The sequence below is a fragment of the Solanum lycopersicum genome, chromosome 5, assembly GCF_036512215.1.
Source record: "Solanum lycopersicum chromosome 5, SLM_r2.1".
NCBI classification, from domain to species: domain Eukaryota; kingdom Viridiplantae; phylum Streptophyta; class Magnoliopsida; order Solanales; family Solanaceae; genus Solanum; species Solanum lycopersicum.
In genome coordinates this window covers 26,947,957-27,020,045 of record NC_090804.1, presented here as the reverse complement: position 1 = coordinate 27,020,045, position 72,089 = coordinate 26,947,957, and the positions used below count along the sequence as shown (strand labels likewise).

Genomic DNA, 72,089 nt, shown 5'->3' with positions numbered 1-72,089 from the left:
AGATGTTTTTTTTTTGAAGAATATAGCAAATGTGATGTTGTGGACAACAATATGGCAGAAAGGTTTAATGCTTGGATAGTGTCTGCAAGGTATAAAACCATCATTACACTGCTTGAGGAGATAAGGGTGAAGATGATTAAAATAATTGGTGATTTGAGAGAGTTCTCAAACACTTGGATCACTGATATATCTCCTATGTCTTTGAAGATTTTGCAAGAAAACATTCAAAAGTCTATGCAATGTAACTTGACTTGGAATGGATAAAGAGGTTTTGAGATTAAACACCATGGGTTTACACACACTGTGGACATTGTTAATAGGAGGTGTAGTTGTAGATCCTGGCAGCTTAGGGGAATTCCTTGTCCTCATGGTGTTGCTGCCCTTCATTACAAAAACTTGGAACCAATCCATTATGTGGCTAGCTGTTATAGCAAGGAAACCTACCTCAGCACATATGCCCATTTTATTCAGCCAATGAATAAAATGAAAATGTGGTCAACCTCAAATAATCCAATTGTAAAGCCACCAAAGATCAGAAAGTTGCCTGGAAGACCAGTTAAGGTTAGAAGAAAGGAAGCAGATGAAAGTAGAAAAACTTGAAAGTTGAGCAAAAGAGGTGCTGTAATGACTTGTATCAGATGTGGCACACAAGCACACAATAAAAGAGGATGTCCTACAAGAAACCAAGATGATCCAAGTCAATCAACTAACCAGTTTCTTAGGCAAGAAGTACTGGTCCAAGTCAGTCATCTGAACCATCTTCTCATACACAAGTACTTTTATTTGTTACTGTCAAATGTATGTTATATGTACATGTATATATATTGATATATTAATATCAGGCTACTGAAAGTGGTAGAGGAAAAGGCACAGGAAGAGCAACAAGAGGATGAGCAACAACAGGAAGAGCAAGTGGCAGAGGTGTTCCAGCTCAATCACATGAAAATGTTACAAACACAGAGGTAATATATCTAATTATTAAATCATTGTTAGATAATATAGATATGCTTTAATATTTGATTTCAAAGTACAGACTGTAAATGGTAGAGGTAGAGGTAGAGGTACAGGTAGAGGAGCAGGATCAGGATCAGGAAGAGAAATGGCTCAAGAAAGAAATGTGAATTAAGGACTAAGTAGAGAAAGAGGAATGACTCAACATAGTCAAACTAGTTCAGAAGCAAACTACAGTAGAGGAGGCCTAGGAAGAGGGAAGAGACCTGTAGAACATGAAGACACTAGTAAAGGACAAACAAGACCTTTTAAAAGGCAAAGAATGGTAGGTGTTGGCATATACCAAGATAAAGATGTATTTACAACTCTAATTATAAGTTTACAACTATCAATGCAAGTTTACAATTGTGATTGCAAACCTAATTTTCTAATATTTGAGTGTGTATTTATTTGACTAAGCAGCCTGGATTGCCAAGTAGAAGAGTAATTAATTCTGGTACAAAAGTTACAAAGAGGGCTGATGTTGTCGCTGATGATATTGGCTACACACCAGTACGTGGATTAAAATGGAAGGGGAAGACAACTATTACCAGTAGCAACCTGGAAAGAATGAGGGCTGAAAAGGTTATCCAAACTAGGTCTGTAGCTGCTGCTAATGCTTCTAATAGCCAAGGCCAAACAACTTCAAGTAGAAAAACTTTTGTGCCATGGAAGTAGGGCATTTTGATGTTTTCTTGTTCATTTTGACAAACAAAATTTAACTACGCATATATTTGTGTTGTTTTTTATTGGAAACAAACTCAATTTTGGGTGTAACCAAACAAACTTGAATGGTTGGAATAAAACTCGATTATGAAGTCTTCTTTTTTGTCAGTTTTGTTATTGCCTTTTTAATTGTAATTGACATATTTGTGAAGCTTCTCAAATAGTTGCCACGATAATATATATTAGAGAACTAAATACATTAACTAATTGTTCAAATCATAACAATTTCGACAACAAAGAACAACAATAACTTGAACATTCAACATTCTTTCAAGTTACACACACCTACAACTAGCAAGATCAAGACAATTAGCTTTTAGGTACACACACCTACAATTTCAAAAATTTGAAAGTAACTAAACATGTCTATGGCAATTTTTGTTGCACACACCTACAACTTCCATCCTTCACATTCTTGGTTAGACTTAAACATAGAAAACACACAATAATGATCAAGACGATTAGCTTCAAGTTACAACATTTGCCCTTCTTTTCCTCCTTCATCATGACTTGGTTACTTTCAACACGACTTTCATAAGATGTCAATATTTCTTCCAACTCCTTAATTCTATTTGCTAATCCCAGAATAACATACTTGGATCATACATCAACTTCTTCTCGATCCCTCCATCTAAAGAAGTTGCACGCATCCTCCTAACATACGCAAAACCCAAATTAAAGAAAAATACATAAACAAAAGATCTCCATAAAAAAATTAGTAAAGATACACAATAGCGTGGACAAGACCAAAATCTTCGAGCTTGGTTATGCTCCGACCATGAAGTTTGCATTGATAGTTAGTCACCATGTTTGCATCGCAGTTTTACTCGCAACATCGGATCATTCTCATCATTAAAAATACGATTCAACATTGCATTTGACATTTTCAATCAAAAACTAACCACAAAATTGAGAAGAAATTCAACCATAAAAAAACTTCAAATTAACGTCTCTACTTGAAATTAAAAGAGAAAAGACGAATTCCTACCTTATTTTCTTGAGGAAGATATGAAGTCGTCAAAAAGAGAGCACCAATATTGTTCTTGCCATTGAAATTAAAATTTAGGGCTACCAACGGCTATTTTTGTGTTTAAATTGGGGAAGATATTGATTAAATAATTAATATTAAATAAAGAAAATGACATGTGGCTGTTATAAACTTGTAAATAAAAAGGAAAAATGGCCCATGACGCGCCTAACGTGCGTGTAAACAACCCAGATGAGTTAATGGGTAAAAATGGCCAAATTACAACGATATATAGTTGTTTAGTGGTGTAATAGGACACTTCAGAAGTTTAGGTGTCTTTATGCAAATATGGGACAACTTCGATGGTGTCTTTATGTCTTTTCTCTTTGTAGAATGAATATAAAAATCTGGAAATTTGTTTAAGGTATTAAGCTGGATTTTTGGTCAAATTTAAACGACCATAACTCATTACTCAAGATGATTTATGTGTATTTTCACTTATCGTAGGAAAGATCTTGGAATAATATTTCCAATTCCATTTAATTTGGACTAGTCCAATTTGTATGAGTGAGATATGCCAATCAAATTTGAGCATCTTAAATAAAGGAAGTTCAATCCATATTTTGAAAGGGTAGTTAAGTATTTCCATACCAAAAATTTAATTATTTATAATGAATTAATTAAGACTCAAAAACTGAATTTGATTAGTTTAATATTTTTTAAGTGTATGCTAAGGCTTTGAGAAAAGAGAAACAAGGAGAAAAGGAAAGATTCGTCATGATCATAAATCTATTCTAGGGCTTGGAGAAAAGAGAAAGAATGAGAAAATACAAGATTCATCATGAACATTAAAGTTTGATTGTTGATTTCACAAATAATTTAATCCTATGTGGTATTTCAGATCGCACAACGTTAGGTTATTTCACCCATGTGCCAAGCATGTTTAACTCAATATATTTTCGTCCTAAAAAGATTGGGAAATTGATGTTCTTGAATTGATATCATTCTTTAATATGAGTTGGTTTAAAGGTGTTTCTTTACATTAAAGTGTTGTTTCCTTGAGTTGTTTGAGTTAGATATCGTGTATAGTCCTTGGGTATATGATATTCTAAAGTGAATTTGAGAAAAGGAATCATATAAATTGATTTAGGATCACAAAACGGGTTGAAAAATTTATGAGACACACATCGAGAGGATCAGGTGCTTTGCACCCCTCTGCGGTAGAGAGGCTAGGGCAGGGCACCAAAAAAGATCCACAGTAAGTTGGGGCTGGTGCGGCGAGCCAGGGATGCACCCAAATCGTCGTTGATATTCATTAGTTTTTTTGTAGATCAGTCTGTTTATGACCTTTTAATGTGTTTTAACACTTCCATTTGATTCTAACTACTCTAAATAACTTCTAAATATCTAAAAGTAATCAAGAAGCATGAATCATCACCTTGAATCAATAAATTCGAATTAAAGGAAAGGTAAGAGTCAGGTCTAGGAAGTTGTTAGAGTCTTTTAAGGAACTCTTTTGCAAATGCTTTTAACTTTGTTTTAAAACTGAAAGTTCACGTTGACTAAAGAATAATGTTGAAGTTTATTTCTTAAAGAGTTTATGGGGCATATAAATTCCCAAAGGGTTTAGAATATTTTCACGTTTAATCAAAAGAGGAAACCTTCATTTCCAAAGAGCCTTTGAGTTAGATTTTATAAAGAGTAATTGATTTCTAAATTAAGCAAGAGAAGACATTGATTTCCAAGATAAACTTTGTACTAAGTTTGGAGAAATTATCTCAAATCACAGAAAGAAGTGTGTTTTAAGCAAAAAAACATAGTAAAATATTTTAGGAGTAAAATTGAACACTGATATAAAACAGAGTTTAGACAACACAGAACCCACATAAACCAATTGGTAGAAAAGCCTCACACTTTATCGATGATTCCTTCAGCGTTTTTTAGCATAGACTAGTGGATTCACTTTGTAGTTTAGGATCTATACCCTGGACAAGGTAATAGGATTACCATGGCATCATGAAGAAATATATTGCATCATTACAATATCTCTTACGTGATGGTTTCGGTTAGAGAAAGTCCTACACAATAATTGTAATCTTATATTCACAATTCATTATATTTTTACATACATTTCAGATTTATATGTATCTTTTCTTACACACAGGGTTGAGATCATATTTCAAACATATTATATTTATATTGCGGTTGTTTTAAATGGCTTTATATAGAAATGAGTTCAGTTATGTTGAGTTTATTTGAGTCAGGTAAGTTCTTCTGCTCCTTTCAAGCTTATTCCTCATTTTAAAATTCCCTTTGTATACTCGTACAATCAATGAATTGTTTTCATTTGCCTACATATTATGACTAAGCAGACACAGGTAATAAGGATCAGCATCCACCACATCATTTTTCTAGTTGAGCAATCAGAGTTAGTTGGTGAGCCTTCTTGATTTCTAGAGGGATCCCTTTTAATCATTTGTTTTTTTAGCGTTTTAATTGTTAGGATGATCGGGGGTCTTGTCCCGACATACATCTCAGTTGTTTCAGAGGTTTCATAGATAATTAGATCTTAGTTATTTAGTCTTTTCATTATCATTATCTTATGGTGAGACTTAAGTTTGCCTTAATGGCAAATGAACGTTCATTTATAACGTTGTAGTTTAGTATATAAATTTATCATTTATGAGTCAGTCTTTCGTTGAGTAAGTAAGTCAGGACAAGGGTTTGCCTCGGGCCATCAAAGGAACTAGAATGCAAATCAGGCTTGTGGTGTAGGATTGGAGCGTGACAAACTTTGTATCAGAGCATAAAGTTCAAGGGTTACCTAATGCACCTGAAGTGTAACCCAAAGGAGAAGTTACTACAAGAAAATACTGACACTTCTAGAATTCTTTAGTTCTTGAGGATGAAGCCTCCATGTTTCAATGATTCAAGCACTATTGATCAGGATCCATAAAACATTATTTAGGAGTTGTAAAGGTATTTGATGTCATGAATGTTTCTTATACTCAGAAGATGGAACTAGCTGCATACCACATGAAAGGTGTTGCTAGGATTTGGTGTTATCAATGGAAGTCGAACCGAGTTTAGGAAGCGCCACCTTCGAGTTGGGCTTGTATTTAAAAGGTCTTTTGGGGTGTCTTTTTCCTCAAAAACTAAAATAGGCTATGGTCCAAGAATTTCTGACACTTAAGAAGGATTCCATGAGTCTTCATGAGTATGGGTTGAAGTTCACCGAGATTTGTCGTTATGCTCTATAAAAGGTTGTCGATATGAGGAGTATAATAAGTCAATTAGTTGTTTGTTTGACCCCGCTTTCTACCAAAGAGGGAAGGGCAGTGATGCTAATTGGAGACATGGATATATCGAAGTTAATGGTATATGTGCAACAGGTTGAAGAGGTGAGGCTGAGAGATTGAGAATAATATAATAACAAGATATTTAAGACAAGGAATGACTCCAAGCAACTGAAGAGTAATGTTAACTAGTTATACTTCCAACATAAACAAAAAAGGACTTGCCTCATCATCTTCTAGTGTACCTGCACCCAAGAATCCGAATGAGTACAATATTCAAAATTTCAGAAATAAACTTGCCTATTTTCAGGGTAGTGTGGATAAAGGGGCTTTTAATCCTCATGCTTGCGCTAAGTGTGGTAGGAAAAATTCTGGTACATGTCGTGAGTGCTCCACTAGGTTCTTCAAATGTGTTCAGAATGGTCATTTCATGTGAGAATGTACAAAGAACAAGCACCGTAGTGGTAATGGGGGCATTAGAGCCTAATCTTATTCAATTTCTTCACAAGAGAGAGCTGTACTTACAGGAGCTATATCAGGTACAAGTGAACGATCAGACGGACGATATGCTATCATCGTTCACCAAGAGAGAGAGTATTCGTCAAATGTTATCACTATTACGCTTGAAGTCTTTAAATCTAATGTTTATGCTTTGCTAGACCCATGGAAGAGTTTATAATTTGTAGTTCCATATGTTGCTATGAATTTTGATGTTATTCCTGATCAACTTAGTGAACCCTTTCGTATTTCCACATAAGCTGGTGAGTTTCTTCTAGTAAAGAGAGTGTATCGCGATTAACCCATTTTACTCAATCATAAGAGAACCATGGTTTATTTCGTCAAGTTAATCATTCTATTTCAATGTCATTTTTGGTATCGACTGGATCCACACCACTATGCCTCATTGATTGTAGAACTCTATTGGTCAAGTTTAAGTTTCCAAATGAGTCAGTCATAGAGTGCAAAAGAAGTTCAACAATGCCTGAGGGTTGTTTCATTTCGTACCTTAAGACAAGTAATTTAGTTTTTAAGGGGTGTGTCTATCACTTAGTCTGTCTTAATGACTATACTGTTGAGATACCTCTTATTCAATCAGTTCACATAGTAAGAGAATTTATAGAAGTCTTTTGACACGATCTTCCTGGAGTCCCTCCAAAGAGAGATAGACATCGATATAGACATTTTTCTGTATAGACATCCGACATCTATTCCTCCATATAAAATGGATCCATCAGAGTTTGATGCGCTTAAAGACCAGTTGCAATATCTCCTTGATAAGGGTTTTATTCTACCAAGTGTCTCACTTTGGGAACTCCATTCTTATTTGTGTTACAGTAGGATGGTTCCCTTAGGATGCGTATAGACTACCGTTAGTTGAAAAGGTTACCATAAAAAATATGTATCCTTTTTTCGAGAATTGATGATTTTTTCGTTCAACTTAAGGTTGTTTCTTTCTTTCTTTTCAAAAATAGACCTCACATCAGGTTGCCATAGTTTAGGGTACAAGAATGTGATATTCAAAAGATAACATTTAGGACCCGTTATGATCATTATTAGTTTCTAGTCATGTCCTTTGGTTTGACAAATGTGTCTTCATCATTCATGGACCTTATGAATAGAGTATTCAGACCTTATTTAGATATGTTTTTTTTATCATTTTCATTGATGACATACTAATCTATTCAGGTAATGAAGAAGATTAGACTAGTTATCTCAAAATAGTTCTTTAGTCTTTAAGATAAGGAGTTATACACTAAGTTTTCTAAATGTGACATTTGGCTTTAGTTTGTGACATTTTTGGACCACAATATGTCTGGAGAGGGCATCAAATTTGATACTTAGAAAATGGACGCAGTACGAAATTGTCCTAGACCCACATCTCCAATTAATAAGGCAGTCATTATTGTCCTAGACCCGTATCTCCCATTGATATTAGGAATTTCTTTGGTTTTGATGGATATATAGAAGGTGCATATGGAGGTTCTCCTCTATTTCATCCCCTTTTGAACAAGTAAACTCAGAATACACTGATATTTCAATGGTTTGAGGCTTGTGAGAAAAACTTTAGGAATTGAAGATGTGGTTGATTACTGCCCTGATGTTGACCTTACTAGGAGGTAGGCAAGGTATTGTGGGGAATTGTGAAGCATCTAGAGTTGACTTGAGTTGTGTATTAATGTAGAATGACAAGTTTATAGCTTATGTCTCAAGACAATTGAAATTGCCTGAAAAGAATTACCAAATTCATGACAAAGAGTTGGATGTTGTAGTATTTTCCTTAACAATATTGTACCATTATCTCTATGGTGTTCATGTGGACGTGTTCACTGATCACAAGAGTCTTCAATATGTGTTAACTCAAAAAGAGCTTAATCTCAAACAAAGTAGGTATTTAGAATTACCCAAGGATTATAACTTGAGTATTCTTTAACTCCAAAGTAAGACTAATGTTGTTGCTAATGATTTAGCATGTTGTCTATGGGAAGTACCACCCATGTTGTGTATGGGATGTACCCCCCATGTTGATGAAGAAAAGAGAGAGTTAGAAAAATAGGTGCATAGACTTGCACGTTAGGGAGTATGAGTAATGGATCATAATTTTTCTTAAATTAAAATAAAATGTTCATAAGCAAATGTATTGGCTTTTGAACAAAGAAGAGATGGCGTATTGAGTTATCGATGTAGGTTGTGTACCAAAGGTGGATAAACTCCAAGAGAGAATCATGGAGGAAACTCATAGCTCCAGATATTCCATACATCGAGGTTTAACAAATATAAATCGTGATCTGAAAGAAGTTCATTGGTTGAGTAGTATGAAGAAGGGCATTGCCGAGCTTGTTTCTAAGTGTATGAATTTCCAACAAGTTATAGTAAAGCACTAAATACCCGGTGGTTTGGATCAAAATATAGAAATTTCATAATTGAAGCACGAGATAATTAATATGGATTTTATCATAGGATTCCCAAAGTCGTCGGGCAACATGATTCTATTTGGGTTATTATTGATAGAATGACAAAATCAACCCACTTTTTGCGGGTGAAGACTACCCGTTCAATAGATGATTATGCTAATGTATATATTCAACTGGTAGTAAGACTTAATAGGGTTCTAGTTTCCATTATTTTAGATAGAGGTGCACAATTTACTGCCCTGTTTTGGAAGTCATTCCAAAAGGGCTTAGGTTCAAAGGTGAACTTATGTGTTGCCTTTCATCATTAGAGGAAACGGCAAGCATAGGACACTATATAGACGTTATAGGACATTTTGAGGTCTTCTAAGATTGATTCCAAAGGTAATTGGGATGATAACCTACCCCATATTTAGTTTTCTTTCAGCAATAGTTACCTCTGTAGCATACAAATTACTAGTTATGAAGCTTTTTATGGGAGAAAATGCATATCTCCTATTGTATATCTTGAAGTTAGTGAAGCATGGTTGATGGGACAACATTTAGTTCATCAAACTGTGGAGAAGGTAAAATTGATTCAAGAGATGTTGAAAACCACATAAAGTCCTTAGAAATCCTACCCCGATGTTAGGAGAATGGAGTTAGAGTTTGAAGGAGATGCCTGGATATACTTGAATGTTTCACAAAATTACACTTGGTAAGAAGAGTAAGCTTAGTCCCCGGTATATTGGACTTTACAAATTATTGTAAAGGCTAGGTAAAGTATCTTCTGAGTTAAAGATACCACAATAGTTAGTCGTGATTCATGCGGTCTTTTATATCTCCATTTTGAAGAAGTGCATGAATTATCCTTCATTGATCATACTAACTAAAAATATTGGGATCAATGATAGGTTATCTTATGAGGAGATTCCACTTCAGATTCTTGATCGAGAAGTTCACAAGTTGAGGACTAAGGGAGTAATGTCTGAAAAATTCCTTTGTTGGAATCAATTTGTTGAGAAAGCTGCTTGGGAAGATGTGGAAGATTTGAACAAGAGGTATCCAAATCTGTTTGAAACTATACAAGTTACAGATCAAGGTACTAGTTCAATTTTTAGTACTCCATGTTTATATACTTGATGTGTTAAATTTTATTGTTGGATAGTGAGTGATTTATATAACACCCTTATCCTAGTAAGATTAATCTCATTCGAGGAATAATGTTCTCAAGGGGTGATATTGTAAGGCCCCGTAACTAGATAGAAGTTTAAAAAATGGAAATAGTCCATTTAGAAAGAATATAATAATCTTGAAGTTTGTTGAAGGTATTAATTTTTACTTTTGGTCAACTTGAATTTACCGTAACTAATAGATCAACATGATTTAGGTTTCTTTCCATATATCATAGAAAATATCTTGCAATAATCTTTGTAGCGCTGCTCAATTTGTATGATATCTAGTTGTATGAGTGAGATATGCCCATTCAAAGTTGGATTATTCAAACAATGAAAGTCCAATCGAAAATGAAAGAGTAGTTTGGTATTTACCTTACCTAATTAATTTACCTTATTATGGTGAACTAATTAAAGCTCAAAAACTTAATTCAATCAGTTTAGAAAAATTGGAAATATAAACTAGGGCTTGGATAAAAGAGAAAGAAGGAGAAAAGGCATGATTCGTCAAGAACGTTCAAGTTTGATTGTGGATTCTTCCAGATAAAATAATATGAGGTATGTGAGATCACATATTTTTGGGTTAGTTCACTCACGTGCAAATCATGTTTAATTCTGCATATTTTCATCCTAAAAATTGAGAAATTGATGTTCTTTATAGTTGTTCTTTAATTGATTTCATTTTCAAATATGAGTTGTGATTAAGAAGTTTCTTGACATTAAATTGTTATTCACATGAGTTGTTTGTCGTACCCCGATCCTAAGCCCTGGATGTTATTGTCACCCAATTACATTGCTGGCTTTGAGAGAACCCTTGACCTGGCTTACTCAACTCAGCGGAAGACTTATTCAGTGATAAGGCAAGAACATTCTCATAAATAACTTAAATTAATTTTCTTGGCCAAAATGACTCTTAAGTCTCAAAATAAAAATATGTGTAAATAAAGAGACTCAACTGGACTAAATGACTAACTATCTGTCTATGAAGCTTGTAAAAATCTATGATGAATGTTGGGACAAACCCCACAACATTCTAAAAATGAAAAAATTGTAAAGTAATAACAAGGGTCCTCCGGAATGCAAAGAGACTCACCACTAAATCTATATTCTCAAGATGGATCATCGAGGCATCCGATGCTGATACTGATTCATGCTTCTGCATCATAAAATGATGCAGGTCAACTGGCATTAGTACATTGAATGTTCGAGTATGCGATTTTTAATGCTAAATAACAACTTAATCTTGATAAGAATAAGATGAAATTACCTTGGCTCTGCTAAACTTAAGACATACTTAAGTCAATGTATGTATAAAGCAATTTAAAACACATGCGAGTTATACAAAACTTGTAGAAAAGTAAAGAAACTTAGTTCATTAAAGAAAATTCAATAGCGAACAAAATTTTACACAATTAAGAAAGTAATATAGTTCTGTGGGATAGTCTCTAACCGACAACAACCAGTATGATCCAAAGTTGTGATAAAACGTCTTGCAAACGCTGCCAAAACTGTTTTATACTTTGCCGTCACATATATTTCCTTAACTTATTGGATTCACTAGCTTAACATACATGATCATCTAAAAGTTTGACACAGAATACCCATGATGTCTACACGGTTTACATGGCGACTTGAGTTAATATAAACTCTCATCCCCACATCGATGCTAAAAATTACTCAAAAAATATCTTTAGTTTATGTTTTTAAAGAAACTTCCTTTCATTGGGTTGAGATAATTTGCTCAACAGTATAGATTTAAAAATATCTCTTGGAATAAATGCTCCCTTTTTCTCGTTCAAAGCACTTTTGAGAAATCATATTTTCATGGAAACTTAAATGTAAAAAAAATTCATTAACTTTCTAGGGAACACTTAGTTCACATATAGCTTTTGAAAAATGAACTCAACTCTTTATTCTTTGCTTCACTTGAAAGCTTTGATCTTAATCGACTATTTCGGGATTACATAGTTCCCATTATTTCCTCGAATGAGATACTTCAACTTTTACCCTTTCATTAACTCGAAACTTGAGCATTAAAATAAAATTAACACGTTTAAATAATTCTTTTGGAAACTTTACGAAACTTCACTTTTACTTTCTTTTTAACCTTTTAAACTTAACTTACAATTTTTTAGACTTTTATCTTAATTTCCCTTGAATTGGATTATTAATTAAATTTTCATGATTAAATGTTTATGGATGATTTCACGATGTTTAAATGTATTTTAGAGTGTTGGAATAAACTAAAAAGTGTGGGTGCATCACTTGGAAACTAGTACGAAAAGATTGAGAAAGAACGAGGTCACAAGGCATCCTTGGAGCTCTAAGACGCATAGAGCGCCAGAGACTGACGGATAGAATCTGTGCTGAGCGGTTTTTTTCTAGCGCAGCGTGCCAAAGCATGACAAACAGAGATTGTTCAGAGGGTCTCTGGTAAGCGCGATGCACCAGGGTCTGGTAGACAGGACTTCCGAATTTTCTTATCCATTTTCATCTTTAAACCTTGTAAGCATCAATGGATCTCACCGAAATAAATTAGGATCACTAATAACCTTAATACCGTATAGATTATATTAGAAAACAACCCGGAAACACGAATCCAATCAACTAAACGCATACTATAACTCAACCAATAATAATTTACCCATTCTTCTTCAAGAACTTCAATGTTCATCATTCAATCTAATCACACTTTGCTTAATTTAACAAATTAGTGTGTGGATGACCAACATAAAAGTATCTCACATACCTTAATAGGGTTCATCCCTGACGAATTACACTCGATGGTTTTGATGTTCTAGATGAATTCTTAAACTTTTCTTCCTTTTTCTACTTCTCTTCTCTTTTCTTCCAAGCCCTGGGTGTGAATACTTTTCTAAAAATGAATTAAGGCTTAGTTTTACCCCTAATAAACCATTAAAACGAATTAGGAAATAGATTGCTGAAACGGCAAGTTTACCCATTCTAAAATCCGAATTGGACCTTTCATCAGCCCAACAACCCAACTTTCGATACGCATATCTCCCTCATACTATATAAGAAATGTGCAAACTCCGCTCCTTTGGAGCGATATCTCCAAGTGGTTTCCAACCATATAAAGAGTTGAATCTAACTCATCTCTAGTTAGAAGTTATGGCCATTTGAAAATGACAATAAACACATTTTCATAACTTAGAAAATTGTCCTGATTTTACATGTTCTTTCCAAAAGTGATTATTTTTAGTTTCTTAGATTATTAGTGGCTATATGAGTTGCAAGATTTTACAATATACTCCCCCCCCCCCCCCCCACATGGAACATTCATCCTGAAATGAGATTCTTTACTATGCAAAGAATAGTACCATCAAGTTTAACACTCAATAAATCAAAGCAAATAACAACATGCTTACTCAAAGTTTATAAAGTACTATGAGGAGGACTAGTACCTTGATCTATGTTCTGTACAAATTCATAGATCTGTTTTTCGTATACTCTTCAGCTTCCCAAGTCGCTTGTTCGACAAATTTGTTCCCTTAAAAGATCTTAACTACCACAACATCCTTTTTTCTCAACTTGCAAACTTGGCAATCTAAAATCTTAACCGGAATCTCCTCATATTATAAGATATTTTTAATCCTAACATTTTAAGTTGGTTTATCAATGATTAATCGCCCATTCACTTCTTCAACACGGATATATGAAATACCGATGAACCGCTAAAAAATCTTGTGGTAGCTCCAACTCATGAGATATGTTGCTGAGACTTTCAGATATTTTATAAGATGAAATGTATCGGGGATGAAGTTTCCCCTTATTACCGAACCTCATGACACCCTTCATGGGTGAAACTTTTAGGAATATCCAATCATCCACTTTAAGTTCGAACGTTCACCTCCTCACATGTATGTAAGACTTTTAATGACTATGTGCCATTTTCAACCTCTCTTGAATCACTTTCACCTTCTCCATCGCATGATGATCTATATCTGTCCTATTAATCCCGCTTTACCAACTACGAACCACCCAATAAATTATCTTCATCTTCTCCCGTAAATAGCTTCTTATGGAGTCATTTGGATGCTCAAATGGTAGCTATTATTTTAAGAAAACTCAATGAGAGGTAGGTTATTATACTAGTTCTCCTTGAAATCAATAATACAAACCCTAAACATATCTTCTAAGGTCTTTATAGTATGCTCTTCATGTCCGTCCGTCTGAGGATGAAAAGCATTCCTTCAGTTCACATCGAACCCAAATCTTTCTTGAAAGATTTCAAGAACTCAGCAGTAAATTATGCACCTCTATATAAAATAATGGAGACCAGAAATCCTACTTCTTAACGTACAACTTAGCATAATCCTCTTTAAATTGGTAGTATTTGCCAGAAAAAATATATTGATTTTTTCATTCGAAAGAAAATTACAGAAATAGAATCATGTTGCCTGCTAGAACTATGGAAACATGTGATGAAGTAGAAATTAATAATCTCTCACTTCCATTTTGGAAGTTCTATATTCCTAGCCAAACCACCATGCCTTTGGTGTTTAAATTTCTCTTGCTGACAATCCAGGAACATGGCAACAAACCCAAAAATGTCCTTCTTTATACATTCCCACCAATATACTTCTCTCAAGTTGCGGTATTTCTTTGTGGAACCCGGTTGGATGGAATATCTAGAGTTATGAGCCTTCTCAATTATCCTCCTTGGAGTCCATCCACATTAGGTACACATAATTTACCTTGATTCTTTAGCACACCATATCTCCCTCGTTCAAAAGATAGTACTCTTTACTTATTAACATTCAATTTCAAATCAAGAAAAATGGGGTCTTGGTCCTTTTTTTTTCCACTTCTGATACTAGTGATTACTCAGCCCCATTAGACACCACTATCCCTCATTTTGTGGAATCCATAAGTCTATAAGCTTGTAATTCTATGCACATCCTTGGCTAAATCCCTCTTTTCTTCATCAACATGGGCGTTACTTCCCATTGGTAACCTGGTTAAGCCATCAACAACCACATTAGTGTTAATTAGGTGGTAAGGAATACTCATGTCATAATCCTTGAGTAGTTCTAACTACCTCCTTTGTCGTAGATTGATCTCCTTCTGGTGAACACAAATTGAAGGCTCTTGTGGTCAGTGAATATATCCACATGAACGTATTAAAAATAGTGATGCCATATCTTTAAGGCAAAAACCACAACACCCCACTTTAAGTTGTGGGTTGGGTAGTTTTTCTCATAAACTATCAATTGTCCGGAGGCATAAGCTATGACCTTGCCTTTCTGCATTAATACACAGCCCAATCCAACTCTTCATGCATCGCATTATACCTCAAAACCTTGGGTACCATTCGGTAAGTCAAAGCCGGGACAATAGTCAACCTTTTTTTAATTCCTGAAAGTTTTTCTCACAAGCTTCAGACCAATGGATATTTAATGTATTCTATGTCAATTTAGTCTAGGGGACGAGATAGATGAAAATCCTTCAAAAAGCCTTCTATTGTAGCCAGACAAACCCAAGAAACTCTTAATATTTGTTGGAGAAGTGGGTCTAGGACAAATTTTAACGGCTTCTATCTTTTGGGTATAGACTCTTTTCTCATCACCGGAAACTATGTGGACCAAAAATGCAAAAAACATAAGCAAAATCTTTCACTTGGAGAACATGGCATACAACTCCTTTTCTTTCAATGTCTAAAGTACTATTCTAAGGTGAATAAAATGATATTCTTCATTCCTTGAACATATTAGTATGTCATGAATGAATACAATAGCAAACAAGTTTATATAAGGCTTGAAGACTTTGTTAATAAGATCTATGAATACTGCTGGTGCATTAATAAACACAAAAGACAAAACCAAAAACTAATCATTCTCATATCTAGTTATAAAGGTTTTGTTAGGAATGTCACATTCTCTAACTCTTAACTACTGGTAGCAAGATCTGAGATCAATTTTTTGGAAGAAAGAAGCACCCTGAAGCTGGTCGGAAAGATTATATATCCTAAGGAGAGGATACTTATTATTGATGGTAACAATGTTCAAATAGGGATAGTTTATAAATTCTATGGGAACCATCCTTATTTTTCATAAACAAGTTTCGAGAGCCCCAAAAAGAGTAACTTGGTTGAATAAAACCTTTATCTAACAGATCTTTCAGTTGTTCTTTAACATCTTTTAAATTTTCTGGTGCCATTCCTTATGGAAGAATAGAGATAGGATGAGTATCTAGGATGATGTTTATGCCGAAGTCTATTCCTCTATCAGGAGGGACTTTAGAAGATTTTTTTTAATTGTTTTGCTATGTTTTGTTAAGTTTTTTATTTTGAGATTTGTAAAAGTTATATTTTAATTGTTTGCTAAGTTTTGCTTGTGATGTCTAGGTGATATTATTTAATTGCAATTTGTTGAATCATTTTCTCTCTCCCACCTACTATTTATGAATTAAACTGATGCATCCGTTCGGTAATGTCGTTGTTGACATATTCTGAATCCTTTATCTATTTCTTACTAAATAGGGTACATTTTATTGATCGAAAGAAATGGTATTACTTAGTACAGGAACCAAGTAACCTACATAGTTGTAGAACTAAAAAACTTATCATTTAACTAATATATCAAAGAATTAAATGGGTATTTTTAGTCTAATTTAAGTCTAGGTTAAGTTTAATCATAGTACAATTAGGTGGTGTAACATAAAGGATGAAGTATTGGTAATATTTTGTAGCGATTCTTTTGTTGTAATGCACAAAAATGTCTATCACCTTGTTACTTTATCATAGATTTGCTGAGAATTGGATCAGATAACTTGTCAAGAAGCTTCCCTATCCACCGAGTTGAGAAGGTTGTCATTAATCCAAAAAGTGAAGGGTCACATACGGATTTCTTGGTTATCAAAGATAAAATACTTGTCTAGACGTTTCATTATGAATTTGTGAAATAGTACAAGAAAATTGTTGTTTTGTTTTGACTACACTTGAGTTAAATTATAAGAATATTTCAAGTTTATGATTACTTAGTCCCTTCTAACTAATCCAATTTTGAAAATGATTTAAAAGGAGATAGTTAGAAACTATCATCTTCTTGAATAGTTGTGAATATGATTTCTACAATTTCAGGAACCTTATCAAGTTCACGATATATATCAATCTAGCTACAAGGTGGATAAACCTCACTTTATTAATAACCTCTCCTATGAGATCAATTTTATTGATATTGATGTTAATCACTTGAAATTTGAATATAAATTGATGAAAAATCAGTCATTCGATCCTTCATTTTAGGTTGATGTAAACTATTTAATTTGTTTGCCTTTTATATCTCTTTGTGTTAATTGTGCATTGTAATGTTGAATTCAATGTTTATATCTCTTTAATTGTCAAATCTATTTGCTTTATTAGTTGATCCATTTTCATATTTGGGGTCATAGGCTATTCTTATACTCCTTCATATACAATTCTATATTCAAGTACATCATTCAAAAGTGATGTAAGAGTTAATCGCTAATGATAAACTTGTCATAGTTGTAGTTAATAATATAGTCATAATACCTTGGACTATGAGCATTCCCGTTCTTTCTTGGCAGACTCAAGCAATCAAGAACATCATAAGCCTTCTATTTTTACAGTTTAAGATCGACAAGTAATATTTGTGCAAGATTCTACAGATCATGAATGATTTTCCCCTAGGTTAATTAAACTCTAGATATTTTTTATATGGAACAGGAAAATATTGTTCAGTGTGAGTCATGAATGCAGTGATGCTACCAAATTGTTTCCTTTAGTAAATTTTTATGCTCCAGAGAAAGAGTGTAATGATTGGGGAAGAATTAGTATTAATGGTATCGTAGTTGATACAAACCTAATTTTTTAGATTCTCCAAATGACAGTGAAGCTAATATTGAGTGAAGAAATGACATTTAAATTTAAGTGTTTCTAAATAAGATAGGGAGTTCTTCTAAATTATAGTTTTTGCATGTGTTTTTATAAAAATTCTACTGATTTTTTAATTTTTAAATAGAAATTTGAATAAAATATTTTTTTTTTGCTTTCACGTTTACTCATTTTATAGAATATGCATCTTAGAAAGCTATGCATTTTAGATGTTTGTACTTGTTTATTATTGGATAGTTGAGTAAATTTTGTGTGCTCACTTTTAATTATATTAAGTTGATTTCAATTGTTGTATTGTGTTATAATACAATATTATTATCACTTGATATCTTTTTTGTTGGTGCACCAGTATCTCTCATCTTTACAACTACCTTAGTTGCAATATTTTATTTGCGCAGAATCTGTTATTTATGTGTTTTTGACCACTTGGGATGATGATTTTTCCTCTTGTTAAACATCTCATGTTGATATGATGTATATTACTGGACCTAATGCACCTAAATAATTACTTCACTTTTAAAAAGGAACTATGCTAAATAGAAGTCACAATAGATTATGATGCGCGATATTAAATTGAACATCTGACAGAAATAACATTGTAGCCTAATATTTTCTTGAATAGTTGATAGAAAATCCGCATTATATTGATCCCCGGAATAAGATGGTCAATCTAATGACTTGAATAGTTTCATTGGTAGCACTGAAGGTCAACATAATGATGAATTAGGTATCACCACTTAGGTTTGTGTTATTTTAATGTCTTAGTTGTGTTCAAATTTAAGTTGATCTAATGGCTTATGTAGTGTTATAGTCTAGTGTGTTGATTTTTTATTGATTTTGATGAATATTCTTGGCTTCCTTTTTCTTTGTGACTGTGTATTGATATTTAAAGAGAATGAGAATAATTGTGAAGACCTTTTAGCATATATAGTCCTAGACTTCTCCTATGATTAGGCTAACCTCAATTTGCAAACTAACCACTACACTATTTAAAAAAATAGTAGACAACATAAAAAATAGTTTAATTTAAATCAATGTAGATGAGTTGTGCTATAGTGCCGAACACATGTACTAAGTATCCGTATGGATGAGTTCTCTTCTTTTAGCTTTCTACGAGTTATGTGTTGTAAAATTTGCTATCTCAGTATTACTTGCAACTTTCTTCCATCCAATAATAGGTATAAAATTAATAACCGATAACACTTCAGCCATGTCCAGAGTAAATTTATTGAGCTTTTTAATATGTGAATTGAAAAGTTAGAATAATTTATGCCTATTTGTATTGACATGTGTGATGAGTTTACGACCAGTTTCCTTCATTTTTTCTAAATAATCAACAAATTCATGAATTTAATTAGAAAATATTGTTTTGACGGGGTCATTTTGTGATTCACCAGTACCTATGTTATTTTGTGGATAAAGTGTCCTATAGGATCTTACTTCCTTAATCTATTGAAGTTTCTTACTTTGGTTATGAACATGTTTCATGCCAATAGTTTAGAAGCTTAACATGTAATTTTCAGATTAGATAACTTGTTTTATGAATTATGAAGGTTTATATTTTTAATCAATATCCTAAGCTCAATATATTTAAATAATTGTGATTACAGATTAAATGAGAATTCATGGGAGATTGATTTAAGCCTTAAACTTTGAAAAATAACCTCTATCAATAAGTTGTCGCTTGCCAAAGCATGCATTTTAAGCAATTTGTTGCTGCCAGTAACATCGAATAATGATTGATCAAGAGTTGGGAAAATGTCTTGTTTACACTGTTCTATGCCCCTGTTTTGAGAAATTTTTCCAACAATTGAACTCACACTACTTTTGACTGATTACTAGATTGTAGAACAGATTGTCAAGCTCAACTCTTTTATACAAATTGTTACATTGATTTGCAAGTTAAAATGATCCAAAGTGACTTTTGATTCAACTACATCATGAACTTGATAATCAATAGGCTTTAGTGCACAGTACCACTACCATTGCCTTCTAAGATTGCATATTTGCAACATGTTTTGCTTTGAGGTATTTGCTGCCCCAATTTGACATTTAACGCATCTATAATATTAATTAAATTAATTTGAACTTCAGTTGTACTAATTTTTGCATTTATACTCTTAAATATTCACAACCTTTTTCCTAAGATAAAATTAACTTGACTGTGAGATTATATGAAAGAATAATATTGCTTATTATCAGAAGATGCTTGCTGGTACTTGTTAGATTAGTCATACTACTTGTGATGTTTTAGTTTGTTAAATTTCATCTTTTCCCACCTTTTGACATTATTTCAGGACATATAATCCCAAGCTCAATCTGAAGAAAAGATCGCAAATAATTTGAAGACATTATTAAATAGGATTTGTTATTTTATTACAAGTATATTATTTTTAAAGTTTTGACATTAATATTATGGATTAGTACATCTTTTCGTTTTTCTAGGTTTAATGAGAGATTTTGTTTTATGAATTAATATTATATGTTATTAGGACTTGTCGAACTTTGTTGTTTTTAACTAACTCTCTAGAAGTGCAAAGAAGCGATATATTGTTATTATTAATGGCGATTGAACAATTATTTATAAATTTTAAGTATATTAGCATAAATTTAATTAATGATATTGTCATAAAAGAGGAACCTAAAGGGGGACATTAAGAAGTTTTTAGAAAGGATATTGTAGTCTATAGAAAACTGCACATCAAACTATTGCCATGAAAGATGTTGATTATCATTGGAAATTGAATTGAATTTACCTACAATTAAATGGACTTCAAGAGCAAATTAATTTGTTCTTATAAGAGATATTATAGCCATTGATTGCCATAAAATATTGTCGTTAAAATTAATAATTATTAGCGGCACTTTATTTGAATTTATCAGCTATAAAAATGGAAAATGAAAGACCATAATTAGCCCATATGAATTAGATTAAATGGCCAAAATAATTGCCTCAAACAATTTCTGTTAATACTAATGACCTTTAGCGGAAATTGGCAATGCCCTTTACCAGCATTTTCCTAAATGGCTGGAGAAGCAGTAGCCGACGCCAACATTGCCAGATAAACACAATTTCCGGTAAAGGTTATAGTGGTTATTGTTATTGACACTAAAGTCATTTTTTATTACCGCTAAAATTTCTTTTTATGGTAGTGCTTCCTTTATTTATTGAATTTGATCCCCTATTTCTTATCTCTTCTTTCTTTTTCCATATTTACCTTTTTTTTAAATGTTACATTCACTTTTCTTTTGAATCTTTTTCTCAGAAAACTCTTTCTTTTATTTTTTTCAACTGTTCTTTCATTTTTGGACAAGTCACATCTTTCTCTTTAGTAATCTTTTCTTTTCAAGATCCAACTCTTTTCATACCAATTTTGGCTCTTCTCTCTTCATATATACCCTCAGCTAATGGCTTCACCATAGGTTGAGGTATAAAATACCAAAAGTTGGATCAGGTCCAAAACGAGATCACATTCTGCATTAGCCGCCCTCAAAGTGGGCTTTTGGCCTAAGTCGAAACGCACATGTCTAAGGAGGGACTGGGGCTAAAACATTAGACCCTGGGAAGGTGAGTTGGTGAATAAAAAAATTGATCTATTACAGGATCAACACATTTGGATAAAAAGGGCACAATTATTTCACTTTGTCAACTCCTAGCTTCTAGAGTAGATTCAATTCGCAGGACTAACGGGGCAAGATCTAGTTAGGCACCAACAGTTGAACACTCAAATTTTCTCACACTCTCTTTTCACATCATTGCACTATCAGATTATCAGATTTCCCTAATCGGTGTTTAGTTGAACGTCATACAGTGGGTGCCTATTTATGTCATGTTTACATCTAACACATTCAACCTATCTTAAGCTATATATGCAAGCACTCCAATCCACTAGGTATCATTTATCATTTATTTATTATTTTCTTATTGACCATCATGCTTTTGTTTTTCATGCTTGTACATATTTACTCACTAATACATGTCGATTCAAAAAAAATTAAAGTAGTTTGTTTGGAAAAACAACAAAGGCAAGAAAATCCCAATAGAGGATTGTGAGTTGGGCTAGTCAAACTTCAATATTCCATTTACCCCACCCCCCAAAAAAATTTAGCTATTGTCCCCAATCATAATAAATCAAAGACAAGGGGTGGTGGGTTAAGCAAACTTGTGGCGCATAGCGCCGAAGAGCTCTCAATAAGGGGTGGGTCCGGAATCCGAAACTCGCAGGATTAGCAATTGGGCCACTGCCAGTAGTGCACACATCTAACTCTGCACCATCATTAGTGTTTTTCTCTTCGCTCACAGACACATAACTGGATTCTACAGTAGCTATCTCTTGGAACCTCGTCTGGCGCATCTCTTCAGCTACTAGTGAGGCTCTCCTATCTTGTTCTAAGTCTGTCCTCTATCTTTTTGTTCCACTAACTCATCACCGACCTCAACAGTGTGTCTAGAGTGGGGCCTCTTTCCATGAACACAGGGTGTGGTTTGCATCTCAATAGGGACCTTAAACAATTCATCCAGAACAGTGTCCTCATCTATCTCGGTAAGAGAACTCTCGCTCAGCCCACCGCAACTCTAGGATGGCATTCAGATCATCTAGCAGGCTGGCTATATCAGTCTAGATCACAGGCAGGTTAAGGGGGGGGTCGTGCTAGAACATGCAACTCAAATGTATCAAGGAGTTTTTAAGCTGTGTGAATATACTGCTTCGCCTACTTTACCATCCGCTTCTCTATGAAGTTCTCTACCTCTTTTATGGACTTTTGTATCCATGGATGAATAATGCGGAGCAGGGTTGCCATATGCACCTCTAGCTTCTGGAATCAAGAAAGAGGGATCACTGCTGTAGTTGGTAGCTTGGATCTGGATGAACTGTGGGCCATGCTAGCTGCATTTGAGTAGGAGACCGAAGTAGGGTCAGCATGATCTAGCACGAAAGGGTCATCCCCTTGGGATAGCTCCACTATTTCTGTGTAATTGTCGCTCAATAGTGGAACCTTAACCGAGGGCCCTCTGTGGCATATTGACACATTGGCCACATCTCTGCGGGGTGCTTCCTCATTGGACTCATCCTTGATGAGACCTATATATAATGTCCATGTAAGCCAACAGAGTGTATCACAGTGCTAAATTGGCACTCTGACGTCCCCACACATCTGGAAGATCAGACATGGAAAAGGGTAAGTGTTGGAGGTCTTGAATGCCCTCTCGTGTACCACATAAAAAATCATCCGTGTGAATTCTATCTCTAGTCCAGCTACCTGTGTGTCCACCATCACCTCCCTATCTCATGAAATTACATTATCGTCCTTTGTTGGCAATATTCGATGTAGAACCAATAACTAGAAAAAATTGTCCACAAAATTGAGGGTAGCCTTCTTTATTAGCTCTCAGGGATCTATAACCCAGTCAACCCTCTCAAAATCTTTCACTATATATTGAGCCAACCATTATTCATCTCCTCTTGATTCTCCGCACTCTTCTACTACTAACCAGTCTTGAAAATTTCCCACCTATAGTAAAACTTCAAAGTATTGTGGCTCCACGGTTAACCGGTGGTGGGGCTGTATACGAATTGATACATGATGGCTTCTTATATGTCAACATGGTAGTCCCGGAAGAATGCAAAGGTTAGAGGGTCTTGTTTTGTGGGTTTTTCCCGCTTATAGACCCTCGACCAATGGCAACGTAGGAGCCATAGTACTCCCAAATAATCTACTCGCTATAAGGGTCGAATTCATGACCCTTCCAGTTTAATTTGTGGGGATTAAAGAGTCTGTGAACTACTAGAACTACGTGCAAACATCCTATGAGGACTCGACGCTCCTCATTCACCAGCCAGGTTATTACCCCCCTCGAATTGACAATTTTAGAATCTCTATATACTTTCCATTTCCCCTCTACGCACCAAATGTTTTGTATATTTGCAACAAGGGTCTTGTCATCTGTTCGGGGTATAACTGCAACATCCGAACTAGTAGCGTTATAAGAATAGGTTTGTTCTTCTTGACCTCGTGATTTGGTGGTTCCTTTAGATTTAAAAGCAGTGGAAGTGTCCGTCATGGAACAGAAAGTCTGGAGCGATCCTAAACGTGGACCTGTGGCAGACTTGGTGCCGGATGATGAGCCCCTCTATGAAATGGAAGCAACACTAGTTGGTGATACGACCAGTGTGCGCTCCTCCTCAAACTATGAAGGTAGTGATTATGTCGGGGTTCACCATCTAGGGGTGTCCCTTGTGTCTCGGGATGATGTTTGTGTAGGTATTTTGCCCGAAGGAACATAGGTTGGTCCTTTTATACATAGGTGTCCTCATCGATCAACCGATAAGTTAATGTGAACGACTTGGATTTTCCCTTCTTGGAGTAGAAAATTATATTTTTTTAAGTTATTTGTACCTTTCAAACAGTAAAAAGTTTTGTGTTTGTGAGTCTAAAGCAATATGCAACCCCGAAGCAATAGCCGACACTTTCTGAACCCGATCACTAGACATTGGAGAATGGAGGAAGAGAGAATTTGGGAGAGAAAATGTTCTGGATTTTGAGAAAATGAGGGGATAAATGATTTTGGGAGATGGGATATTAAATTTGGGAGTGGTTTAGGGAGGAATTTTATGGGGTGAAACAGTTATGTAAAGGAATTTCAAATAAAATGGAAAGAGGGAAAGAATTTGAAAGGTTGAGGTTTTAATATAACTGTCTGGGTCAAGTTAATTCCCTAGTTATTTGGATGTATGAAACCCCATCGACGGTCCATCGATTAGGACACTTGATCAGAATTAGACTTAGAAAATTTTTGAATTATTAGTGGGATCTAAGGACACCATTGACGGTCCATTGATTGAATTACGAACTGTTAATGGGGTCCGTACACCTCTTCACTAGACTTTTTTTTGCAGATTTTAGTTTTTTCCTCCTGCACATGTAACACCAATTAGGCCATTCTTTCTCTGTTTTTCTTTACACATTTTAGATAGAGACCCTACACTAATCTCAAGCCCACACTAGCACGCATAAAAAATGGAACACTTAGAACAACTAATTATAAGCAAAACAACTACTATTTCTACATGATAAATGAAACCTTTCATTTGTTTGATGGTACTTGGGTTTCCTCCCAAGTAGCGCTTGATTCAACATCGGGGCACGAAGTAGGTCCCTTTATTACTAAGACTTCATCAAGATGGTAGGACTCAACCACTTTGTGGACACTCTATGCATGCCCTAGGTTGATTTTAATCTTTTGTCCATTGACTGTGTACCTTGTTCCTTCCTTAATGTCACGACCCAAAACGAGCCGCGAGTGGCACCCACACTTATCTTCCTATGTGAGCGAACCAAACAATCTAAACCCCAACATTTACCAATATTTCAACCACAATGAACAAAATATAATGCGGAAGACTCAAAATCTTATTAATATAACCAATAAATAAGCTTCTAAAGTTTATCAACTATAATCCCCAAAATCTGGAAGTCATCACACCAAGAACATCTATCCTCAAATTTCTAAGTCTAAGAGTATTTAAAAAGCTTAAATAAGTAAAAGAGATGGTCCATGTCTGAACTTCAAGACATCAAGACGTGAAGGAGAGAATTCAGTCCGAGCTAGGAATAATAACTCACCCTGAAATCTGATCTGCTGGAGACTGGCTAGAGTTGCGGACGAGTCGAAGTCTATGGCACGTTTTCTGCACTCCACAAATAACAAAGAGAGAAATACAAGTAGGGATCAGTACAAGGAACACGTACTGAGTTAGTATCATCGGCCAACTCAAAATAGAATGCAATATATATCGAATAATAACATAAAATCAACTACAATACTCAACAGGTGACAACCACAAGTACCAGACCATTAGCAACAACACCAAGCACACATATGAGGACTCAAGCCTCCACACCATACTCATTTGGGAAAATAAGTTCTTCGAATTTGAGTATATTAACATAATTCAAGATTCATCCTCTTTATTATTACCGTGTCGGAACGTGACACTCCGATTCCCTAATACTACGTGTGAGAACATGACACTCCGATCCATTACTACTACGTGTCGGAACGTGACACTCCGATCCCCTAATACTATGTGTCGGAACGTGAAACTCTGATCCCCTAATACTACGTGTCAGAACGTGACACCCGATCTTCTAATTCTACGTGTCGGAACGTGACACTCGATCCCTTAATACTACGTGTCGGAACGTGACACTCCGATCCCCTAATACTATATGTCGGAACGTGACACTCCGATCCCCTAATACTACGTGTCGAAACGTGAAACCTTATCCCCTAATACTACGTGTCGGAACGTGACACCCGATCCCTTAATACTACATGTCAGAACGTGACACTCTGATCCCCTAATACTACGTGTCAGAATGTGACACTCGATCCCCTAATACTACGTGTCGGAACGTGACACCCTGATCCCTTTATCTCATTATTTTAGTTCATCAATCCTTATTTATGTCAAGGCGTCATCTTAATAGAGAGGATTAAGATTAAGATTCAACAGTCTCATCATTCTAATCCACCACAATTACACAATCACAACATAGAATCACACAATCAAACATATAGAAGACCTTAAAATACCATCCAATACATATTGATCACTATTAAGAGTTTACTATGAGATAGGATAAACCATAACCTACCTCCACCGAAGAATCGCGATCAAGCAAGCTACCTCCCAATGCCTTTGCTTTCCTATTCTCTCTATGTCTCTCTCTCGCTCGTTCGTTTCTTCTCTTCTTTTTATTTTTCTTCTACAGATTCTTTTTCTTTTACCCTAACTATCATATAATCAATTATAAAAGATTATAAAAGTAACCCACTATTTATTTCAAGGTTATCTCCTTTAACCCCCAAGTAAGTAAATTATTCAACTTACCCCACTACTTTCATACACATTGTCATGAATAGTCCAAAACACCCCTTTAAAACTTTTAGCAGAAATCCGACCGAGTAGAGGTTACGCAACTCGTGACAGCCCATCGTACCTGCGACGGTCCGTCCTGCAGGTCCCTCACAAAGTTCAGAGAGTCAAATTCAGTAAAAAGGTTTTGACGGCCCGTCGTATTTACGACGGTCCGTGCTGCAGTTCCGTCGTAAAGTTCAGAGAGCTGATCCCAGTACCCAAATTTCAGAGTTGAAGTGTTTTGGAACGAATACACATGACGGACCATCGTGCCTATGAAGGTTATTCCTACCTGTCGTTGAGGGTAATGAAGGGAGCCACAGGAGAAATTTCACAAGTAGGGGATGACGACATCCATCACGGTCCGTCGCGACCATGACGGTCCATCGCGTGATCCGTCGACCTAGTCAATTTTTATCACAAATGATTCTACTGCTCGAAATGGCTAAACAGGTTGTTACAATAGATACCAATTTACCCATCGTTCGTCCTCGAACAATCACTAGAAGAAAAACAAGGGCGAGAAAGAGTACCTGAATATGTAAAAAGATGTGGATATCTTTCTTGCATGTCAGCCTCCTTCTCCCAAGTGGACTCTTCAACCGGCCGATTCTTCCACTGAACCTTCATGGATGCAATCTCCTTTGATCTCTACTTGCGGACTTCTCTATCTAAAATAGCAACAGGCTCCTCCGCATAAGACAGATTCTCATCAAGAAGAACTGAATCTTAACGATTAATGTTGTTTCCGTCACAATGGTATTTATTCCGCATAAACACATGAAATACCGGGTGCACTCCTGAGTGTCGTGGAGGTAATGCAAATTCATAAGCCACCTCCCCCACGCACTTCAGAACTTCAAATGGACTAATATACCTCGGACTAAGCTTACCTCGCTTACCAAACCGCATCACCCATTTCATGGGTGAAACCTTCAGCAAGACTTGTTCACCTTCAAAAAATCCAAGTCCCTAACCTTTCGATCTGCATATTCTTTCTGCTTGTTCCGAGCGGCTAGAAGCTTCTCCTAAATGAATTTTACTTTATCTAACGATTCCCTCAATAAATTCATCCCCCATGGTCTCACCTCAAATGCATCAAACCAACCAATGGGAGACCTACATCTCCTCCCATACAGTGCCTCAAATGGGGCCATATCAATACTTGAGTGGTAGTTATTATTGTATGAAAACTCTGCCAAGGGTAAGAAGTTAACCCAATGACCACCAAATTCTATCACACATGCACGAAGCATATCCTCCAAAACCTGAATCGTTCGCTCAGACTGACCATCAGTCTGAGGGTGAAATGCAGTACTAAGATCAAACCTAGTACCTAATTCAGCATGCAATGTTCTCCAAAACATAGAAGTAAATTGCGTACCTCTATCTGATATGATGGAAAGTGGAACTCCATGCAATCGAACAAATTCTGAGGTATAGTGTTTGGTTAACTTCTCTGCATTTTAAGTCACCTTAACAAGAATGAAGTGAGCAGACTTAGTGAATCTGTCAACAATTACCCAAATAGAATCAAACTTACCCAATGTCATTGGAAGTCAACCACAAAATCCATTGCAATTCTTTCCCATTTCCATTCAGGAATGGGCATCTTCTGAAGTGTTCCTCCGGGCTTCTGGTGTTCATACTTTACTTGCTGACAATTCGGGCATTGGGCAACAAAATCAGCAATGTCACGCTTCATCCTACTCCACCAAAAATGTTGCTTTAGGTCACGATACATCTTGGTTGTACCAGGACGTATAGAATACCTTGAAGTAGGAGCCTCTGTAAGAATAGTGTGAATCAAATCATCAACATGAGTCACACATACCCTTCCCTGAATTCTCAAAACGCCTTCCTCATCAATTATTGCCTCTTTAGCCTCTCCTCGTAATACCATATCTTGAATTCGGATCAGTTTCTCATCAGTAAACTTTTTCCCCTTAATCCTGTCAAGAAAAGAAGATCTTACCTCCACACAGGCCAAAAATCCTCCCTTCTCTAGTACTTCCAGCCTCATGAGGTCATTAGCCAAAGCCTGAACCTCTCTAGCCAATGGGCGTCTAGAAACCTATAAGTTGGCTAAACTACCCATGCTCCCTGCTTTTCTACTTAAGGCATCGGCCACAACATTAGCTTTTCCAGGGTGATATAAAATAGTAATATCATAGTCCTTCAGTAGTTCCATCCACCTCCTCTTCCTCAAATTCAAATCTTTCTGAGTAAAGACATACTGTAAACTACGATGATCTGTATAGACTTCGCACTTGACCTCGTATAGATAATGTCTCCATTGCTTTAATGCAAACACAACTGCAGCCAACTCCAAATCATGGGTCAGATAGTTATGTTAATGCACTTTTAGTTGCCTCGAACCATAAGCAATTACATTCTTCTCTTGCATTAGCACTGCACCCAAACCAGAATAAGATGCATCACAATAAACAATGAAATTCTTACCTTCCACTAGCAAGGTAAGAATTAGTGCAGTAGTCAACAAGGTCTTTAGATTCTCGAAGCTTTCTTCACATTCGTCCGACCATACAAATGGAACATTCTGCTTAGTCAAATTTGTCAATTGGGAAGCAACAGAAGAAAATCCCTTGACAAATCGACGGTAGTAGCTAGATAAACCAACAAAGCTCCTTACCTCTGTAACATTAGTAGGTCTTACCCAACTCTTCACCGCTTCAATCTTAGAAGGATCCACCATCACTCCATCCTTAGAAACTACGTGACCCAAGAAAGAAACTGAATCTAGCCAAAACTCACACTTGGAGAATTTGGCATAAAGCCTTTTCTCCCTCAACACTTCCAATACTATACTCAAATGCTCCTCGTGTTCTTTCCTGCTCTTTGAGTAAATCAGTATATCATCAATGAATACAATGACAAAGAGATCCATATATGGCTTAAAAATCCCGTTCATCAGGCTCATGAAAGAAGCAGGGGCATTCGTAACCCCAAAAGACATTACTAAGAATTCATAATGCCCATACCTGGTTCGAAAAACAGTTTTTGGCACATCTGCTGCCCGTATTTTCAATTGATGATACCCAGATCTCAAATTGATTTTTGAGAAGGTACAAGCACATTGTAACTGATCGAACAAATCATCAATGCGAGGAAGAGGATACTTGTTCTTAATAGTTACCTTATTCAGTTGCCTGTAGTCTATACACATCTGAAAACTTCCATCCCTCTTCTTCACAAATAAAACAGGTGCACCCCAAGGGGATGCACTTGGCCTAATAAAACCTTTACCTAACAACTCCTGAAGATGTGCCTTTAACTCCCTTAACTCAGCTGGAGCCATTCTATAAGTGGGTATGGAAATGGGGCGAGTACCCGGCTCCAGATCAATACAGAAATCAATATCCCTATCAGGTGGCATACCAGGAAGGTCTGCGGCAAATACATCCAGAAACTCACGGACTATCGGGACAGACTCAATCCAAGGTACTTGGGAAGTATCATCCGTGAGATGTGCAAAGAAATCTAAACAACCGTTACTAATCATTCTCTTAGCACGAAGAAAGGAGATGATATGAACTGGAGTGGAAGTATAGTCACCCTCCCACACTAGCGGATCAGTCCCAGGCGTAGCCAATAGCACAGTTTTAGCATTACAATCTAAGATAGCAAAATTTGGTGAAAGCCAAGTCATGCCCAGAATTACATCAAAATCATCCATCTCTAGAATAATAGAATCTACATAAGTATTGCTCCCCACAAAAGTCAAAAGGCATGACCTATACACCTTTTCGACTATCAAAGACTCACCCACATGAGTAGAGACACAAATAGGCATGTCAAGTAAATCACAATGTAAATCAAGACCAGTAGCAAATGAGAAAGATACATATGAAAATTTGGATCCAAGATCAAATAATACAGAAGCCATGTAATCACAGACCAAAAGATTACCTGTGATAACAGCATCAGATGTCTCTGCTTCAGACCTCACGAGGAAAGCATAAAAATAGGCCCTATCACCTCTCTTCCCATTGCCCCTAACATGTTGTGCTGCAGTAGCTCCAGCTTGCCCGCCACCCTGGCTGATTTGGTGACCACCATTACCTTGTCCACCACGTCCTCCAGAATGACGCCCTCTCCCATGACCACCTTTACCTCTGACTATCGGGGGTCTGTAACTCTGTTTTGGACAATATCTCCTAATATGTCCAGTATCTCCAAATCCATAACACTCTCTGGAGTCAAGCATAGGTCTCCGTGAGAACGACGAAGTCTGAGTATAACCTCCAAACTCAGAGAAATGTTGACTGGACTGCGATGGACCCAGCTATAGCCTGCAGTGAAGACTGAATAGGTCGGGCTGGGTAACCTCCTGAACTCTGCCCTCTTGAGTAAGAACCACTAAACTCACCTCCCTTACGAAGCTTCTTATATGTCGACGCCAGGATGAAGTCGTCTGGCTTCACCCCCTCCACCTCTATCACAAAATCAACCATTTCCTGAAAGGATTTTGCTGCTGCAGCTACCTGTAAGGCTGGGATCTGCAAATCTGACCTCAATCCTTTCACAAAACGGCGAATCCGCTCTTGTGAACTGAAGCAAAGTTTAGTGGCATACCTGGATAGTGCACGAAATTTGGCCTCATAAGCAATAACAGACATCCTTCCTTGCTCTAGGCTAAGGAACTCATCTCTCCTCCTATGCCTCAAAGTTCGGGGTATATACTTCTCCATAAATAAGCTAGAGAATGATTCACAAGTCATAGGTGGTGCCTGTGCTGGTTGATACTCAACATAGGACCGCCACCACATTTTGACATTCCCTTGAAACTGATAGGTCACAAACTCAACACTGAATCGTTCTACTATGTCCATCTTATTTAGCAGCTCATTACAATCAACCCGAAAATCATAGGCATCCTCAGATTTAGCACCTTTGAAGACTGGAGTTTTCAATTTCAAGAATTTAGTGAAATGTTCATGCTGATCACTCGTCATTATAGGCCCTGTAGTCAATCGAGGAAACGTGCCTACTTCCAATGAGGCATCCATGCGGGGAGCCACAGCAGCTGCATGTCGTACTCCCGGAACCTGGGGTGCTGGTGCAGAAAACACCGGAGGTGTCTTTCCTTGATCAGATAACCCGCTAAGATAAGTAAGAACCTGGTTAATATCTCTGGGGTAGGTTGGGATGGTAACTCCTCATCTTGCACTTGCTCATTTTCCCCTTCCTCACCCTCTCTTACTACCTCATCAGTCGGTGGAGGAGTCACCGCCCTAGTACTAGCTGGACCAGGTGTTTGTCCTCTACATCTAAAGGACGTTCTCCCACGACCTCTACCACGGCCTCTTGCCACTGCTCCTCCTCGAGCTACATCCCAAGTGACTGGCTCAGATGCACCTTGTCTTGCCGGTGTTGGTGTTGTCACAGTTGTTGCTCTAGTTCTAACCATCTGCGAAATAGAGTGAGGATGTCAGATACCAATTTGTATCACCTAGATACCAATTGGATCCATGTAATAAATAGCACGAAAGAAGGAAAGAATGGAATTTTCCTGAAGTCCTATAGCCTGTCAAAGAAAAGTAAGGGCGTCCCCTACCGTTCCTCAAGACTCTACTGACTCGTTCTTGTGTGATGAGACCAACGAACCTAATTCTCTGATACCAAATCTGTCACGACCCAAAACGAGCCGCGAGTGGCACCCACACATATTCTCCTATGTGAGCGAACCAACCAATCTAAACCCCAACATTTACAAATATTTCAACCGTAATGAACAAAATATAATGCGGAAGACTCAAAATCTTATTAATATAACCAATAAATAAGCTTCTAAAGTTTATCAACTATTATCCCCAAAATCTTGAAGTGATCACACCAAGAACATCTATCCTCAAATTTCTATGTCTAAGAGTATTTAAGAAGCTAAAATAAGTAAAAGAGATTGTCCATGTCCAAACTTCAAGACATCAAGACGTGAAGGAGAGAATCCAGTCCGAGCTAGGATTAATAGCTCACCCTGAAATTTGATATGCTGGAGACTGGCTAGAGTTGCGGACGAGTCGAAGTCGATGGCACGTATGCTGAACTCCACAAATAACAAAGAGAAAAATACAAGTAGGGATTAGTACAAGGAACACGTACTGAGTAAGTATCATCGGCCAACTCAAAATAGAAAGCAATATATATCGAATAATAACATAAAATCAACTACAATACTCAACAGGTGACAACAACAAGTACCAGAACCATTGGCAACAACACCAAGCACACCTATGAGGACTCAAGAGTCCACACCATACTCATTTGGGAAAATAGGTTCTTCGAAATTGAGTATATTAACATAATTCAAGATTCATCCTCTTTATTATTACCGTTTTGGCATGTGACACTCCGATCCCCTAATACTACATGTCGGATCGTGACACTCCGATCCATTACTACTACGTGTCGTAACGTGACACTCCGATCCCCTAATACTACATGTCGCAACATCACACTCTGATCCCCTAATACTACCTGTCGGAATGTGACACGCGATCCCCTAATACTACGTATCGGAACGTGACACCCGGTCCCTTAATACTATGTGTCGGAACGTGACACTCTGATCCCCTAATACTACATGTCGAAATGTGACACTCCAATCCCCTAATACTACGTGTCGGAACGTGCCACCCGATCTCCTAATACTACATGTCGGAACGTGACACCTGATCCTTTAATACTACATGTCGAAATGTGACACTCTGATCCCCTAATACTACGTGTCGGAACGTGACACCCGATCCCCTAATACTACGTGTCGAAACGTGACACCTGATCCCTTTATCTCATTATTTTAGTTCATCAAGCCTTCTTTATGGCTAGGCGTAATCTTAATAGAGAGTATTAAGACTAAGATTCAACAGTGTTATCATTCTAATCCACCACAATTACACAATCACAACATAGAATCACACAATCAAGCATATAGAAGACATTACAACACCATCCAATACATATTGATTACTATTAAGAGTTTACTATGAAATAGCATAAACAATAACCTACCTCCACCGAAGAATCGCGATCAAGCAAGCTACCTCCGAATGCCTTTCCTTTCCTCTTCGCTCTCTCTCTCTCTCTCTCTCTCTCGTTCATTTCTTCTCTTCTTTTTATTTTTCTTCTGCAGATTCTTTTTCTTTTACCCTAACTATCATATAATCAATTATAAAAGATGATAAAAGTAACCCACTATTTATTTCAAGGTTATCTCCTTTAACCCCCAAGAAAGTAAATTATTAAACTTACCCCACTAATTTCATACAGTTTGTCATTAATAGTCCAAAACACCCCTTTAAAACTTTTAGAAGAAATTCGACCCAGTTGGGGTTACGCAACTCGTGATGGCCCGTCATACCTGCAATGGTCCGTCCTGCAGATCCGTCACAAAGTTCAGAGAGTCGAATTCAGTAAAAAGGGGTGTGACGGCCCGTCCTATTTATGACGGTCCGTGCTGCAGTTCCGTCGTAAAGTTCAGAGAGTTGATCCCAGTACCCAAATTTTAGAGTTGAAGTGTGTTGGAACGAAGACACATGACGGACCGTCGTGCCTATGAGGATTCGTCCTACCTATCGTTGAGGGTAATGAAGGGAGCCACATGACAAATTTCACAAGTATAGGACGACGACGTCCATCACGGTCAGTCCCGACCATGACGGTCTGTCGCGTGATCCGTCGACCCAGTCAGTTTTTATCACAAATGATTCTACTACTCGAAATGGCTAATCAAGTTGTTACACTTAATGTCTTACTCAACCTCTCCATGTGGGAACACTTGGGTAATGTGGAATAATGCTGTCAATTTTGACTTGAGTTTGCATGGAAATAAGCGCAACCTAGAGTTGAATAAAAGCACAAGATCACCATTGCAAATTCTCACATTTCAATTCTTTGGTCATAATACTTATTTATCTTCTGTTTGTAGATGTCTGAACTTTCATAAGCTTTTAGTAGAACTCATCAAGAACATTTAACTCTTTCAGCCCTTATTCTGATGCTCCGGTCAAATCCAAGTTTAGCTTTTTCATTGCCCAAATCGCCTTGTGTTATAGCTCAACCGTTAACAAGCCTTCCCATATACAAGTTTGTATGGAGACATACCAATGGGGTCTTGTATGCAGTGCCGAAAGCCCAAAGAGCATCATCTCACCTTGTTGACCAATACATTCTATCAGTATTCACTACTTTTTACTGAATTTGTTTGATCTTTCGATTGAAAGCCTCAACTTGCCCACTAGTCTGTGGGTGGTAGGAGTAGACACATTGTGGCAAACACGATATTTTTCCTTCAACTCTTGAATAATTTATTATAAAAGATCAAACTTCCATCGCTAATAATGTCTCGAAGTGTACCTTATCTCGAAAAGATAATATTCTTCAAAAATGTGGTCCACACAATTCCCTTAATTGTTTGGGAGCACAATTGCTGCCAATCACATTGACACATACTAAAAAACCACAAGAATATAATTTTTTCCCCTGAGAACTCATAAACGAGCCTATGAATTCACTGCCCCATACATCAAATAGATCAATTACCAGAATGGGATTCAAGAGAAGCTCATGCCTTTTTGAAATTCCTCCATCTCGTTGGCATCGATCCACATCATTTGGCGAAATCGTGAGCATTTTGGTGGATGGTTGTCCAATAGTACCCACACTGTAAAATCTTTGCGTAGTTCGAATACCACCATGGTTCCCTCCAATAAGTGAGGAATGACACGCCTCTAGAACACTCAACATCTCAATATTAGGTACACAACGACGAATAATCCCATAGGTACATATATATGTAAGGCTCATCCCAAAAGAACTATTTCACATCATGCGTGAAGTTCTTCCTTTGGTGGGAGGTCAAATCTGAGAGGTCCAAATTACTTGCTAGATAATTCGCGAAATCAGCGAATCAGATCCTGAGAAGCAGCTTATACATTCTCATCTATGAACACATCATCAATTTCAGCCTCTTCCCCCAATTCATTCATCGTTTCATCCTCCAATTTAGACAAGTGTTCGACCATTTAATTTTAATTCCCCGTCTATCTCTTAAATCCAAATAAATTTTTTCCAGTAACAATAACAATCTGATCAACCTTGGCTTCACATCCTTTATTGCCGTCAAATACCTCAAAGCTGAATGGTTAATGTGCACTATGATGCCCGTGCCATGAAAATAGGTATGAAATTTCTCGAATGCAAATACCATGATAAGAAGTTCATGTTTAGTTATAGCGTAGTACTTTTGGGCTTTACTTGCGTAGTAGATTGGGTGAAGGATTTTATTCATTCTTTGTCCCAATACCACACCAAGTGAAACCTCACTCGTATAACACATCACCTCAAATGTCTCACTCTAATTTGGTAAAATAATAATGGGTGCGAACACAACTTCTCTTTAAACTCTCCAAGTAATTTTTGATAGGATTCGTCGAAATAGAACTTACATTCTTTCTCGAGTAGTTTGCACAACGGATGTGCATAATTGAAAAAGTCCTTAATAAAACTCCTATAAAAGACCGCATGACCTACAAAACATCTTACACCCTTGACAGAGATGGGTTGAGGAAGATTCTCTAGCACCTCTACTTGGTCCTGATCAATAGATTTTCCCTTCTCTGAGATTAATCGCATAACACTTTACCTTCTTTCACCATAAAGTGACATTTATCCCAATTTAGCATCAAATTTCACTCTTCACATATCTTTAGCAACTCAATCAAATTATTCATCCACCGATCAAAGGAGTCGCGAACAATATAAAAATCTTTCATGAATACCTAAAAAGTGTCCTCCACCATATCGGAAAATATCAACATCATACAATTCTGGAAGGTAGGCGGTGCATTACACAACCCAAATGACATCTTTTTGAATACCAAATTCCTAAAGGGACAAGTGAAGGTGGTATTCTCTTGATCTTTTGTGACGATAGAGATATGGTTGTATCCCGAATAGCAATCAATAAACCAATACCAACTTGCCTGCAAAGTTGTTTAACATCTGGTCCATGAAGGTCATGGGCAAATAGTCCTTTTCATTCCAAGGATTAAACTTCCGAAAGTCCATGCAAATACTCCAATCGGTCAGTGGCTTCATCAGAACAAACTTGTTCTTTTCATTAGGTAACCTAGTCATCCCATCTTTTTTAGGTACACACTGAATAAGGCACACCAAACTATTGTCCGCAATAGGATAAATGACCCCACAATCCAACCACTTGATTATCTCCTTTTTTCATTTATTTTTACTTTGGTTGAATTAACCTTTTTTGGTGCTCAATACTCGGTTTGTGATCTATCCTTAGTTGGATTTTTTGTGAATAAATACTGAGAGGGATACAAATAATATCCATAATCGTCCATGCAATGGCTCACTTGAACTTCTTCAACACCGCCACTGAGCACTCTACTTATTGCCCATTTAAATCTGTTGCATTAATCACCGGCATGTGGCAACTCAACCCAAAACATATACCTCAAATTGGATGGTAGAGCCTTAAGCTCTTATTTTGGTGCTTGCACAATAGATGGTCTCGCAGGTGGAGAGTCACGATGCTTCATATCCAATTCAAACTTCATCTACTTTGACCAATATTTGTTTCGTTCAAGTGAGGCTTGGAAATAATAATACTCTTCAATACCATCACTGTCAAAATTCATGATGAACGCTGCTAGTGCCTCAATACCTAGTCTCTCTTCAATTTGCACTTCGGATACACTATCAACTTTGTAGTATATAGTAGATAGCATTTGGAAATAACCACTCTGCTTCATGGACGTACAAATATTAAAAAAAATTTATTCATTGTTCATCCTAAACTTCATCGGCCCTTTTTCCACATCAACTAGTCCACGCCCAGTGGCAAGGAATGGTGTCCTTAGAATAATTGGGACCTCAACATAAACGTTACAATCAAAATCACAAAATCGATAGGAAAAATGAACCACTCCATTTTCACAAACACATTATGGAGTATACCTATGGGCCTCTTCACTATTCGATCGGCCATCATTAAGCACATAGTAGTAGGCTTTGTGTCACCCAAACCTAACTTTATTTAAAGTGACACTATTATAAGATTTATGCTCTCACCAATATCACACAGAGACTTATCAAAGTGTAGCAACACTACTGTATATGGAATAGTGAAGGCACCCAAATCCTCTTTCTTATGCACGAGAGATCTTCTAGCAATAGCACTACAACGATACATTCTTTTATCATACTCAACACTCACTAACCTCTTCTTTGTCACCATATCATTCATAAACTTAGCATAATTGGTTATTTGCTCCAAACTTCTATCAACAGAACATTGATGGAATAATATTTTAACATAGTGATAAATTGGAGATACTTACCTTTTTTCGTTTTCTTCACTTATATCTCTAGAAATAGTGGTGGAGGTCTAGGTATGGGAACCACTTTCTAAGATAACTATGCTTCTTTCATTGTTTCATCATCCAACTGTCCACTAGCTTCTACTACATTATCTTGCTTTCTCATATCACCTTCTACTACAGACGACATACATGGTTCAATGGTCTCCTTACCTTCTTGAGCAGTGACTGACATACAATGGACATCATTCTTTGGGTTCTTGATAGTGTTGCTTAGGAGAGTGCCAGGTTTTCATGGGTTCACTATAGTAGACAAATCACTTATTTGTAGCTGAAGGTGTTTTATCGAGACGACATGTGCATCAAATTTTTGTCCAATGCCTAATAGGTCACTTCTCATCTCCTTGACTTTCTCATGAGTTGCGTCAAACCTTGTCAACATCTTCTGCATCATGTACAAAATCTGCTCCATACTATCTCCACCTTCCGTAGGGGTAGGTTTCCTATTGCCATAGTTGTTCTGGTTGAAATTGTTCTTGCAATATTAGTTCCCATCTCGAATATATTTATCCTCTCATTTCTAGTTTCCATTGTTTCGACCTTGGTACCAATTATCCTGATTCAAACCTAGGGTATTTTGCCATAAACCCACCGTATGATTATTCATTGCATTTGCATCCTCTTCATGGTAATACTCTTCTACCGATGGTGGAATTCAAATTAAATAATTCACCGCAGTCACCATTTTCGTGCCTCCTCTAACATGCATCAAGACCAATGACAACTCAGTTTTCATCTGCGCCGTATGTTCACGAATTTCATCTGCATCTAGAATTTTTGTAGCCTTAACGACAAAGGTGTTTTTCCTAGTGTCTGACTTTTTAGTAATCCAAGATTTATTGATGCAAGATATGTTATCTAACTTCTCTGCAATCTCAGAATATGTGCATTCCCCATCGGATCCATTCGCAGTTGTATCGAGCACCTCTTTTTTGTTTTCATCTTGTCCTTTGTAGAAGTACTCCTTCAGTGACTCATCATCTATGCGATGATGTGGGACACCTCTTATCAATGCAATAAATTTACCCCAATAGCTATTCACCAACTCACTAGGTAAAGTCACAAAGTTGTTCACCTTATCCTTATGGTTTAGCTTCTAAGAAACTGTAAAGTATTTTGCTAAAAACACATCTCTCAATTGAACCAAGTATGGATTGAGTTGTAGGGCAGCTCGGTGAACAATATAGAGACATCTCCTGTCAATGATAGAGGGAATACCCTCAAGCCGATGACATACATGTCCACATAATAAACCCCTCGCGGTGAGAATTTGCATCAGGTTACTCGTCACCATGAATGTGTGCCCCGGAGGAAAATTGGGTAGTACAAGAGGTCAATTAGAATCAACAATGTTTCCTAAGGTCATGGGGCTGCTGAAGGTTACAATCTCAAAGCATCTCCTAATTGACTTCCAATGGGTGCCTGTTTTTTTGCACTAAAGAGTATTTGAGGCTACACACCTTCTCCATCACCTAGACTCCCTTGGTTCGGGTTGACTAGGACCCCTTGATTCTCCATTCCCCTCAAAGTTCAATTTAGTTCAGGATCGTAAGGTGTCAATTGTTCCCCTCGGCTCTGTCTACTTTGCATATACTAGTGCTAGACTTTTCTCAAAAACTAACTTTAAATAGATCTCATGGAAATAATAGTTTCCCTGCTTTATTTATTTCATAAAGCTATTACTTCTGTCTAAAAACTAGCCCGAAGGCTCTGTACTTGTTTAAATATAAAAACCTTTGTAACTCTTAAGGATTACATAGTCCCGTTATAACTTTTTAGTTTGCACACAACTATTTACTCTTGCTTAACTTGTAAATTGAGTCATAAAACAAATTTAAAAAGGTTTTTTAAAGACTCTTGGAAACTTTAAGAACTAACTTTGACATTCTTTTTAGCTTTGAGACTTGACTTTTAACTTTGTTGACTTTGATTTTAACTTTCCTTGAATTTGATTATGGATTCAAGGATTATGATCTCTTGTTTATGGATGAAATCATCATGTTTAGATGTACTTAAGAGTGTTTGAATCAACAATGAAATGTGGGTACATCACTTAGAAACTACTATGGAAAGATAGGGAAAGAATGGGGTCTCCAGGTGACCTTGGTGCTCTTAGAGGCGCAGAGCTCCACAGCCTGACGGACAGACAATGTTCTCAGTCACTATGGCTGGCGTGGCGTCCCACATCTTGATGGACAACATCTTCTTTTAGGGTCTCTTCTAGGAGCGGCGCCCTAGGGGCCTTTCAGACGGGTTTTCTGATTTTTCTTCTCCAATTTTCCACTCAAAACCCCCCAAATTTCCATAGATCTTCGCCTAAAAACTTAGGATCACTAATATCCTCAATATCCAATAGTTTAGACTCGTAAAACAGCTTGGAAACAAGAATAAAAACCACTAAAAGTACACTACACCTCTACAAACAAGGTTTCACCAATTGTTCATCAACAATTTCAAGACTCATCATTCAATAAATACAAAACATGATGAATTAAACATACTAGTGTGTGGGTGAACGAACCAACAGAGAAAATCTAACATACCTCGATAGTGATTACCCCCGACGAATTTTTCTAGTGAAACCTTAGTGTTCTTGAAGAATCTATAAAAAATTTTCTTCTCTTCTTTTTTCTCCCCAAGCGTAAGGGTTCTCAACTTTTTAAAAACAGAATTTGGACTTGGTTTTACCCCTAATAAACATTTAAAATTAATTAGGCATACTACCATGAAAATACTACTTTGCCTTCCTAAAATTTGGATTATATTCTCCTCAGTCCAACAATCCAACATCCGAAAGGCATATGTCCCTCATACGAACTTGAAAATGCACAAACTCGACGCCGTTACAAAGATCTTCCCAAGGTAATTCCAACCATTTAAAGAAATCACCCGAACTATTCATGATCATAGAGTTATGGACATTTTAAAATGACCATAATTCACATTTTTAAAACTTGGAGTTTTCCTGATTTCCTTATTTATTTAAAGAAATAATTATTCTTGGTTTATTAGCTTATTTTTAGTTATTTCAAGTTACAAAATTTTACAATATTTCTCCCTTGGGAACATGTGTCTACGAATGAGAAATCTTTCACTAAGGTAAGGGTACTGACATCATTTCAGCACTCAATAACAAGAGCAAATAATAACCTCATTGCACATAGTCTTATAAAGCGCTAAGAAGAGAATTTAACACCTTCATCCGCATTATCTCCTAATTCAAAGAGATGTGTATATCTCTTATTCATATCCTCCTCATCTTCCCAAGTTTCTTCTTTAATAAACTGATTCCTTCAAAGAACTTTGATCCATGCCACTTCCTTTGTTATCAACTTGCAAAGTTGATGATCAAAAACTTGAACCGGAATCTCCTCATAGAATAAGTTATGCTTAATCCCAACATTCTCAGTTGGTACAATCAATAAAGGATTACCCAAGTATTTCTTTGACATAGATGCATGGAATACCGAATGAACTATTCTAACTCTTTGGGTAACTCCAACTCATATGCTACATTCCCAACTCTCTTGGAAATTCTGTAAGGACCCAATATACCGGGGACTAAGTTTTTCCTTCTTAACAAACCTCATAACCACCTCCATGGGTGAAACTTTCAGATACTACCAATCATCCACCTCAAATTCTAACGGCCTTCTCCTAACTATGTGTAGGACTTTTGGCAACTCTGTGTCTATTTCAATCTCTTTTTAAACACTTTAACTTTCTCCATGTCTTGGTAAACTAAGTGTAGTCCTATTAACCTTGATTGACCAACTTCGAACTATCCAGTAAGAGAAGTCCACCTTTTCCCACAAAGAGCCTTACATTGAGCCGTTTGGATGCTCAAATGGTAATTGTTGTTGTAAGCGAACTCACTGATAGGTATGTGATCATCCCAATTCCCTTTGAAGTAGATAACACAAGATCTTAACATATACATTTATAATTCATCGATAGTACACACTTTTACCCACCAATCCAATCCGTCTGAGGATGAATAGGAGTGATTAAACTGTGCACATTTATCTGAAAATAATGGAGACCGGAACTCCATGAAGTTTCACCACCTCTTGAAGGTACAACATAGAATTATCTTTCTTCATACCCTCCCACCAGTATACCTCTCCCAAGTTTCGGTAGATCTTTGTAGAAGCTATATGCGTGGAATATCTGGAGCTATGATCTTCCTTTATGATTCTCTTTCAAAGTTCATCCACCTTAAGTACACAAACTACCTTGATACTTTAGCACACCATCTCTCCATCTTTCAAAATCTATAACACTATTCTTATAAACGTTCACCTTTAAATAAAGAAAAGTGGGGTCTTGGCCTGTTTCTTTTTCACCTCTGACACTAACAATTACTCAACCTCATTAGTCCCCACTATACCTCCTAATGTGGAATCCATAAGTCTTAATCCCAAACGTATAAGTCTGTGCACATATTTTGCTAACACTCTCTTTCCTTTTTAAACATGGGAAACACTTCCTATAGATGACCTCGTTAATGCATCAGCAACCACATTAGCCTTACCAGAGTGGTAAATAATACTAATGTCGTAATCCTTAAGTAATTTCAACCACCTCCTGTGTCTGATATTTAGTGTTTTCTCTGTGAACACATATTGGAGGCTCTTGTGTTAGTAAATATGTCTACATGAACACTATACAATTAGTGGAGCAATATCATCAAAGCAAAAACTACTGCATCCAATTCTAGGTCATCAGTTAGATAATTCCTCTCTTGAATCATCAATTGTCTGGAGGCATAAGTTATAACCTTGTCATTCTGCATCAACACACATCCCACACCTTCCCTAGATGCATCACAATACACCAAAAATCCTTGAGTACCCTCCGGTGAAGTTAAGTAGTAATTAACCTATTGTTCATTACCTAAAACATTTTCTCACAATCTTCAGATCTTTGAAACATAACTGTCTTCTAAGTTAGCTTGGTCAAAGGAGAAGATATAGATGATAACCCCTCTACAAATCTTCTGTAGTAGCAAGCGACACCCAAGAAACTCCTTATATAGGTTAGAGACGTGGGTCTAGGCCAACTCTGGAATGCATCTATCTTTTGGGTATCAACTATAATCCTATAACAAGAAACTATGTGGCGCAAGATGCAACAGATTTAAGCCAAAACTCACATTGTAGAACTTGGCATATAACTCTTTTTCTCTCAAAGTATGACGAACTATCCAGAGGTAACAAGCATGATCTTCTTACAAACAAATTTAAATAAGGTTTGAAGACTCTTTTCATAAGATCCATGAATGATGCAGGTGCGTTTGTCAAACAAAAGGACATAAACTGAAACACATAGTGCCCATATGTGGTTCTAATACGTTATCTTTGGAATATCACATTCCCAAAAAATCAATTGATTGTAGGCCAATCTGAGATCGCTTTTCGAGAAGCAAGATGCACCCTGAATTGATCAAAAATATCATCTATCATTTAAAGAGGATACTTATTCTTGATGGTCACCTTATTAAATTAGCTAATCTATACACATCCTAGGGGAACTATCTTTCTTTCTCACAAATAAGCCTGGAGCGCCCTAAAGTGAGATACATGGTCGAATAAAGCCCTTATAAAATAATTCATTCTATTTTTCTTTAGATCTTTTAACTATGTTGGTATCTTTCTTTATTGCGGAATAGAGATAGGAAGCGTACCTGGGATGATGTATATACCAAAGTCTGTTTCACTCTCAGGAGGGACTTTGGGTAGATCATCACGAAATACTTCTGGAAACTCACTGACTATAGGAACTTAGATGAAGGGAAGGAACCTCAGCACCTGAGTAGTTATCTCGGAATAAATGATAGATAAAACCCTTACAAACTAACTTTCTTGCCTTAAGTCACTACATGAAATGACACTTAGGAAGTGCTGAACTACTACTCCACTCTATGACTTACTCATTCGGAATTTTAAGCATGAAAACTTGAGTTTTGCAATTTATTTATGCATAATATGTATGGAGCCAGTCCATACCTAGAATGACATAAACATCTACCCTGTTTAAATATATTAAATCAGCAATGATACTCTTGTGACTGAAGAAAATAGGACAATCATGATAGACTCTTTTTGCAAGAATGGATTCACCAACAGTGTGGAAACACTGAATGGTTCGCTAAGTTGCTTAGGAATAATTTCAAAGTTGATAGAAACATAGAGCGTTACAAAATATAAACTCGCTCCTCAGTCTAATATTGCATAAACACTAAATTCAAAGACTCGAATCATACCAGGTACAATATTTGCTGAATTCTCCTGTTCCTGCCGATTATGGAGAGCATATAAGTGGTTTATTCCTCCGCCAGCACCAGAAGAAGCTTCCCCAGGTGCACTCTTGTCTGGTGGAGAAGCTGATGACAATTAGCTCCATTACCCTCATTAAACCCAACTTTCTTCCTCCTTGGACACTCTTTCATGAAATGCCCAGTTTAATATTATTTGAAACAGATACGGGAGTGATTTCTGCCACACTTGGCACATGCCGGAGTCTTACTACCTCTGTGCGCTACACTACCTTGAGAATATGAAGGTTTAAATCAGGAAGTTTTCCCATAATGCTCATACTTCTTCTCAGGTATAGGTTAACTAGAATAGGATGTAGCAGGACCCTTTTGTTTTTTTTGGAAGGATTATCAGTGAGCATCATTCTTGTGCAGCCCGGAATAATCCCCTATATTAGCTCTCTTTCTTATGAACTCCTCTGTATCCTTATGCTTGTTTTCCCATACCTACTTTACAAAGACCATTAACCTTGAAATGTTCATGTACCCAATAAACATTGTATCTCAACCTTCAATGCTTGAAGTGCGACCCAAGCTAGGAACAAACAAGTTCATTATGCTCTTCACATCTTTAACCATCTCAGGAGCCCACACTCATGAATGCTTCAGGAATATTGTTTCTGAATAGGGACCTCCTTTGCCTTTCCTTCTTCAGTTCCTAGGGAAAGAAATTCCCTAATAAACCTTCTTCAAAGCAACCCCTACTCGGGTGTGGTTCATCCTCACCTCTACCCTCCTTCCACTGGTTGTTCCAAACCTAGAAACATTCTTGAGTTGGTATGCATCTAGTTTGACTCTCTCAACAAAAACAACATGCATCACATCAAATACCTTCTTCAACTTTTCTACAAAGTTTTCTGGATTGTCAATGGTGCTTGAACCAGTGAAGCATTGGGGATTCATCCCTAAGAATTCCCGAATTCTCGAAGTATTAGCCCTCTCTTGTCGAGCTCCTCTTTGTTGCCTGACTTGTTTGGTCACATCTTGACTAAACATCAAGAGAACCTAAAAGAATTTAGCATTATTAACTTCCCCTTGAGGTTGCACATTGGGTGCATTATGTAGCTCTGGATCTTATACATTTCTTCTGGATGGACGACCTCTAACTGCGCTTTGTGAAGGCATGATAATTTAAAACATACACAAGCACGAAGAATAGGGAATGTTTTAGAGATAAATTCTAAAGTATAAAATGAGTATGAAAGAAGTAAGAAATTCCTAAATTTTCTAGCCTCCTGATCATAGATGAGGTGTGCTGCACAACAATGACTAAGACTCTACAAACATAGATTCATAGACTCTTTATAACAATTGAACTCTATTCTGTGATACCAAGATTATTTTGCCCCAAGCCTACACCCTGGGCGGAACAGGCACACGGCGACCATTATTGGCCTCGAGCGAACCCTTGGTCTGACTTACTTAATTCAGTGGAAGAAAAAAATAATACGTATAATGCTAACACAATTTATCTCAACTGCATACAAAAATAAATTGGAATGTCTTGATAGATTTAAACATTAAACATGTCCATAATGGCAATCCAGGTGTTGAACATAATAATTAAAAGGTAAAAACTATTGCACTACTAACTATCTATGAAGTCTCTAAACTATTTGAGATGAATATTGGGACAAATCCCACAACATCTATCGAACTAACTAAAAATCAATAAAAGATTTCTTTCGGAATACTAGGAGGCTGGTCAACTAACACAGGGATGCCTAGTTGTATCAATGGTGCGATGGATGTTGATCCTCGTTTCCTTCGTATGCACCATAATAGGATGTATGCCAACTGGCATCAGTACATTGAATGTACGAGTATGCGATTGGGAATGCTAGATGTCATTTAAGCTTGAAATGGATTAATAAAGAACACTTACTTTGTCTCTTTTAAACTCATAATTTACTAGCTCTTAGTTAATATATCAAGTTTAAAATTAAATGCAATATAAAGAAAAGCTGACTGAAACACGTTACAAATTCGGAATGTATATAAGTATAAAAATAAAATATGAGGCATACGTAATAATATAAATAACTACTGTGTATGAAAGTACAATTCTTTTGTGGTAGCTTCTCTAACCAACAATCATCAGTTAAGAGCTATAGTAATGATACAACGTTACTCGGCCTACTCTTGCCAGACATCCTAACCTTGCCAGAGTTTATGACCTGAACTGCGTGATAGTATCAATAACTTAGTTCAAACAACCAACAAGAAAATTTAACACTTCAAGTATATAAATATAGAGAACTACAAATTGAAATATTACCTTGATCTGGAACTTCTATGATGTCAAAGAGATGTGGATACTAATACGCTCAGACTTACCTCTCAAATAAGAAGTAAAGCGGTCGTATCAGGTAAAGAATCCAAATAATGAGGTTGGGATCGTACCCACGAGGAAACTAGTTCAGACTTAACTTTATTCTATTATTACTATTATTTAACTAATTATTTTCCTAGAAAAAAAAGACAATAAAGAGGGGATTTCTATTTCTAAATTAATGAAAATAATTAACTAAATTAAAGTAAACAATTAACAGATATAAATCTTGGAGCTTAATCAAGTAATAAAAGTAACTAGGGCTTAATTGTTCCCCACAGGTTCCTAACTTGATATTTCTAACGATAACAATTCTTTCCTAGTATCTTGCATGTAAAGTGATAAGTTATGTATCTATAAATCCTTCGTCCGGCATCTAAAATATTTCACTCCGCACCTTGGTCCAGCTACGTGTGTTACTATACTAACCCTTACCTTTACCTCATATGAAGCATTGTATTCGATGTTTGACTAAGTTATTACCTCGTACCAATCGACACTAGCCTATTAGATAGTGTACACTAAATGTATGTTGATAATTCTTTTCCTATTATCTACCTCCTTTGCCTGGCAAGTAACATTAAGGCGAGTTCTAACATAAGCCATCGGTTAAAAAGACTTCTAAACGAAAGAATTATCAATACATGCCAGACACTATATTAGAATTGCTATTTTAGTTAGATTTTACCTCATTATTCACCCATGGTTCCCAGAATCCTAGTTATGCAGTTTAGTTACCCACAATCATAATCACACTATTCATATATTTAATATAAGAATTCATGAACTTACTTTAATGAGAAAGAATAAAATCCAAAAATTCACTTGATTAATAAACAAAAGCACCAACAATCAATTCCATAAAAAGTGTATCACTTACTGAAATCAATCCTTCAATACTTGAACAAGACAACTAAAGATTATTAAAAAACTCTAACTATTGAAAAGTCTACTATCAAAGAGTCTAACCCCCAAAACGAGTTTTTTTGAACTATTTATAATAAAAAAATAATAAAAGAAGGATTGTCATTACTAAAAATCTGTCAAAACGCGTCTGGGTCGACGAACCTCGTGACGGACCTTCTTGGTCACGACGAGTCGTCATGGCTTCCGTTATCCCATACTTCACAAATTCTTTTGCTGCTTTCTTCATTACCCTCAATGGACAGGTATAACGGACCGTTCCAATCATGACGGTCCGTCGAGGGTCTCTGTTCCATAATACTTAAACTTCTTGGATTTTTGGTACTGAGACAACTCTCTGATAATTGCGAAGAACCAGCAGGACGGACTGTCGTGGCCATGACGGTCCGTCGTGGACTTCCGTAATCCCACACTAAGTCAGACTTCCCCATCTTCCATCAGTAGCTTCACTACGATGCCACCTAATGACCATCACAGGCTTAAACGACCGTCATAAGCTCTGTAGGTGGCCTTTTCTATATTATTTTGCTAAAAAACATCTGTGTTCATCTTTGGACAGATTTCCTACAAATAAGGAGAAACTTACATAAAAATCAATACAAAAAGGATTTTGGACACATAATCAAGTTAAGAAAAACGCATAACAAATACCATGAAACCACAGTACATTAACACCCTCAACTTAAATTCTTTGTTTGTCCTCAAGCAACGCAAGACGACTCACTACAAATTCTTTGTATAATAGTATCCATATTTTAGCTTTCGTAATCATTTGGCTATCAATCCCGATTAGTTTCGTCATGTTTATGCATGTTATCACTATTATGTTTGAATTATGTGGAACCATACCATGACATAGACTCACCACTCACTGACACCTATCCTCTTCAATTTCTTACCGAGGTGTTAATATTTCCAGTATTGCAACTAGTGTCCTAACTTCAAAACAACATCCTCCTTTTTTACACAATGATTTCAGTTTGAGTATAAGGATTACTTTTAAACACCCACTCTCAGAAAAAATTCAAAACTCATTCATACATATTGCCATAAGCTTGCCCTTATTTTCACTGCTTTTAGTTCGCCATACAACTCTTAGGATCACAATAGGACTTTCTTAGCTTGTAACGTAGGCTCAGGGTCAGGTAGGGTACATTTAGTTATACTTAAGTGACTTTTTGTCCTCCTTGAAATATCAGCTAAACATATCACTTTTAATCGTTTTATTTTGCCCAATTTCTCATATTCTTTCTCCCTGCTATTTTCCTTTCCTTCTTAATTTGTGTAAGTTACTCTTTTCTTTTATTTCTTGTATTTATTATAATTTTTTGATTTCACTTTTCTTTCAACTTGTTCTTGATTCACTTTACTTTTGTTCTTTCTCTATCTTTTTTCTTTCAACCCCACTTTCCAGAACATTCCTCATAATATCCACCCTAAACTTATGGCTTTGCCATGAGTCAAAGTAGAAAATACCCAAATTTGGGTCAGGGCCACGAAAAGGTGGTTTACTGTATTAGCCACCCTCAACTTATGCATTTGGCATAAGCTGAGGTGCACATGTCCAAGAAGAGTCCAGGGCCAACACATTATTCCCAAAAAAGATAAGTTGGGGTGAAAAAGAAAGGTCTATTTTAAGCTCAAATCATTTGGATCAAAGAGGGATTGATTTCATTCATTTTTTATTTTATTTTTTTAGGCTAAAAATTTGCTATATTAAACAAGGGCCTATGATCCTACTAATTGTCTATTAGAGCTTACTTTTAGTAGGACTAACCAAGAAAGTTGTAGATCAGTACAAATAGTAGACTATTAAAATTTTTCTCACACTCACTTGACATTTCATTACCCTACCAGATTATCAGACACCTAGTTCAAGTCTTAGACTAAGGGTCATACAGTGATGTATCTCTATGTCATGCTCAGAGCCACACATTTATCAATTACTGTGCCTATCCATGCATAATTTACATTACATCGCGATATCATTTTTGTTTTAGCTATCATGCTTCAGAGTTATACTATGTACACAAGATATAGACATGCCGGTTCAACAATAAAAATAATCAGTCTCATAGGGAAAAAGAACACAGGCAAGAAAACCCCAAAAGACGATCATGAATTAGGCTACTCAGACATCACCCTAGCACTCATTTTCCATTTAACCCACCCCAACAAAAAGATATGCAATTCTCCCCAATGCATAAAAAAACTGAAATACGATAGTGGTAGGTGAAGCAAACTGGGGGCGCAAAGCGCCAATGATCCGCAAGATGGTGGGTCCGGTTCCCTGTAACCCACTACCTATGTAGTCTGGACACCCTCAGTAGTTTCCTTATCAGCAACAACACTATCAGAAGTGCCTCCCGCTGTCTCTGCCTCTCTAGAGCTAGATACCCCCAGTAGCTGACTCTAAAGCCCTGATCTGACACGCCTCCTCATCAGCAATCAAGGATCTCCTCCCAGCCTCCCTCTCACGGTGCTTCATCTTTCTTGTTGTAGCCTCATACTTGTCTTGACCCCTACGCCTCTTCTCATGATCTCGAGGGGGAGGTGGTGAAATCTCAGAAGTGGCGAATAAAGCCGCCAACACTGTGTCCTCAGCAAGCTCTGCAGAAGGGGCCTCAGACTCAGACACCCTAGCCTCTAGAATCATATCAATATCTATTTGCAGACTCTCTACCACAGCCTGAACGGTCGACATGTCCACCGGAGGGGCTGGCCGGGCTAGAACCTGTAACTTAAAAGCGTCTAAGCGCTGATGAACCTCAGCGATCTTCCGCTCTGCGTCCTGTGCCATTTTACGCTCCAAGCACTCCTCCGCCTCAGCATTAGGCCTCTGCATCAAAGGATGGATGTGATACAGAAGTGTGGCCATCTAAGCCTCTACATTCTGAACCGTAGCATGCGGGACCAGAGCGGGGAAAGGGGATGAGCGAGGAGCTTGGGGCAGTGCTACTACCTGGGATGGACTCGACGGGGGAAGTGTCAGTGGTCGATGAAGTATCCTGTGTAGCCGTTTGATTATGTGCTACCGTATCAGCCATATTTTCACTAAGTAGAGGCAACTATCGATGGGGCCCTATGGGAGGAGCCATTTTATTGGCCTCATCCTTGATGAGGCCGATATCAACACTGCCCATCGGAGTCTTGAGATGATCAATGTGCCAGATGGGCACACCTGCGGACCTGCATAAGGAAAATATCATGCACGGAAAAGGGTAAGTAGTGGTGACCTCGAAAGGCCTCTTGTGCATGACCACCTGTAGAAGCCAAGCGAAGTCCACCCTAAACTTGGCTATCATCGCCGCCATCATAAATGAGCAATCCCATTTAACTATATTATCAACAGCTGTGGGGGAAAGGCAGTGGCAGACAATCAACCATAAAAACATAGCCGTGAAGGTCACTTAAACCTTCCTAATGGCTCCTTTAGGCTCCGTTACCTAGTAGTCACCCTCTCAATCAATAGATAAGTGCAAGTCCATTCACCTCTTGGTGGTATCTCTCAGCGATGGCTGACGGAAGAATTGGCCATCATTAACAATTTTCAACCGGTAGTCGAACTCGGCGGTGAGAGGGGTCCTATTGCCATTAACACCCTCGCCATACAGATTGATGTTGATGGAAGGTAGGGAGATGTCGACCTGTATTCCGCATTACTCTGATGTGCTAAAGTGGGGCCTTTTTGGCGGGGGCAGCCCGCCTATCGATCTATCATCGAAGAGTAGCCACATAAGAGGCGTAAAACTCTCAGACCAACTCCTCAATATAGTGTCCCAAAGAACGAGCTGTCCACTCTAGCCAGTGTTTGGTAAAGAGATTGTGGATATCTCGCATGGTGGGGAGACCTCCCGTAAGGACCCACCTTTCCAGTGTAAGGGTTCGTGTCATGACGCCTTTATCATTTAGAAACTTGGCATCTGAATAAACTTGATATTGCCCGTCGACATACCACTTGTTGGGCTGGTCGGCAACCAGGGTGAGAACACAATTCGGTGAGCCTAGAGTGGAATTAGTGCTATCAGCCTTATTAGACGAGGCAGACTGTGCAGCTGTGGTAGGTGTAGGGAATTCTGCGTACCCGGAGGCTTCCTCTGACCACGAAACTCCTAAGGAACTAGACACTCCTTTTTCATGTGTAGCTGACCCAGAAGGTGTGCCGATCAGTGTGCGCTCCTCATCGGACTGGGATCCAGTAACTACGTCATACACTTGCATGTTCTGGGAACTCAATTCAGTTAGAAAGTCAGTTCTCAGTGTTTAGTAGTAGGGTTTGCAGCTGTCTTCCTTTATTCTATCTAGTTTAGTCTTCATTTGAGGATGGATGTTACCAAGGGAGCGATAATGTAACACCCCCTATGATAAATAGATCACAACTAGTTTTTTCATAAAATCTACTGGTACAAGAGACGGTGCCATCGATGGACCATAGCCTAACCCATGATCTGTCCTGCATATCCCTTGATTGTGTCAGAAAGCACCCACAATCTCAATCCAAAAAATTTGACTAAGTGTTCAACGACAGACGGACTTGTAGTCCGTAGGTTAGACTACGGGCTGTAGTCTGCGTCCGTCAATTAACACTTCATTCACGCACTATCTAAGAAGAACCACGATTGACCAGCACGGTCTGTATATGGACCTACGGGCCATACGTCTTACCATAGGTTGAACTTAGCAGACAGTTAGGGGGGGAATGAAGTTTGGTAAAATACAAATGATCATAACACCTTAGCACAAAATGAATTAGGTGTCCCATAACCTACCGAAAGTTAGATAATTGAATTATATTTGCTTAGACACCGACTTTGTAAATATCTAACCTCAGAGTAAAAATTTATGCCCGTTTTAGTAAAAGCATACCGAAAAGGCGCAACCTACGAACCAAATGACGGACCGTCTATCAAAGTCGTCATTTGGTCCAACAGCAATTAACCTAGGGGACTTTTGGTCTTTTTCCACTTTCTTTAAACCCTAAGATACGTTGTTTTGACCCTAAATCATCATATTTTAGTCAAATAATCCTAGAAACTTAACTAAAACTTACTAATGTCATTCATTAAATCAAAACATAGCAAATTAGAAGCAAGAAAGGAGAAAAAGGTTAAGAAACCTAGTTCAAAAACGCATGAAATTTCAATATGTTGCAGCCTCAAAATTTAAGTGTTTCTCCATGAATTTCATCACCAACTATGTAGGATTTCATTAGAGGAATTCTTTCACCCATTGAGTCCCTAGTTTTCAGTCAGTTCTTGATATTTTATCATGATTAAACTTAGGATTTCAAGAAATTCATGAATTTATTAAATATATGTTCCAAATAAGATTGTAAAGTTATTATTCAGTTTATCGCATGAATTTCAGAACCCTAGTTTTTTAATTATATAGTTCTTGCATTACACTTGCTAGGTTATATTTTTCACCTATTCAGTTATACATGCCTCAGCTTTTAATGCATCATCATAAGATTTGTTGCACTCTCAGTTTGCATGTTTAGTTTTGAGCTATCAAGTAATTATAGAAGATACAGACATAATAAGTTAAATACATAAATAAATGGGAGTAGCATAATACCGAGTTAGACTAGGGTTCAGCATGCCCAATTATTCCTAGAACTACTAGCCATGTAAGTTGTAAGTCCCCTCTCTAGGTAATAAGTGTAATGATCATGCCAGCATGCATTTACACCTTTGGCAGGGTATATTGGGTCCTCTCGATGGGGCGTATACATCGGACTCCACAATTAGCTCATGTGGCTTTCTTATCGGTTAGTAGTAGCTCCCACAGTTCAATTAGACTCTCTTGCATTGACCATTTCACAGTATTCTCAGTATTTAGTTTCAGCATGTTATAAATTGGTCATTGAATTCAGTTACCTCAGAATTCTCTCTATCATGTTCAGATTATTATACTTGCTTTTGTAGTTGTTCATTTATTATTTATTTCAACTTTATTGTATCCTAAATTCTCAATACCTTTCAATTACTGACACATACATGCGCCACATCTTCTAGTGATGTAGGTTTAGGTTTTCAGCACACATATCATACATAGATAATTTTTTGAGCTTCAGTTCATTTAGTGGTAGTCCTTATTCTCATAGGACAATAGTCATGAGTTTGTTTTTCAGTATTTAGTCTTTTAGTTTCAATTTTTGCAAGAATTAGCTGGGGCTTTTCCAAGGATTTCTAGTCTACTTTAGAGGCTATTTTTGAAGATAGTTTCATATTTGTATTGAGTTAATATTTCCTTTATATTATACTCATTGTTTTCAAATATTTAAGTTTTAGCATATAGGTATTCCCCATCTTTTCAATTTAAGTATGATTTAGCTTTCGCAATTATTTATATTCTTTAGTATGCTCATGATCATGCCAGTAGGGTTTGCTTGGGATCACGTATGGTCCTAGGTTTAGTGTACGCATCTCGAGGATAGCTCGGGGCGTGACAACCTTCTAGAAAGAAGCCTAACTAGCAAGTGGTGCATCCTCAACTCGATTCTTCTTCCATTGATCAAACCAAATTCTCGCAACATCCTTCATTTGGTATGTAGCTAGGTCTACCTTTTATCTATCATTAACGTTCATGACATCAAATATCTTTTGCTGCTCCTCAATAATGTTCTTTGGATTCTCAGTAGTTCTTGAACTAGAGAAACATGGAGGGTTTATCCTTAAGAACTCAAGAATTCTCGAAATGTCCGTCGCTTATTGTCAAACTACTTTTTTCTGCCAAACATGGTTAGTCACAACTTTACTCATCATCCTTATTGCTTCTTCAAATTCGACATAAGTAACATATCTTTGGGTTGAACTTCAGTTACATGAGGTACCCTTGTTGCTCTTCAACATTACGCCTAGCAAGACACCCTTTGATAAATCTTCATGGAGGAGTGATTATCAGAAAATACGTTCAAGCAAAAATTATAAGAAACCTTATTAAAGATTAAATTCTTACGCATGAAATGAATATGAAAGAAGTGAGAGATTTCCGTGAGTTTTGTAACTTCTTAACTATAAATGTGGTGTGCTTCGAACCGATAACTAAAACTCTACAGAAATGGCGTCGTATTATACTTAGGACTATCTAACTCAGTTCTGTGATACTAATTTTTCACTCCCCGATCCTACACCCCAAGTGGGACTAGCGCTCGAGAACTATTATAGTCCTCATGAGAAATCTTTACTTGACTTACATACTACCAAAATATTAAACTAATAAAAAATAAATTTACATTCAACTAGCCATCAAGGAAAACTCAAATCTCAACTTAAGATAATGATAATGAACAAACTAAATAAGTAACATCTAACTATCTATCAAACCTCTAAAATAATTTAAGATTCACACCGGGACAAGATTTCCAATTATCCTAACAAATGTAATACTAAACAACTAATGATACCAAGGGATTTCTTTAAAAATAAAGGAGGTTCACCAACTATCTCTAAACACTAAACTAGTTCAATGATGCATTGGATACTGATTGTCACGCCCCCAGCTAAATTGGAGACACGAAAACGTAATCTATGACCACAAGTGATCCAAAGCAAACCCTGTTGGCATGATCATAAGCATACTAAAGAATAATAAAGTGTTGCGGAAGCTAAATCATAATATAACTGAGATATTTGAAAACAATTATTTTAATACAAATTAATATTAACTCATTACTAAGCTTAAACTAACTATGTCTGAAAATTGCCTCTAAACTAGACTGCCCAGCTAAATCTAGCAAAAAGTGAAACTAAATTACTAAACACTGAAATGAAATTCATGACTATTTTCCTCAGAGAATGAGGACTCACGACTGAATCTGCTGAACTAGAGATCTGGAATTCAATCTATGCGTGGTTAGGATGTTGAGAACCTGAACCTACATCACGAGAAGGTGTAGCGCATGTATGCCTCAGTACATGAAAGGTAGTAAGCATGTAGGATAGATAAAGCTGAAACAAAATATAACTGAACAAAAAAAATAGCAAGTATACTGAATATGAGCTAACTGGATGCAATGACTCATTTATAACATGATAAGACTTAATACTAAATATACTGATAAATGGTCAATGCAAACACTCTGACTGATCTGTGGGAGCTACTAATAACCGAAAATAAAACCACATTAGCTAAATGTGGAGTCTGATTTATACACCCTACCGAGAAGACCTTATAAACCCTGCCAAAGGTATAAAGGCATGCTGGCATGACAACTGAGCTGATTTCCCATAGAGGGGACTTACAACCTTATTGGCTAGTAGTTCTGGGACTAATTGCGTACGTTGAACCCTTGTGCAACTCGGTATTATGCTACTCCAAATAAACTTATTATGTCTGAGTTTCTATAAGTAATGGATAGCTCAAAACTGCACAAGCAAATTGAGAATGCAACAATTAATATGGTAATTATGCATTTATAACTGAGGCATGTATATCTGAAATGTCTGAAATATCTGGCCTAGCATGTGTAATTCAAAAAATAATGAGATACATAGCTAGGGTTGTGAAATTCATATAATAAACTAAATAATCACATGATAATCTTATTTGGAACATAAAACTAATAAGTTCATGAAGTTATGTTGAAGTTCTAGAAACTCTAGTTCTAATCATGGTATAGGAATCAAAAATCTGACTTAAAAATAGGGACCTAATGTGTAAAAGGAACCAACTAGTGAAATCCCACATACTTGGTGATGAAATCCACGAAAAAATACTTAAGTTTTGTTGCTGAAACTGCTGGACACTTGTTACGTTCTTGAACTAGGGTTCTTGATTTTTTTTCTTCTTTCTTGCTTCTAGTTTTCTAACATTTGATTTAATGATTTTAATTGGATATGTTTTGTTATATTTCTAGGCTTAAAGTGACTAAATTCAGATGATTCAGGGTCAAAACGACGTAACATAGGGTTTAAGCAGTGTCGAAAAGGTCAAAAAGACACCTATTGTTGTCAGGCCAAAAAACAGCAAGGACTGACGGTCCGTCATATTCCTGACGCCGCATCGTTAGGTCTGTCATCAGGGACTGTTCGGTAGACCTTTACTAAAATGGGCACAACTTTTTACTCGGAGGTGTTATTTTAGAAAGGTCGGTGGCTATGGATATATAATCTAATAAAATATTTGTGGGTAGGTCATGGCACACCTAATTCACTTTGTGATAAGAGTTATGACCATTTGAAGTTGACCCATCTGCATTTACCCTTATCAAACTGAAAATTTTTAACCTACGGATTGTGATGGTCATCCGTAGCTCTTGTTAGAGAGTGGGTGAATGGAGATCTCGACTGATGGTTATGTACTACGCACCGTCATTTGAACTACGGACTGTCGGTTTGTTCGTTGATCAAGACTTAGCAAATTTTTTCCTATCTGAATTTTTGGGAGTTTTTGATCCAATTGACGGTTATGGATGATGGACCGTCGATGCCACCGTTGGTTGCACCTTCAGATTTTTCTCAAAAAACAGATTTTTGTTTTAGTTTTTGCTACGGGGTGTTAGATTATTTCCCCTTGGGAAAATTCGTTCTCTATAGTTGAAATAGAGGTAGAGAGATACAAACCCCAACTTCTAAACATAGAGAACTCAGTTTATGACTGTATTGAGTTCCGAGTACATGCAAATACGCTAAAAATGCAATTACAAACTGAGGGAACATGATTATAAGACTGAGTTTATGCATGAATGACGATAAAACTTAAGAGAAACTATTACCTCAAGCTGGAGTTGAATCGGAAGAAAAGAGGTGATTATACTTGGCTTTCACAAAACCTTGATTAAAGCAATTTCTTTGTTTCTCAGCCCTCAAACCTGACGGTCAAGAATCTCAACTGGTATATCCTCATAACAAAGACCATATTTTACTGCCACACTCTCTAAAGGTACCACAGAGGCTAGATCACCCACACACTTCTTCAAGACTGAGATGTGGAAGAGCGGATTTGCTGTTACTAATTCTGCTGGCAACTCTAGGTCATATGCCACCTTTCCTACCCTTTTCAAGATCTTGTGAGGTCCTATATATCTAGGGTTGAGTTTCTCTTTCTTTCGAATTTTTTATCACCCTTCCTATAGGTGTGACTTTCAGATAAACACAATCATCAACATGGAACTCTAGTTCCCTTCTCCTTACATTTGCATATGATTTTTGACAACTTTGGGTTGTCTTAAGTCTATCTCAAATGAGTTGTACTTTCTCCATAGCATAAAGGACAAAATCTGGCCCTAACAAAGCTGCTTCACCTAATTCAAACCAACTAATAGGAGATCTAAATCTACGCCTATATAAAGCCTCATAAGGGGCTCTGAATGCTTGAATGGTAGTTATTATTGTAGGCAAACTCAATAAGACGAAGGTGATCATCCCAACTACTTTTGAAATCGATCACACAAGCTCTCAAAGAATCCTCTATGGTCTGAATAGTATGCTCTTGCTTCCCCTCCGTCTGTGGATGAAATGTTGTACTAAAGTTAACTTGAGTACCAAGACCATTCTGAAATGACTTCAAGAAATGATAGGTAACTTGAGGACCTCTATCTGAGATGATAGACAAAGGAACCCCATTCAACCTCACAATTTCATTTATGTAAAGCTTGGCATACTCCGCCATCGAATTTGTAGTCTTGCCCCCTAAAAAACAAGAAGACTTATTCATCCTATCAACTATCAATCAAATTGAGTCATTCTGTGTGCGAGTACAAGGTAATCCTCTGATGAAGTCCATATTGATCATGTTACACTTCCAAGTAGGAATATCAATCTCTTGAGTCATATCTCCTTGTTTATGATGTTCTACCTTGACTTGCTGACAATTAGGGCACTTTCTCAAAAAATCTGCTATATCCCTCTTCATGTAATTCCACTAATAGACCTCTCGCAGATCGTCGTACATTTTAGTGGCAGCTAGATGAATAGAAAACCTAGAGTTATGGGCTTCTGCAAGAATATATTGTTTCAACTTTCCCACATTAGGAACACACAATCTACCCTGGTAGTAAAGTACTCCATCTTCCCCTTGGGAGAAAACCTCCACTCTCTGATTATGGACTGTACCCTTAAGTTCAAGCAAGATTGGGTCACTCTCTTGCTTTTTCTTAACCTCCACTACCAATGAAGATTCTACCCCATTCTGAACTGCTACACCACTGTCTAATATGATCATAAGGCAAACTCTCAATCGAGTAAGCATGTGAACATCCTTCACTAGCTCCTTCCTTCCTTCCTAAAAATGGGCTACACTACCCATAGATAATCTACTAAGAGCACCGGATACTACATTCGCCTTACTAGGATGATAATGCACGCTCATATCATAATCCTTAAGGAACTCCGGCAATCTCCTATAGCAAAGATTTAACTCTTTCTGGGTGAACACATACTGGATAGCTTTTATGAACAGTGAACACATCGACATGGACACATTACAAGGAGTATCTCTATATATTGAGTGCAAACACCACTACTGTAAGCTCAAGGTCATGAGGAAGATAGTTCTTCTCATGCACCTTATGTTGTCTAGAAACATAAGCTATCACCTTAACTCGCTGAATTTACACACAACCAAGGCCAACTCTGGATGCATAGCAATAGATTACGTAACCATCTGAACCGTCTGGTATAGTCAAGACAGGAGTTGTAGTCAATCTAGTTTTCAATTCTTCAAAGATTTTCTCACAATCATCTTACCATTGAAACTTCACCATCTTCTAATTCAACTTAGTCAATAGTGACGTTATGGATGAAATCCTTCTACGAACCTTCTGTAATAACCTGCTATACCTAAGAAACTTCTAATATCTGTAGTAGAGGTAGGTCTGGGCCACTGTTTCACTACTTCTATCTTCTGTGAATCCACTCGAATCCCTTCGCTACATATAATGTGACCAAGGAAACCAATGAATGCAATTATAACTCACATTTAATAAACTTAGTGAATAACTGGCGATCCTTGAGAGTTTGTAGAAGAATTATCAAATGACTCGCATATTCTTCCTCACTCCTAGATTAAATGAGCATATCATTAATGAAGACGATAACGAACAAGTCTAAGTACTGTTTGAACACTCTGTTCATCAAATCCAAGAAAGTTGTAGGAGAATTAGTTAGTCCAAATGACATAACTACAAATTCATAATGACAATACCGAGTTAAATAGGCTGTTTTTGGAATGTCACTATCTATGACTTTGAACTGATGATAACCCGATCTGAGGTCTATGTTTGAGAAATGTCTAGCACCCTTAGTTGGTCAAAAAAGTCATGCATCCTAGGGACGGGATACTTATTATTTATTGTGATCTTGTTTAACTGTCTATAGTAAATGCTCATTCGGAGAGAACCATCTTTCTTCCTTACGAACAACACTTCGTGCACCCCATTGTGAAATACTAGGTCTGATGAAGCGCTTATCTAAAGGTCTTTCAACTGCTCTTTTAATTCCTTAATCTTTGTTAAAGCAATTCTGTAAGGGGGAATAGAAATAGGCTGGGTATGTAGAAGGAGATCAATTCCAAAGACAATTTCCCTTTCAGGAGAAATATAAAAATCATAAAAAATGGATATTCTAAGTAATGCTTAATGTGTCTAGAATGCTAATTATAAGACTGGGTTCATACGGATTGATGCGCATAGAATTAAATCTCAGAACCCTTGCTAAATCCAATAACTAACTTGGGGAGTTAGTTGATCTAGGAATGCTTGGGTCAAACCATGTAGGGTTCTCGAATATGAATATTTACTTGAAGGAGTCTTTACCGGGCTTAAAAAGGGAAAATCTTAGGTTTGGAGGGTCTAAGGGTAAAATGATCTTTTTCCTGTCTAAGGGTAGAATCATAATTACCATAAATATTGAATCAAATAATATAATAAATAAGGTGGATGGCATTTTAGGGAGAGAGGGCCGACATTTGGCTCCTGAAGTGATGTCTTGCTCCACCCGGGTTCGAACATAGGTGGAAGAAATGAATTAAATTGTTTTAATTTAAGCTGATAAATTAATGTAATTAGTTTATGTTTATTAGTTATTAGCGGAATTAAAATAAAAGGAAATCAAATTTTTAATAATTAATAAAACATTATTTGACTAAGTACTAAAATAGACTCCTAAGCCTAATAAAACTCTTCTGTCCCACACTCATGTCTCTCTCACGTCTCTAACACTCTAATTCACGTTTTCTCTGCCAAAATAACTCCAAAAACAGTAGGTTAACCAAAGTTTTTAAAACTTATAGAATTCACAACAAAAAATAAGAAAACAAATGAAATCAATCACGTAAACAAAGTTAAGTTTGTCCGTCGAGTTGGTGTTGACTTTGAGCGGATTTGGACGTGGTTTTGGGAGAATTTTTTTGGCAGCAAGTCGAAGTTTGAACGTCATAAAAGGTATGGGTTTTATTAAACTTGGTCCCTTTCCCAAGATACCCTTAAGGCTCATATGAATCTACTAAAAAACTAGGGTCGTTCTTGTCGAAATCATTGTCCCTAGTATCCCTTTGATCTCAATGTGAAATAGGTTAGAGATCATGTTGTTGGTATGTTTGCTTGTAATTCAAGTATGAATTTTGATTTTAGTGATAATGTGTTCTTGATTATGTGTTCGGTATTGTAAGCATATTAAGTTATGTCAACCAAAAGTATGTGAAAAGTGATACGTTTTTATGGTTGAATTTTATGTGTGAATGGTTGTGTAAATCATGAGGTTTAAAAGTGGTGTAATGCGGCTGGATGAAATGGTTATTCTTGGATGAATATAATAGTAAAATGATTACACATAAAGATGCAACAAATAATCCATGAAATGCCTTAAGAATTAATGCATGAATGATGATAAAAAGAAGTTGAAAATAGTGAACAAATTTCCAGCATTTGGTAGGTTGGGTTCGGCCAAAAAAATTGGTAAAAAATGCAATCAAAAATGAATGTAAAATAAGTGATATAACTAAGTATTGAATCCAAGACATCATTAAGTGAAATCTACAAAAAAATCAACACAATATTAAGATAAAAATAGATTGGAAGAGACTAAATTTCCAGGCTGCTGGAAATTTAGTCTCGGTCGACTTTTAAAAAATGAGCTTCTTTTAAATAATTTTTCAAATGTGAGATCATTGAGGATTTAACCATGACATCACTTAATTAAAATATCATAAAAATTTCATGAGAAAAATGCAATGAATTTAGATGTGGTGAGTGGGGATTGAACCCACAACCTCTTGAATGGATGAGAGAGTTAGGAGAAAAATTAAGGAGAAAATAAATGTAGAGAGTGGGTATTGAACCCACAATCTCTTTGATAGGTTAAAAAGTTAAGAGATAAATTAAAACAAAAATAACGAGCTTGTGGGGGGTTTAACTCACAACCTCTTTTACATAAACGAAAATGGAGAGGAGAAAAAGAGAGGAAATATTATGGGGTTTATGAGGATCGAACTAGGGTCCCCCAAATCAGAAAAATGTGATTATCAAGTGTCTAATCAGATTAAAGGTTGTCCAAGGGATTCGAAATAGGGTTCCCTTGCCCAATTCCATATTTACACATAAGTCATACGTAAGTAAATATTTAATGAATGCTGCCTCTAAAGATCGATATCAATAACTTGGCATATCTACAAGATGCATAAGTCTTGTACCATATAATCTTGGGTAAATATGAATAACATAGACAAAATATAAATGAAGCACCATGGCTTGAATCTATAGACTCATAAGTCTAGCATACATTTAATGTAAGTGAACCTAAGATGTATGTGATAAAATGATGTAACCCTAAAAGGGTTATGTAAGATTGTGAAACACACTAAATGGCCAAGTGCATTGGCGTATGTTGAAATGAACAATGAAATTAACAAATTAACAAATAAATCATAAAATGAACAATAAAATGATGAAACCGTAAATGGGTTGAGTAAGAGTGTGAAACACACTAAATGGCCAAGTGATTGGCATATGTTTAAATAAACATTCACGTAAAATGGGGTGCGTAATTATGAAGGGAAAATGTGTTAATCTTAATGAATGTGGTGACAACATGATATGAGGCTAATGTAAAAGATGAGATCAATCTCAAACGAGCCTAAGTAAATGTTACCAAGCATACTCACCTATGAAAGAGTAAGCTAATGAAGAGACCAACCTCTATGAACACTATAATGAAAGTGTTGAGATTAACACACTTAATACTAATGATGAAATGAGAAATCATCTATTGAGCAATTATTTCCTCATACTAGAAGCCAGCTTCCACGATATATGAGTTGAATGTAATGGAACTTTATCCTGAGCAACAATAGACTAGGTATGAGCGGTGACGCCTTCTTTCGGGAAGGGCGGAGTTTCATGTAACTCATATGAGATGAGACTGTCCGGCATGCCGGGTATGGTTTTTCTTATATCTCCTAGTCATCGAACTTATACTGCCAATATAGGGATCTGGCGTGGTTCAATTCCCATGTACGCTAGCATGTTTTGGGTCACTTTTGCCGGTGATTCCACCTCTTTTCCGTGTGGGGTTTCATGAAACTGGATTTCATGATGTTCACATGTTCTATTTCAGTAAAAGTTAAAGTTCCCCCTAATTGAATGAGGCCAGCCTCAAATGATGCACATAATGAAATGAATGAGACTTAAGTTATTAGGATAGGATAAACAAGAGGTGAGCTACACTTAACTAATGATACTAGATCATTCTTGATTATTGCACAATGAACTCGATGAAAGTCTGAAACTACATCCTAGGTATAGCTGGTGTTTACACTAGCCTATGAATGAAATGAAATAAAGTACGTATGAATTAATGAAGCAGACTATGTGTTTTCTAAAGAAGTCTCCCTAGTTGAGGTCTCATATGTTGAGCCCTCATTTTTGGGAAGTCTTGATGTTAAGTCAATGATTCCAAGGTCTCATAGATATGAACGAATATGAAAAATTTTATGTGCTATATACAATATGTTATGTGTTATGTGCAAGATGTTATGTGTTGTGTGCAATATGATAAGTATGATGATTCATGTTACTCTCATGGCATTACTTTCATAATCCAAATTTTGAAAGCTCACTAACTTTCCTAATCTTAATTTGGCAAGTCCACTGACTTAACGTTCCATAATAATGTTGTTACGAAAGAGTTGTTCTTAATCATGCATGTACTTGGCGTATGCTTGCATATACCCATACTTAGTACAAGTGTGTACTAATCCCATAAAACTCTACAATTTTAGGTGCAGGCACAGGTGAACGCTAGAGCTACAGGTTGACACTGAAACTATCCGACATGGAGCATTCATCCGGACTTGGTAGGCCCTCATGTTTGCAAGGATGCTTGCCCATTATATTCTAGCTTAGTTATAGGATTGATCTAGTGGAGTATGTTCCACTAGCATTTCTTTCCGCTTTTGTTCGGACATTTTATTGGTGCCATTTTGGAAAGTATACATTTAATTTTATATTAAAATATTTCTTTAATTTGATGATCTTAATGTTAGATTGTTGATAGTTAAAAATTATGAATATAATCGAATGATTAGTATATATGTTAAGACACAAAAAGTTTCAAATTTTTCGCTAAAATTAACATATACGAAGTAAGAATGACGTAAGTAGTCTTTTCTACGACCTTTGCTAGGTCAACAACCGGTCTCGTATAGGGTCTATACTTCGGTCGTTACAGGACTCTGGAAGATCTTTTGGAAACACTTTTACAAATTCACAGACTAGTGGAACTGACTCAAGAGTTGGGGTTTCAAGGCTAGAATCCTTAACCTGAACTAGATGACAAAGATAACCCTTAAAGATCATCTTTTTGTCCTTAAGGTAAGAAATAAATCGACCCATAGGCGCTAAGCTACTACGATTGGTTCGTCTTGAAACTGAAAAAGAACAATCCTACTTCTACAGTAGACCAAGACATAAATGGAATGTAACCAATCCATGCCTAGAATGATATTGAAGTCTACCATTTCTAACTCTACTAGATCTGCTGAGGTGACTTTCTTAGAGACTATGAGAAGGCAATTTATGTATACCCTCTAGCTATATATGGGTCACCGACTGGAGTAGAGACTGAGAGAGGTTCTGAGAGAGTTTCTGGATTGACATTGAATTGGACTACTATATAAGGAGTTACAAAAGATAAAGTCATGTCTATTTTGTTTCCACTGAGTGAACCATATGTGAGTCACATCCTTGAGTTTATAGGATGCCAATCTCACCTATCACTACCAGTTACTAACATCACACCAAATATATAGTTGACCTCATCAATGAACTTCTTCGGGTCCATACCAACTTGCGACCCTAAAAACTTAGGCGGATTCTTCTTAACAAAGTTACAAACTCTGGCTTCCACTAATCAATCATTTCTATTAGTAGGAACTAAAACTTTCTGATTGTTTCATGTTCTCATACTTTGAGCCAAAAGCTGAATTGTCATTCTAAAACTCTGCACTTGAACTTCCTACTCAATTACTCAAGGAACTGCGTTAGCATTGCGGTTATTGGCATTCCATGCCTAAGCTCTATGAGAAGGCATGTTCTTAAGCGCTCAACGTCAAGTTAGAATGGAATTAGATCATACCATACGCACGGTAAGAGTAACAAAAAGGTGAAGTTTTTCCTAAAATACTTCATAGACTCCCTCTCATAAGATGTGGTGCACTTCACACCCATGAAAAGGAATCTACTAAGTGCGGCTCTTCAGACATCCTACGACACATAAACCTAGTGCTCTGATACCAAGTTTTTTCACACCTCGAGCTACCCCCGAGACGCGGACACGGAACCTAGGACCAGTAATAATCCTAAGCTAACCCTACGGGCATGATCATGAGCATACAAAAGAATAATAAACTAATATGGAAGCTAAATTAAAATATAATCTTAAAAATTGGAGAATACCCATATTTTATAACTGAGATATTTTAAAACAATGAGTTTAATACAAATTAATATTAACTCACTAGTAAGTTGAAATTAACTATGTCTTAAAATAGCCTCTAAACTAGACTACCTAGCTAAATCTAGCAAAAACTGAAACTAAATGACTAAAGACTGAAATGAGACTCATGACTGTTGTCCTTGGAGAATGAGCACTCACCACTGAATCTGCTGAACTGGAGATCGAAAATCGATCTTTGCGTGGTCTGGATGTTGACAACCTGAACCTACATCATGAGAAGATGTAGATGACGTATGCGTCAGTACTTGAAAGGTACTGAGCATGTAGGATAGAGTAAAGCTGAAATAAAACATAAATGAACAAACAAAATAACAAGTATAATAATCTAACATGATAAACTAAAGGGAATAGGGTCTGATATACCCTCAACATTATCATTTGGAGCTGATAAACCCCTTGTTATGAAAGTGGCGCATATATACCCCTACTTATAAACAAGTGGCTCACATATACCCTTTTCCTCTAACGGAAATGAAAAAAAAAGATAATTTTAATCTAACTTCTAATAATTTTTTTCTACAATAGATAATCTCATATGGGTAAATTTAATCCTTGTAAAAAAATTTGAGTTTTTTTTGTATCACTGACTAATTTAGAATTATTATTTTGATAATCAAATTTATTTATGTTTCACTAATATTCTTGTAAAACTAATTGTAGATGAACAAATTTTTTCTTCGAATATAAAAATCAAATTACAGTATAGACCAAAAAATAGTTTAAATTTCTATTTCTTTAAAAAAAGGAATGAAAGAAAAAAATAAAATAACAAGAAGAAACTCAAATAATTATAATAAAAGAAGTCAAAAAATAATTTATATATTAAGAAAATTAAAATATACCTTGAACTTTGATAGAAAATCATATATATCCCTAAATAATTTATTTTAAAAATTAAAACTAATAAATATAAATTTAAAAACTATTTTTTTAACTTCCGTTAAAGAAGTCAAAAAAAATTATGTATTAAGAAAATTAAAATATACCTTGAACTTTGATAGAAAATAATATATATCCCTAAATAATTTAATTTAAAAATTAAAAGAAATAAATATAAATTCAAAACTATTTTTTTGACTTCCGTTAAATGAAGGGTATATGTGAGCGATTTTGTAACGGTAGGGGTATATGTGAGCCGTTAGTATAACCGTAAGGGCATATATGAGCCACTTTCATAACGAGGGGTATATCAGCTCAAAATGACAATGTTGAGGGGTATATAAGATCTTTTTCCCTAAACTAAATTCAGATTTAATTGAATGCAATGACCAATTTATAACACGCTACAATTAAATACGGAATATACTTATAAATGGTCAATGTAAAGAGTCTAACTGATCTGTGGGAGCTACTGATAACCGATAATAAAACCACATGAGCTAAATGTAGAGTCTGGTGTATACGCTTCATCGAGATGATCCAATATACCCTGCCAAAGGCATAAAGGCATGCTGGCGTGATAACTTAGCTGATTGCCCACAGAGGGGACTTAAAACATACTTGGCTAGTAGTTCTTGGACTAATTGGGTACGCTGAACATCAGTCCAACTCCATATTATGCTACTCCTAATGAATTTTGTAAATTAACTGATTATGTTTGAGTTTCTATAAGTAATGGATAGCTCGAAACTGAACATGCAAACTGAGAATGCAACAATTAATCTCGTAATTATGCATTTATAACTGAGCCATGTATATCTGAATTGTCAGAAATGTTAGACCTAGCATGTGTAATATAGGAAATATAGAAATACATAGCTAGGATTCTGAAATTCTTTCAATAAATTGAATAATAACATGATAATCTGATTTGGAACATAAAACTAATAAGTTCATGAAGGTATGTTGAAGTTCTAGAAACCCTAGGTCTAATAAAGTTATAAGGATCAGGAATCTGATTTAAAACTAGGGACCCAATGGGTGAAAGGAACCCACTAGTGAAATCACACATACCATGTGATGAAATTCATGGAAAAATACTTAAGTTTTGTGGCTGGAACTGTTGTACACATGTTTCAATTTTGAACTAGGTTTCTTGAGATTTTTGTCCTTTCTTACTTCTAGTTTTCTACCTTTTGATTTTAATAAATGACTTGAATATGTTTTAATTATGTTTCCAGGCTTAAACTAACTAAAATTTGATGATTTAGGGCAAAAACAATGTAATTTAGGGTTTGGATTGAGTTGTAAATTTCAAAAACACCCCTAGGAAAGTTGTTGTCGGGCCAAACGACGACCAGGACTGACGGTCTGTCGTCTTCCCGACGCCCCGTTGTTGGGTTTGTCATTAGGGGATATTCGATAGGTCTTTACTAAAATAGGAATAACTTTATACTCGGAGGTGTGATTTTAGCATGGTCGGTGGTTATGGTAATATAACTCAATTATCTATATGTGGGTTGGTAATGGGACACCTAATTCACTTTGTGCTAAGTGTTATGACCATTTAAAGTTGACCCAACTGTATTTCCCCTTAACTACCTTCAAATTTTCCACCTAAGGACCTTATATGCACCTACGGATCGTGCTGCTCATCCGTAGCTCTTGTCAAAGAGTGGCTGAATGGGGGTCTCGATCAACGGTCACGGACTAGGACCGTCATCTGACCTATGGACCGCGTGTCAGTCAATCGATCAACACTTACCCAATTTTTTGGGTGTTTCTGATCCCATCGATGGTTGTGGATGACTAACTGTCGTGTGTCTTACGGACCTTCAATGCCACCATTGGTTGAACCTATAGATTTTTCTTTACAAAAATTGATTTTTGGTCTATTTTGTCTATGATGTGTTACAGTGATCCATGTTACATGTGTCTGCATCAAAATAGGCTAAATGGCATGAGTACATTTATTGTAGGAGTATGCGACGAGAATTTAAAAAAATTAACTAATCTTGAAAGAGATGAGGATCTAACCTTGCTCAACTAAACTTAACATAACTAAACTCATTTCAATAGAATGAAGCTCAAAAGAAGTGCAATATAAACAATAGATATTTGAAAACATGATGTCAACTCTGTGTGTATGCAAAGATACATGTAACTTTTAATTTATGTAAAATATAATCAATTGTGTATATCAGAATATAATTACTTCTCTAGGAGTTTCTCTAACCTAAAATCATCACGTAAGATCTATTGTGATGATATGGCAATTTGTTTCATCCTGCCAGGCCATCCTATACCTTGCCGAGGGAATAAAACATGAACGACTAAGTGGATCCAGTAGTCTATGCTAAAAATCACTAACTATCCGAGAACAATTAGCCGATCTAGATTCACGAATTATTATAGAGAATTCATTGGTAGAATGGGAAGAATTTGGGGAAGAAGGGCATACAGGAAATGAATTGGAAGATCGAAATGTTGGAAGAAGAAAGGATTTAAAAAGCATGACCCTTTTCTGACCATGGAGGCTCGATGTTTTATGGGACTTGTGTGTTGTTTGAACTCTCTGGTATATCGATGTTCAATGTTACACCCATAATGTGATACTAGCTTTTTTTTTGCGTAAAAACATACTTATTTATGAGATTTAAGATAATTTCTCAAAACATAGTTCAAAAGTTTTCTTGGAAATCATAGTTTTCTCTCTTTCTTCAGTTAGAAAGTGATTACTCATTTTTGAAAACTAGCTCAAAGGCTCTTTGGGAATCGAGGTTTCCTTTCTAGTTTAAATGTAAACTTTTTTGTAACCCTTTAGAAATACATATTCCCCATATACTCTTGAAGAGATGAACTTCAACCTTATTCTTTACTCAAATTGAATTTTAAGTCCTAAAACAAAGTTAAAAACATTTTCAAAAGACTTCTTTAATAGATCTATGAAATTCCTAGACGTGGCTCTTAACGTTCCTTGAATGTGAAGTTATAGATTTAAGGTGATGATTCATATTTATGGATGATTTCTAGGTGTCTAGAATTCATTCATAGTAGTTAGAATCAATAGAAGTGTTAAACACTTAAGAAGGACTTAAAAAGAATAATTGTCAAAAAACTAATGAAAAGCGATGATTTTGGTGCATCCCACGCGCGGCGCACGAACCCTAAATTATTGGGCCTCCTTTCTGCCGTGCCGCCCCAACATCTCTCTTGCTGATAGGGAACGCTACTCCTGACTCTCCCTAGGTGTGTCTGATAAATTTTTCAAGTCGTTTTATGATTTTTTTTTTCTCAAATTCACTTTAGAATAAGATACGCAAGGGATATACACGACATATAACTCAAATAACAAAAGGAAACAACATTTTAATGGCAAGAAAGTCTTAATCCCAACTCATATTGAAGAATGTAATCAATTCAATAAATTGATTTCCCAATCTTTTTAGGATGAAAATATGTTGTATTAAACATGCTTGGAACATGGGTGAGCTAACCTAACGGTTTGATATCTCAAATACCTTGTAGGAATGGATTCATAGTGAAGTCCTCAATAAAACTTGAACGTTCTTGAAGAATATTGTCTTTTCTCCTTTTTTCTCTTTTCTTCAAGTCCTAGCATAGATTTTCAATTTTTCTAAACTAACGAAACTAATTTTTTTACCCTTAATAAAGTCACTATAACAAAGAAAATTAATTGGGTAAGGAAAAGACAAAAATGCCTTTTAAAAATTTGGATTGAACATTCCTTATTTGAACAGCCCAACTTCTAATGGGCGTATACCGCTCATACAAACATAGCATCAAGCAATCTAAACGGCATTGAAGAGATTATTCCAATATTTCCTACAATATCTAGAAACACATCAAACTCATCCTAATTTAGGAGTTATGGTAATTTAAATTTGACCAAAAAACCAACTGAATATATTTTACAAATTTCAAGATTTTTATATTCTTTTTTAAAATGACTATTTCCCTTTTTTTAAAAAAAACATTTTTCTTGTTATGTGCTATTATTGTTCGGAACAATGTTAGAATTAAGTATCATTCATTATTTATGAAAAAAAAAATTTAATGTCATACTTAACTACTAAAAATTGTGTGAGTCTTTATCCTCTACATGACATATGATGACTAACTTTCAATAAATCATAGAGAGTTTACATCCACAATCCATAGAAACTTATACTTTATTTATCATTTCTTTTATAATTATTTACATAATTTTTTTAATTTAATAATATTCACATTATTATTAATATAATTAATACATGCTTTAATATCCACGTGCAACGCACGTGCATCAACACTAGTTATTTCTAATGGTACAAAAAAGGCTAAACTCTTTATAAGCACAAACAACACTAAAATGGATCTAGTATTCTTGACCAGCCTACCTAAGAATCGGAACAGTCTAAAAGATAAGGGGTGGGGGTGGGGGTCAAAAATGATATACACAAAATTCTTAAAAGGGAAGTGAAAAGTAAATTAGAAAAAAATTCATCTTCTTTAGCGATCGTCTCTTTTATTGGCGACTTTGCCGCAGGTAAGATGTCCGTTATTTTATTTTATTTTATTTCATTTCTGTTTTTGTAAATTTGTTACGTGATCTGTTTCACCCTTATAATTAATAACTAGTTTCACGGCAAGTGTGTATAGTATGTATAGTATAAAATGTTGTAAAGATACTATGCATATCTTTTTTGCATAGTTTACGATGTTGAAATGTTTTTAAATGAGTAATGCATATTCTCATAGATCTAATTGTATTTTGAGATCAAAATGATCAACATCATTAAAACATTTTCAAAATGGATTTACATTTAAATACATGGAAAAAGTGACATTTTTTGTGTTAATATGTAATAATATTTTACAGAATATTATTACTCAATTATCATTTGAGTAAGGCATTCATAGAAATATAATTTTAAGAACAAGAAGTGTAGTTTGTTGTTATAACTAATGATGGTAAAATAGATGTTTGAGCATATGCAAAATATGTAACTTGACAAGTGTTTTAAAATGTTGGGGCGTGAGGTGAGGTATTTTATATAGTAAGGAGTGATAGTTTGTAGTCTCATGAATGTTCAGTTCATAGTTTTATTACTATTAGAATAACATAAACAAATCTTTCAATGATTTTGAACTCCTCTTTGCTATCAAACCTATTTAGTCACAACTGACTTAACGTCTGTATTGCTTCTACGAAGTCAACGTTAGAAACTTCTCCTTTGGGTTGCACTTAAGGTGCATTAGGTAACCCTTGTCACTCCTCAACATTACACCTTGCAGGACAACCTCTGACAACTCTTCGTTGAAGCGTGATTATTTGAAAATCACGTGCAAGAACGATTTAGAAGAAACCTTATTAAAGATCAAACTTTAACGCACGAAATGAGTATGAATGAAGTGA

The 72,089-nt window shown here is 36.3% G+C and overlaps 1 long non-coding RNA gene across 1 annotated transcript; it reads left to right on the top strand.

Annotated features, from left to right (window-relative positions):
• The first annotated feature begins 20,899 nt into the window (after positions 1 to 20,899).
• LOC138348405 (uncharacterized) lies at positions 20,900 to 64,304 on the top strand. Its single transcript, XR_011221008.1, has 2 exons — positions 20,900 to 21,811; positions 64,056 to 64,304. It is a non-coding gene; the product is annotated as an uncharacterized lncRNA (long non-coding RNA).
• The last annotated feature ends 7,785 nt before the right edge of the window (positions 64,305 to 72,089 follow it).